Source organism: Gossypium hirsutum, chromosome D12 (assembly GCF_007990345.1).
Source record: "Gossypium hirsutum isolate 1008001.06 chromosome D12, Gossypium_hirsutum_v2.1, whole genome shotgun sequence".
In the NCBI taxonomy this organism is placed as follows: domain Eukaryota; kingdom Viridiplantae; phylum Streptophyta; class Magnoliopsida; order Malvales; family Malvaceae; genus Gossypium; species Gossypium hirsutum.
This window is the reverse complement of record NC_053448.1, coordinates 31,329,667-31,401,755: the sequence shown is the minus strand read 5'-3', so window position 1 is coordinate 31,401,755 and position 72,089 is coordinate 31,329,667. Positions and strand designations below refer to the sequence as shown.

Genomic DNA, 72,089 nt, shown 5'->3' with positions numbered 1-72,089 from the left:
AATTAATTTAGTTGCACCTACACATTCATAATGGATAGATAACATGTCATAATTTTATTTGATTGAATGAACAACCAAGGCACATAACATCATTAACAAAATTTTAATAAATCTAAGCTAAAGAAAAAAATCAATCTAATAACAATAAATTTAAGCCATTATGATTAAGTTGAAAACATAAAAATATTTTAAAAGCATGTTCATCAATGGAAAACAAAATAAAAGTAAAAAGAAAAAGAACAAGAATAAGAAATCAAATCCAATGTTTTTCTACTTGTGCTCCTTTCCTTCTTTCGTTTTGCTTCGCTTGTCTAGCACAAATCTCCTTAGGAATACTGAAATGTTGCTACCCAACACGCCTTGGAATTGCTTCTCTCAACTGTCTATGATATTCTCTAAAAATGGAAGTAGGAAAGTGGAAGAGAGGAGAAGAAAGGATGAGTTAGTGAGTGATGAAATGAGTGATCAGCTAGGGCCTGTTTATACATAAGAGGAATGGTTATTTTTATCAAATTGAAACCTTGAAAATATCTCCCCCCATGGCCGGCCCTTGCTTTAAGGGAAGGATGTTGATGGCTTTGCCATTTTTAGCTTGGTGCATGAGAGAAAAAGCTTTAAAAGTGGAAGGGGTTTAAAGGGCAATATGATGAAGTTTTATGGCTGTTTTATAAATATTTTAATTAGCCTTGGATGACTGATTTGGGCTCCTTGATGGATGGTTGGGCCTCTTTCCCTTAATGGGCAATTTATGCTCTTTTCTTCTTAGCAGTCCGTCTAATTTTCTTGCCCAATTTCTAAGTTAGGTCAAGTATGTCCCATGATCTATTTAATCCCTTAATTGGGGCATCCAAAGCTAATTATTAATCAGCCCTCCTCTGCATGGCTTGTGTTATAGGGATGCTACAACATTTGAGCTCCAAAATGTGACCTCCAAGACTACCATTTCTCCAGATGTACTGAACTGCTTAAAATTTGGCAAAATTGTGTAAGTTTAGCATATAAATAATTAAAAATAGAGACTCGTCTTTAATTTTTTTCAAACTTAGATATTTTTTAATAAAATTACAAAACTATGATAAAAAACACTCGAAATTTGCATGAATTATTAGTCAGAAAATTCTATAAAAGTCTATATATTTTGGAGTTATCAAAACTCATCTGACAAATATTCCCCACCTTGATATGATCGAAGTTTCTTTATGGATAAACTTAGTTGTTTCTCTACTTTAGCACGAAACTCTTTCAATTTATCAAAGGTTTCACTCTTGCGGTGCATAAGGTACACATACTCATATCTGGAATAATCATCAATAAAGGTTATATAATACTCATAACAACCTCTTTCATTGACACTCATGGGGCCACATACATAAGTGTGCACAAGTTCTAGGGGTTTTACAGCCCTTGTTCCTTTTGCATTAAAAGATCACTTGGTCATCTTACCTTTCAAGCAAGATTCACATTATGGAAGATCGATTTCTTTAAGTGAACCTAAGGTGTTGTCTTTAACAAGTCTAGTGACTCTTTCTTGGTTAATATGACCAAAGGTACACCTTATTAGAGCGAGAAGTTTTAAGTCTTTTATTCATTATTTCAATCTCAAGCAGTATGTACATCTGGTTTGATAAAATAGATGTTATTTGACATCCATCCATTACAGATAAGATTACAGTTTCTAAATATTGCAAGTCCATTATTAAAAGTCGCAATCAATCTATCGTCATATAAACATGCAACTAAAATTAAGTTTCTTTTGAAACTTGGTACATAAAAACGTCTTTCAAAATAATCTTCCTAAAATTATCAAAATAAAGATGTACATCTCTCACTGCTTCACCTGACATATTTATCTTATTTTCAGTCTGTAACGATAAACTCTTATTGCTAAGATCTTTCGTCTCCTTGAAGAAACACAAACATGATTAGTGGCTCCCAAATCAATGACCCAGTGGTCTATTGAATCCTCCATTAAACAAGTTTATATCATAAAGATTTTTATACCTTTTCCTTTGTTGGCTAGGTATTCTTTCCACTCTTTACAAATCACATTGAAATCTCTTTCTTATTGCAGAAGAAGCATTTAAACTTAGATAAGTCATTTTCTAAATCTCTTCCTTTCCACTTGAGGTGGCCCAGAGACCTTAGCATTGCCTTTCTTATTGCGCTTTCCATTCTTTTTTGAGGAATAAGCGACAACTATATTTGCTTTTTCTCTTCGGACTAGCTAACTGCCATTCAACATCAACTCATAGGATTGTAACTCCTTCATGAGTTGTGTAACTATTAAATTCTTGTTGCCAAGGTTATATGAAGTCCGAAAGCCAGAAAAGTCCTTCGACAAACTTTTGAACACCATCTCAATTTGAGTGTTCTACTCCAAGTTGGCCTTATTGCCTATGGCCTCAGTAAAGTATCCCATAAGATTTATTATATGAACTTTGACCAGAGTACTGATCTGCCACAAATCGTAGTGGCAGTTTAAGTACTTTTTAGCACTTAATGATCTTGTTTTCTAGTCATTTTAATGTCTTTTATTGCACTTTCACATTTGATAGCTTAGATTCAAATTATTACAAAATAAACATTTTTACACATTATTTCGAGTTAGTTAGCCTATTGAGTTGATGTAATACTGGTTAATTATTTCGACAACTATATTAGTTTTTACTCATAGGAAAGTGAGGTCGAGAGATAAGTGCGTATTGGTCGATTAATTAATTAGTAAAGACCGAGAGGTAATACTGGTTAGTTAAAAACTAATTCCCTAATAAAACTCGAATTTTAAAGTTGATTGCAACCATTAAAGCAAGTTAATCTTCTACCTGTTAATCGAGAGATTTTCATTTGTTAACCTTGTTTTAGTATTTTAGTATTTATTTTACAACCTTAATCTTTAACATTAATTTTCATAATATGATTTTTAGTAATTATTGTTTAGACCTACTAGTGTAGACAATATATTTAGATTTAATTCAACCTCCCTTGGGTACGATCATTGGAATACTTACCAATATTCTATTGTAACACTAAACTATATTAGAATTTTTGCATGAAAATATCGCACTTATTTTATATACTTTTATTTGCACGATTTTTACTCTAAAAGTTCTCATGTTTGGAGGCGATCAAGTTGTTGGTGTCATTGTCGAGGAGGTTTCGACATTAAATTTAAATTTATTTTCTGTAATTAGTAGGATAAATGGGAAAATTAAAAATAATAGATATGAATTTTATTTTATTTTATATTTTTAATTTTTATTATTATTCAGTACTGATTTTGATTTTTCTGTCTCTGATTTTAGTTTATGATAGGAAGTGGAATCATTCTAATCGAGCCACATCTTGATCTGGAGCGAATTATGAGATGCAACCATCACTTGATGAAAAATGATCCACTTGTTGTAGTTGAATTGCCTCGATAAAATCCACAATTTGATGATCAACCTGAACCACAAGCAAAGATCTGTAGAGAGCTACTGATGGCTCAAAGGACGTTGCGTGAGTACGCATTACCAAAGTAGATGTTGTGTGAGGCGGTATTGAACAACCGACGATCAACGCCAATAATTTTGAGATCAAGATGGCTACGAGACAAGTAATCCAAAATATCTTGTAGTTCCAAGGGAACATGATGGAGGATCCAAACTAACACCTAAAATGGTTCCTCTAGTTGTGCGATACTTTCAAGTACAATGGGGTAACCCATGATGTTGTTTGTCTTCAATTATCTCCCTTTTTCTTATGTGACCACACTACTGACTGGTTGGATTCATTAGAACTAGGTTCTATAACCACTTGGGACAAATTAGAGGGAAATTTTCTACATAAATTTTTCCCAATAAGCAAATCCATTCAATTCCTCCGTGAAATCTCCAACTTCAAGCAATTTGAATGTGAAAATTTATACGAAGCTTGGGATCAATTTAAGTTACTATTGAAGAAGTGTCCCCATCATGGAATGCAAGAGTGGCTCCAGATGTAAATATTTTATAATGGTTTAGAGAAAAATTTGAGGTTCGCACTATATGGTGTATCCGGAGGAGCCTTGATGAACCACACGTACGAGCGAACTTGTCAAATAATTGACGACATGGCTATGAACTCATATATGTGGCTGAATGAAAAGTTCACTTGCAATCCAAAACCAACACCTACGAAAGTGTCGTATACACATTGAATCAAGTAATAAAGTGATGAGTGAGTATCGTTGTTGCGTGTAAATGTGTAATGAAAATGTGCAAGTATACACGTCGATTCAAGTAATATACCGATGAGTGAGTATCATCTCTACAAGGATTAGAAATTGATTAGAATTGGTAAGTATTACTGTAGATTTAACTAATGAATATGTGCAAAAGAAACAAAGTATAAATTGGTGAAGGGAATGAATGAATGAACTATTAATATCAATTATAACTGATAAATGAAAAAAAAAATCAAAATGTCGTGGCAATTCACAAAGAACAATTAAAGAGTATTTCTGCTATTGAATGATAAATGTTGAAATTACTTAGGGAAATATTTTCATAACATAATAATGCCATGCAAAATTTGACTAAACTACTGCCCAGAAAATTACTAATGCAATCTATTTCTTTCGAGAGGTAGACTTTACTTATTATTCAGAGTCTCTGTATGTTTACAAGACTCACGAATGATAACCATACTAACATTCTTCACCTGTACAAATCATACCTTTTATGTCTAGAGTGCTGTGAATATTCTTTCGGGTAATCGCCTGTATCAATCATATCATGGGCATTACAGATAATTCAATATTCACCCAAATAATTCCAACCGAAAGAAAATTAGCTCATGGGTTGGGCAATGAAATCCAAAATTAAATCATTCATCAACATTCTTCAAGTTTACGAATCACATAAATTAAAACCAAGAAAAATAGAACAAAGGCAGAACTGCAGGAAGTTCTTGTTACACAAAACCTAGGGCAGATTTCTCTTCCTCTCTTCGCGTCTGTGATGTCCTCTTTTTAGCTGCTACACTCTTTTTCTCTTTTGAATTTTCCACATAGTTTTCCCATAGGATTCTGTTGCAGAGAGAGAAAATTGTTCTCTTTCTTTTCATTTTTTCCTCATAATATGTGCGTCCTTCTTCTCTTCTCTTTCCTCCTTTTATAGGGTAAACCCGTCCCTCTCAACACATATATTTTGCTCCTCTTTTTTAGGGTGATTTATCTGGTACACGTACAGCTGGCTGAGAGGGTCGTGGATTGAGTGCTACGTCATATTCTTGGAATTGCTATGGCATTTCTGTTGGCAATCTATCCCACTATTTTCCATGGTAATGTTTCACTTCCTTCATTCTCTTTTCCTCTTCCTCTTTCCTTCTTCTTACCTCTTTCATCCTACCTGTACCTACTACCAAAGACTACCAAGCCTCTTTTCCAGCAATTAAAAGTAACTTAAATGTTCTAGTAATAAGTCTAAAATGCAAACATATTTTCTTAATTACAAGCAAATACTTCAGTTTAAAGGCCTGAAATATAACTCTTTTCAAGAGTTATCAAATGTTCCCAGGAGGATTGGATTAGTATTCTTTGTCTAAATTATCACAATTGAGTAGAAAAGATAAATGAATCGAATGATATTTTTAGAAATAACAATGCAATTAATAAAGTAATAAAATGTAATATCGTAGACTGCAATTACAACAAATCGAATAAAAGCGCTAAGGATTCTAGCAAGATTGGAATATTGATTGAAAAGACTGGGATTACTAATGAATTATTTATAACCCAGGAACAATGCCATGGCAAAAATATGGTAATCTACTACTTGATTGGGTACTAAGATGGTCTACCTCTGTCGAAAGCAAGACCTAAAGCTGCTCACTCTTAAGACATTATACATCTATAGGCTAAGAATTAGCAACCATGACTAAAGCACAGTCTACTAAATCATATAAGGTAATGCTCTATGTCTAGAGTTTACACAAGTATTTCACTCAATTCTCTCATATATTACCCAATTTTGGTTCAAGCAACCTAACACTGTCGATATTAAGTTACTTTCAAACTTATCAAGCATTTATCAATACCCTAATAAGCATATAAACATAAATAAACATTGGGTAAAATAGTAAACTGAATCATATTCATTCATAAACATTCATTAGAGTTAAAACATTATCAAAAGTAATCCCTAACTGTGCTAAGTTAGCTCATGACTGGGCTATGCAAATTCAAGAATTTTAATATTATCAACATCCCAAAATAACAGTTTAAACAACAGATTTAGAACAAATTGCAGAGGAAGAAATCTGGGTTCAAAATATGAATTCCCCCAACTTGGCGTCTAGTGCGCGTCTTCACTCGAGCTCCCAAATGCTCAAATTACCCTCCTTGTCACAAAGAGACCTCTATCAAAGCTTCATATTTTCAATCAGTCGTACCTTCAGCTCACATTAATTCAGACCTCTCTTGTTGCCGCCAAATGTTTTTCTCCCCTTCCCCTTTTTTTCTTCTTTCTTTTTTCTTTTATACTTGGGTCCTCCTCTAGGGTAAAAGCCGTAAGCAAATGATTGCTTTTTCCCTAATTTTGAGATGGATATTTTCCATTACACGTGCATGTGGAGGGACCAGCTGCTGAGTGCTCTCATTGCTATATTTCTTCCTCAAACCTGTCATTCAACCACCAGAAAGCCTTTCCACCTACAATTAAAAGTACAGATGCACTAAAGTAATCACCATCCTAAGTCTTTACATGTAATGCTCGATTAACTCAAAATAATCATGCAATTACCTTAAATGAAACTAATTTTACTTAATTACAAGCAGTTAACTAAGTCTAAAAGTATGAATTATAACTCTTTTCAAGAGTTATCACACCCCCAAACTTGAATCATTACTTGCCCTCACGTAAATATGCATGAATGCATGAATGTAAAATTTCCATTGTACATGACCTCTTTAGCTACTCAGCCTATTAATACAGTGAAGTGCCCCTAATTGTCTTTATGACACACTTTTTCTTAAGCTCGCTTTTCTAGCCAACAGCACGATGGAGCAAACAAAGTGTTGTTGACCTATTTGGCAATTCTAAGTATTGGAGTGTCTACTAGTAATTTTTTAAATAATGCTTTAGCAATTTTATTGAGTTTAGCTTCAAGAATCTCTAAATTCATTAAAAGAAACTCGCTATAGTCCAATTGTAATTGAGCTTAGTATATCTCATTTTTAGGATTTGATTCTCAAGCAACCTAACCTAAACTAAATTCACTTAATCCATTGTTGCATGTTCTAGGTTTATTGAAGAATTAAGCTTATCATTGAACATCACAAGTAAATATTGTAATCATAACAGTCTAACCAATTCTTGGCAGTTATGTGGCAAAACAAATTTGGCTATACTAAAATGCCTATACTAAAATGAGTGTGCTTACTAAATACATAATGCATCCTGAATGCTCAATACACCCCAAACCTAAGGAATTCATTGTCTTCAATGCATGAGCATCTATGTAACATTAATGTAGGACTATATATATACAAAAAATGTTATAGTAAAATATATATATATATAAATGCATGAATATATAAGGGGAAGAGAACACCCCTGACTTGGATGTTGGTAATTGTTTCTTCATTGTCTGCAGGTGGATTTACGTGCACTATGCTTATAACGTAGCTTCCTTTTCATTGAATGGAGTAGCATATCCTTCCCTTCTTTATCAGACTCAATGATCTCATTAATGATGCAATCAATTTTATGGTCTTAGGTAGTCATGGCTTCAGGTGGTGTGGGTGGAACAGTTTCTTTGCCATTCTCAGTGGCTTTAATGGCAGGTGTGGGTTCATTTTACTCATCTTCATCACTCTCAATATTCAGAGATTTTTTTTAGGCTTCCCCTCAATTGCTTTCACCATGTTAGGAGTAGCTCTTATATTCGCAGATTTGGCCTTGTTATTTTGGATTTCAACCGGTTCCTCCTTAGCCTTAGAAAATGGTAACAAAGCTTTTGGGAAATTAGGGAAGTCAAGCATAGGCTTGGTGAAGTTCTTCTGCAAGTATCGTCTTAGAGCCATATCTCTGTCCTCTACATAGGACCAGTAGCATGCCTGCTATTCCTGGGCCTTTGTCATCTCTTCAGCAAGTTGAAATTGTTGATTCTCAAATAGGGGCATTCTCTGCTCCATTTTCTCTAATAAATGCAACTCTTTTTTTTCAAAAGAACTCTGAGATGGTGAAGCTTCTTCTGTGGGAAAGTGCTTGACAGAGGAGGTGGGTGCCTTACTGCGCTAAGTTTATTTTGATGTGTCCACTGATAACTCTTGACAAGATTTATATCTCAAGCCTCTAAACTTGATGAATTTCCTGTACTTAAGTGGAAATAATTGCATTTCTAGGTTATTATTAGAATTTGCATAATAAAGCTTGGATTGTGCCTCGAATGTTATTATATGTTACTTTTATTGTTTCGAAGAAAGGAATTGGTTGTTATATACAACATGTGCAGGAAGGACAAAGAGAATGATAAAAATGATGAAGGGAATAAAGGAAGTGAAAATTTAGCCATGGCAATTCCAGGAAGATGCTGATGCAGCAGTCAGTCTTCGTCACTCTCAGCCAGCTGCATGTGTACCAGATATATTCACCTTAAAAAAAGGGAAGAAATGTGTGTGTTGAGAAAAGGGGGACCTACCCTATAAAAGAAAAAAGAGAAAAAGAAGAAGAGGAGTTTTTTTCTCTCCAGAAAAGAATCTCATGGAAATTTTAGAGAAAAGGGAAGAGGGTAACATCTTAAGAAGAGAGCAAAGACGCAAGGAAGGGGACGATGCATTCAACCTTGGGTCTTGCAAGATTTGGTAGGATTAAAGTTAAAGTTGGAGTGGTGAAAGCTTCTTGTAGTTCTACCTTCATTCTATTAATTAATTTCTTTGATTTTTAAACTATTGATGATGATGTTGAATGATGTTGATATTTTGGATTTTAATTCCCAACCTATGAGCTAATCTCATCAGGTTGGAATTACTAGATGAATTTTTATTACTTTTAATGACCATGATATTATCTTGATTAGGTCTACTGTTTCATTCGATTTGGGTTATCTTAAATGCATGCATGCAAGCTCTAGACATAGATGAATGCATGGCATGTTCTTAAACTTGATTTAATTCTGAAAAGGTTGAGTGAGTTGGATTGTAACCGAATGATACAAGCAAGTACTCAAACAAATACTCGTAGCACTCTAGACATAGATTTGCGTTCTGTACAGAGAAAGGAAGGATAGTGTTAGGTATCATTCTTGAGACTTGTAGACATACAAATTCTTGGAATGGTAGCTTAAATTCTATCTCTCGAAAGAAGTAGACTACAGTAGTTATACTCTGAACAGCATTTTGGTGAAGGTTTTGCCATGGCATTATTATGTTATAAAGATATAATCTGAGTAATTCCAACCTTCCCTTTCAACAGCATAAATCCTCACAACTTTGTCCCATAGATTTGCCACAACAATTTATTAAGTATTTGATCTTAATATTTCATACATTAATACTCCTCATCAAATTATTATTCTGCTCATTTTGCTAGAGCTTAATTAGTATAGTTCGTAGTGATAACTCAACCATTTTAATCCATGTTAATCAGTACTTGATTCGACGTGTATACTTGCACATTCACATTACATATTCACACGCGATAAGTTTTTGGCACCGTTGCTATGAATCGGCAACTTGGTGAAATTTGGTTGTTGTTATCTATTTAATTTTTTTAGTTTTAGCTTACTTAGTTGTTTTTTAATTCCTTTTCAAGTTTGCAGCTAGTTTATGATTAGTGGTATTCCCTAGAACAAAAAGTGTTCTTTTGACCCAGATATTGAGAGAACTTTAAGGAGAAAGAGAAAAGAATTGCGAGAAATAGCAAGGATTGGAAATGATCCAGGCAGAGAAGATCTATTACATCCCAATGGTAGGGATGCTGATATTCCTCATGTGATAGATGATAGAGAGAAACCCATTAGAGAACATGTAGTGCCAATCTTAGATGATTTGAATCTAGGGATTGTCAGGCCACATATTCAAGCTCAACATTTTGAGTTCAAACTAGTGATGTTTCAATTGTTACAAACAGTAGGACATTTTAGTCGATTACCTACTAAAGATCCACAGCTACATTTAAGACTCTTTTTAGAGGTCTATGAGTCATTCAGGAAACAAGGTGTTCCTAAAGATGTCCTAAAACTTAATCTATTTCCTTATTCATTGCGAGATCGTGTCAAAGCATGGTTGAATGCTTTGTCGTCAGGCACAGTGGCAACTTGGAATGAACTTTGTCAAATGTTTTTGTTAAGGTACAATCCTCAAAATATGAATGCCAAATTAATGAACGATATTACCTCTTTTCGGCAATCTAAGGATGAGACATTGTATGAAGCTTAAGAGCGATTCAAAGAATTAATTAGAAAATACCGGATGCATGGTTTCCAAGACTGGACGCAGATGGAAATTTTTTACAATGGATTAAATGCACATACAAGAATAGCAGTTGATGCATCTGCCAATGGCACTTTGCTGGATAAATCGTATAAAGAGGCATATGAGATTCTGGAAAGGATAGCCAACAATGATTATCAATATCTAACTATAGGAGTACGGACTGGCAAAAGATTTTCTGGAGCTATAGAGCTTGATGTGATCACTTTATTAACAACTTAGGTATCATCCCTAACTAATATAATTAAAACAATGAAGAGACCAACTGCAGTGTAAGAAATGAAAGTAACCGAGCTAACATGTGTTTATTGTGGAAAAGATCATGTTTTTAATGAATGCCCATCGAACCCACCCTCAGTATATTACATGGGAAATTTCAATCAAAATAATAACCCATATTCCAATACATATAATCCAATATGGAAACAACATCCTAATTTCTATTGGAGTAATCAATGGGTGGGAAATTCCAGTAATGTTGTTCAACAGAATGTCACAAGTACAACACCTGGATATAATCAACTCATGCCACAAAAAAAAATGTTCAGCAAAGTTTAACATCATTTTCTTCATCTATGGAAGCATTGTTGAAGGAATACATGGCCAATAATGATGTTGTAATTCAGAGTTAAGTTGCATCTCTAAGAGCTTTAGAAAATCAAGTGGGGCAAACTGCCAATGCATTAAGTGTTATGCCCAAAGACCAATCATGAGATGGTTGTAATAACATACTTGATTTATCATGTTTATTAATATAAGGCGTTAACATTATTATTTCAGTTTCTTTTCTGTGTGTATAAATAAGTTGTTTTATAATAATGTCCTAAGAATAATATGATTATTCTTAAAAGATCCTTAGTTAAGTATTATTGATTGGATAGGACAACGATAATGCATTAAGACTAACATGTAGTTGATTGATGATAAAGAGTTGTCATTGATATGGAATGTCAGAATCGATGCATGAATATGTGTGTTAGAGAACAACATATTGGACTGACCCATTATGAGTATGTCTCTTGGATTATTATGTAATTGTCACGACATTACTGATAGTGATTAATATGTATATGATCCTCAGACTTGAGATCATCATAATCCCAACATCGTGAGTAGTATATTTTGATACAGTTAAACGTACACCGTAACTGGTTGTTCTATAAAGGCTGATGTTGGATATATCACAATCGATGTATAGGGATATGGTTGGTTGATATAGAATAAGTCCCTCCTACATAATGGGAGTAATATCTTAGGCCACTTGATTAAGTGAGACTAGAAATGCATGGCCATGCTCAAATAAGTTGATATGAGATGTCATACTTATTTGTATATTGTAGTCTGCTTAAGATATCAAGGAACATGGAATGGACTATACAAGTGTGACTATTCCATGACTTGTGTCCAATCCAGAGATAAAGGACTTAAGGATTATTGCATAAAAGGTTAATCATAAAAGGTTATATCGAATCATGATCTCTTGTGACTTAGGTAGCAATGATGCATTGCTAGATGCCACTCATTGTTTGTAACATTGGAATCGTTCTAGTATTACTGCTAACGTTACAGGAACCTACAGGGTCACACCCTATAGTTGAAATGAACGGAATAAACCATAGTTGGTTTTATTTTTGGGTGTCACTTGAATTAAATTAATTATAGAATTAATTTAATTCAGTAATCAAATTTCCAACACATTATTACAAGGTTGTTGTACGCATAATGAGGACATGAATTTGATTAGCATATGAATTTAAATAAATATATGGTTTACCGAAATTATATTATAATTAATGTAATTATAATTTTCAGTTTAAAATATTATTATATTTATTTAATTCCAAAAAAAACCTAAAAATAAAAGGGATATATTAGAATCCCGTTTTTCATTATTTGAAGGTCTAGCAGCCGTCAAAGAAATATAACTCTCAAAACTGTTTTGGGGATTTTCTTTCGTTCGTAGTCAACTGGGTGGATTATGTAGAGGTCGGAGTCTCGATAGATTGTGGCTTGGTTTGACTATAGATCAGACTACACATTGTCGAGAAGTTACTATCTTCTCAGTCGAAATATTAGGTAATTTCGTAATCTTTTCACCCCGATTCGTTCTTCATACATGGATCCATGGTTAGGGTCATCGATTTTAATTTTTTTCTACTGCGCCATAGGGGTGCCGGCGATCCAATAGTGGTATCAGAGCCAGGTTGTGTGATACAAACTCGGTTTAAATACTTGGGTGATGCAATTGTATGAGATGCATGCTTCAATCTTTTTAAATTTTCGACTGTTTAAATCGTTTAAGAGTAACCTAATAATCGTTCCTTTTGACAATGGATTAAATGTTAATCATGGTGTTATGGCCTAATCAGTTTTATGTTATTAATATTAAGTGTTAATAGGTCTATGATCGTACGACGATGGTGTTGACTGTTTCCAATAAGTGTTAACTGGTTAGTGGAACAAGGGTTGTTCCGGCATGAAACCTCAGGGTTTAAAATCCCGAAAACACGATTCTGTTGATAACAGTTATCAAATCGTGAGGTTTCGTTTTGAATGGGGTATGCGGTTCGTACCGCGGGGGCTCTGCCCTTGCACCCCTGGTCCATACCGCGGGGGCTCTGCCCCCGCACCCCCAGCTTCTATCGTGTTTTGAGGATGGGGATCTGAGGACGGCTCTAGTCGCGGGCCTTCGGCGCGCTCCCTCAACCCCTATCTTCTTAAATTATGTTTATAATAAATAAAACTTGGTGGACCATAAAAGTTGAAAGGATTTTTTATAATTCACCTTAATAAAATGTTTTTATGTATGCTATTTTTTGACATGAACGGTATTTGAAATGCATAGTTATAGCCCAAAGCCCATTTGATAAAAGGTTCTAATTTTATAAATACGGCCTGCGTGTCGTGCCTTACTACTATTCTCTTGTATTTCTTTTCTTATCTTACTCCCTCGTATGTAAAACGAGTTTCTACATATTGTAATTTGCAAGAGTTGCTATGGGCTAGTCGAGAAGGAAGATGGGCCATCCAGTGTGGAATGATAGCTTGAAAACCGGGTTACACCTTTAGGTTTCCTTTTGGTTCTCCCATTGGCTTGGGTTGCGCCACCTTAGTTTATGGGCTATAACTATTGCATTTATTTATTGCTTTATTCATGTAGGAGATGCTATGGATGTCTAAAGCATGCCAAATTTTTAAACATGTTAAAATTTGATAATATTGAACCACATTAATTGATGAGATCAATTAAATGGCTAAATGGACTAAAGTAAACCGTAATTGGTGAGATGGACTGATCTTAATAAAATCCCTCTATTAAAATATTAAGTCAACATAGCCTTCCAATTTTGCCCTCGTTAAGGCCTCGATCAATACTATGTAGGTTCTGCTAAAGCGAAGTACTAGTATTTATCTTGGTTAAACGTGAAGAATAAACAAGTGATATTCGTTGGTTAAAATTGGTTAATGACTTAACTAGGTTATTCTAATAGGATTAGAAACCTAGAGGCGAGTTATTTGGATAAATCATAAGATGATTAGAACAAGAGTTGTTCACCAAACTTTAGGAGTTACATAAGATGTAATTAGCAAAGTGTTGCTTACCTAGATAACCATAATCTTGAGAGTAAAGCCAAAGCTGACTTAAGAGGAGGTGAAATATGGATCCTTAACCCACTTGAAATACTTTTCAAGGAAGTCTTTCCGAAACTAATCTATGAGGGTATTAGTTTTGTAATAAAATAGTGGGAACATCATTTAATTAAGTCATTTTAATGTTTGATATAAATTTGATAAATTTTCACACGCATAGTTTCATTGTTGTAGATATATTATGGCTACAAACACAAATACACTATCATTGCGATCGGTCCTTGAGAAGGACAAGTTAAATGGTTTAAATTTTCTTGATTGGTTCCGTAACTTGAGGATTGTCCTCAAACAAGAACGGAAATTATATGTCATTGAACAACCAGTTCCTAACGAACCACCCACTAATGCCTCGAGGGCTGATAGAGATGCTTACAAGAGCATCTCGATGACATGGTAGACGTTGGATGTCTTATGCTTGCCACTACGAATCCTGAGCTTCAGAAGTAACATGAGGACATGGTTGCTTATGAAATGATTGAGCACCTGAAAGAACTTTATTAGGGGCAAGCACGGCAAGAGAGGTTCGATATCTCTAAGGCCCTATTCCAATGTAAGCTCGCTGAAGGAAGTCCAGTAGGACCTCATGTCCTTAAGATGATTGGCTATATTGAAAGCCTGTTTAAGCTTGGGTTTCCATTGAGCCAAGAGTTGGCCAATGATGTTATTCTGCAATCGTTGCCGGATAGCTACAGCCATTTTTTCCTCAATTTCAATATGAATGAAATTGATAAGACTCTGCCACAATTGCTCAGTATGTTACGAACCGCTGAAGGCAACATGAAAAAGGTTGGACCCAAGCCTATACTGATGGTCTGTAATAATAAGGGCAAGGGAAAGGCCAAAGTTCAGACAAAGCCCAAGGGCAAAGGTAGGCCCAAGCCTGAAAAAGTAAAGGCTGCATTGAAACCTAAAGGAGGGGTGGCTAAGGAAGGAAACTGTTTTCAATGTGGTGTGACTGGACATTGGAAGCGGAACTGCCCTATCTATCTTGAGGAAGTTAAGAAGGTCAAAATAAGCGGAATGTCTGCTTCAGGTATTTATGTTATTGATATTAATTTATTAACTACTACTTCATGGGTATTAGATACTGGTTGTGGTTCTCACATTTGTACTTCTGTACAGGGACTGTAAAGGAGTAGGACTTTGGCTAAAGGAGATGTGGACCTACAAGTTAGAAATGGAGCAAAAGTTGCTGCATTAGCTGTAGGAACATATAATTTATCTTTGCCTAGTGGAATTGGTTTATGTTTAGAGGATTGTTATTATGTGCCCAGTTAGACTAAAAACATTATTTCAATTTCTTGTTTAGACAAAATTGGTTTTAAGATAATTATTAAGAATAATTGTTGTTCCTTTAATCTCAATAATGTTTTCTATGGTTCGACACAATTGATTAATGGCCTCTATATTTTAGATCAAACAAATCCCATCTACAACATAAATACAAAAAGATCAAAAATAAATGACTCAAATCAAACTTATCTATGGCATTGCCGTTTGGGCCACATAAGTGAGGAACGCATATCCAAGCTCCATAAAGATGGTCTCTTGGATTAATTGGTTTTTGAACAATTTGAAGTATGTGAATCTTGCTTATTGGGAAAAATGACTAAATCTCCTTTTACTGGTAAAAGTGAACGAGCTAGTGATTTATTGGGCTTAATACATTCTGATGTATGTGGGCCAATAAATACACAGGCTAGAGGAGGGTTTCACTACTTCATTACTTTCACTAATGATTTCAGTAGATATGGGTATGTCTATCTTATGCGCCACAAGTCTGAATCTCTTGAAAAGTTCAAGGAATTCAAAAATGAACTACAAAATCAACTAGGAAAAACTATCAAGACACTTCGATCTGATCGAGGTGGGGAGTATATGAGCTTAGAGTTTGATGATCTTTTGAAGTAATGTGGGATTGTCTCACAACTTACTCCTCCTGGTACTCCTCAATGGAATGGAGTTTCTGAAAGAAGAAATCGAACTTTGTTAGACATGGTTTGATCCATGATGAGTCATGCTGATCTGCCGACTTCCTTTTGGGGACATGCACTTGAGACAGCTATTTTCACACTAAATCGTGTTCCATCTAAATCGGTTCAAAACACACCATATGAGATGTGGACTGGGAAACGTCCCAGTATGTCTTTTATAAAAATTTGGGGTTGCGAAGCTTATGTTAAACGTCAGACGTCTACTAAGCTTGAACCCAAATCTGAAAATGTGTTTTTGTGGGGTATCCAAAAGAAACCAAAGGATATTATTTCTTTAATCCCACTGAGAACAAAATACTTGTTGCTCAGACTGGTGTCTTCCTAGAGAGAGAATTTGTTTCTAGAAAAGGAAGTGGGAAAAAGATTGAACTTAATGAAGTTCGAGAATCGCAAAATACCACTGAACCAGAGATAGAACAACAGCAAATTCCACAAGGGATTGAGGAACAAGTAATTGCTGTAGAAACACAACCACCGTGTAGATCTTTAAGAGAACACCAAGCACCCGAGAGATATGGATTTCTTATTACAACGCATGGTGACGTTCTACTTATAGATCAAGATAAGCCTAGGACTTATCAAGAAGCGGTGACGAGCCCAGACTCTGAAAAATGGCTTGAAGCCACGAGATCTGAGATGGATTCCATGTATGAAAACCATGGACTCTGGTTGACCCACCCGAAGGGGTTAAGCCCATAGGGTGCAAGTGGGTTTTCAAAAAGAAAACCGACATGGATGGTAATGTACAAACATACAAGGGGCGATTAGTCGCTAAAGGGTTTCGCCAAGTTCATGGTGTTGACTATGATGAAACTTTTTCTCCTGTAGCTATGTTTAAATCCATCAGGATCTTGCTCGCTATAGCTGCATTTCATGACTATGAAATCTGACAGATCGACGTTAAAACAGCTTTTCTTAATGGGAAACTTGAAGAGGATGTGTACATGACACAACCTGAAGGTTTTGTCAATCCAAAGGATGCTAGAAAGGTATGTAAGCTACAAAGATCTATTTATGGATTAAAGCAAGCTTCTCGAAGTTAGAATCTTCATTTTAATGATGCAATCAAAGAGTTTGGATTTATCAAAAATGAAGATGAGCCATGTGTTTACAAGAAAGTTAGTGGGAGTATTATAACATTCTTGGTACTGTATGTGGATGACATACTTATCATGGGAAATGACATACCTACCCTGCAGTCTATTAAGACTTGGTTAGGAAGTTGTTTTTCCATAAAGGACTTTGGCGAAGCCACTTACATCTTAGGAGTAAAGATCTATAGAGATAGATCAAGACGACTATTAGGTCTAAGCCAAAGTACATACATAGATAAAGTACTGAAAAGGTTTGGTATGGAAGAATCTAAGAGAGGATTCCTACCTATGAGACATGGTATTTCACTCTCAAAGGAAATGTGTCCTTCAACTCCACAAGAGAGAGAACGCATGAGTAAAATTCCATATGCTTCCACTATTGGATCTATCATGTATGCCATGTTATGTACTCGTCCAGATGTCTCATATGTCTTAAGCATGACGAGCAGATACCAAGTAGATCCCAGTGAAGGTCACTGGACCACAGTCAAGAATATCCTTAAGTACTTGAGAAGGACTAAGGATACATTCCTAATATATGGAGGTGAGGAAGAGTTAAGTGTAAAAGGTTACACTGATGCCAGCTTCCAAACCGATAAGGACGATTCTCGATCACAATCAGGTTTTCTGTTTTGCCTTAATGGTGGTGCTGTGAGCTGGAAGAGTTCCAAGCAAAGTACAGTAGCCGATTCTACAACAGAGGCCGAGTATATTGCAGCCAGTGAGGCAGCAAAAGAAGCAGTTTGGATCAAAAAGTTCATTACTGAACTAGGGGTTGTGCCTAGCATATCAGATGCTATAGAACTCCGATGTGATAACAATGGAGCCATTGCACAAGCTAAAGAACCTAGATCTCACTAGCATCCAAACATATACTTAGGCGCTACCATCTTATTCGAGAGATTATCGATTGAGGGATGTAGAGATATGCTGGGTACCTACAGATGATAACATTACTGATCCCTTGACCAAGCCTCTGACAGAGCAGAAGCATGATCGTCACACTAAGTCACTTGGTATTAGATATATAAGTGATTGGTCTTAGTGCTAGTGGGAGATTGTTAGAGTATGCCCAAAGACCAATCATGAGATGGTTGTAATAACATACTTGATTTATCATGTTTATTAATATAAGGCGTTAACATTATTATTTCAGTTTCTTTTCTGTGTGTATAAATAAGCTGTTTTATAATAATGTCCTAAGAATAATATGATTATTCTTAAAAGATCCTTAGTCAAGTATTATTGATTGGATAGGACAACGATAATGCATTAAGACTAACATGTAGTTGATTGATGATAAAGAGTTGTCATTGATATGGAATGTCAGAATCGATGCATGAATATGTGTGTTAGAGAACAATATATTGGACTGACCCATTATGAGTATGTCTCTTGGATTATTATGTAATTGTCACGACATTACTCATAGTGGTTAATATGTATATGATCCTCAGACTTGAGATCATCATAATCCCAACATCGTGAGTAGTATATTTTGATACAGTTAAACGTACACCGTAACTGGTTGTTCTATAAAGGCTGATGTTGGATATATCACAATCGATGTATACGGATATGGTTGGTCGATATAGAATAAGTCCCTCCTACATAATGGGAGTAATATCTTAGGCCACTTGATTAAGTGAGACTAGAAATGCATGGCCATGCTCAAATAAGTTGATATGAGATGTCATACTTATTTGTATATCGTAGTCTGCTTAAGATATCAAGGAACATAGAATGGACTATACAAGTGTGACTATTCCATGACTTGTGTCCAATCCAGAGATAAAGGACTTAAGGATTATTGCATAAAAGTTTAATCATAAAAGGTTATGTCGAATCATGATCTCTTGTGACTTAGGTAGCAATGATGTATTGCTAGATGCCACTCACTGTTTGTAACATTGGAATCGTTCTAGTATTACTGCTAACGTTACAGGAACCTACAGGGTCACACCCTATAGTTGAAATGAACGGAATAAACCATAGTTGGTTTTATTTTTGGGTATCACTTGAATTAAATTAATTATAGAATTAATTTAATTCAGTAATCAAATTTCCAACACATTATGTACAAGGTTGTTGTATTCATAATGAGGACATGAATTTGATTAGCATTAACTCTCAAAACTGTTTTGGGGATTTTCTTCCGTTCGTAGTCAACTGGGTGGATTACGTAGAGGTCGAAGTCTCGATAGATTGCGGCTTGGTTTGACTGTAGATCAGACTACACATTGTCGAGAAGTTACTATTTTCTCAATCAAAATATTAGGTAATTTCGTAATCTTTTCACCCCGAATCATTCTTCACTCATGGATCCATGGTTAGGGTCGCCGATTTTAATTTTTTTCCGCTGCGCCGTAGGGGTGCCGGCGATCCAACATTAAGCTCAAGACCGCAAGGAGCATTTCCAAGTGATACTAAAAATTTAAGATCTCAAGGGAGGGAGCATTGCAAAGCCATTACACACAGAAGTGGTACTCGCTTACCTAGAGTCGTTAATGATGTCGTGTTGAAGAAGATAGCTCAGATTTCAAACATAACAAGAATTCAGAACCAATTGAAGAGTAACCTACAACTGAAAAGATCAAACGAAAAAATGTTGAAGTAGAATAAGCTCGTGCTACTAATAAGAATGCCATAGTAAAAACACATCAACAATTCAAAGGAAGGCTTCTGTCACCTTTTCCTCAATGATTTCAAAACTCAAAGCAAGATTTTCAATTTAAAAAATTCTTGGATATCCTGAAGCAACTTCGTATCAACATACCATTGGTGGAAGCATTGGAGAAAATGCCCAATTACATAAATTTCATGAAGGACATATTGTCAAAAAAGTGCAGATTAGGGGAATTTGAAACTATTGTTCTCATTGAAGGGTGCTAGCAATGTTGATGAACAAATTACCACCAAAATTGAAGGACCCAGGGAGTTTTACTATTCCTTACTCAATTGTAAATCATTATGTAGGCAAAGCATTATGTGATTTAGGTGCAAGTATAAATTTAATGTCTATATCTATTTTTAGGAAGCTAAGAATTGGGAAGGCAAGACCCACAACAGTAACGTTGCAGCTAGTTGATTACTTTTATGCACATCCGAAAGTTAAAATTGAAAATGTGTTGGTAAGAGTTGACAAATTTATTTTTCCAGCAGTTTTTATTATTTTGGAATGTGAAGCTGATAAAGAGGTATCAATTATTCTTGGAAGACCGTTTCTAGCCATTGGTAGAACATTAATTGATGTGCAGAAAGGTGAATTAACAATGAGGGTTAATGAACAACAAATAACTTTTAATGTTTTCGATGCTATGAAGTGTGTAGATGACAATGAAGAATGTCATGCCATTGGGTTTATCGACACAGCAGTAGACAAAGAATTGACAAAATTTTGTCACAACAATTATGACAATGAAGTAAACCTATTTAAGTTGACTGAAGTGGAAATAATTGAAGAACTTGGTGAACTGATGGAGACCAAGAAACTTGAGAATAGATCAAGGAGGAGTTTTGAATCTTTAGATTTATCAAATCATTCTTTTAAGCCTCATCGACCTTTCATAGAGGACCTTTCTACTTTGGAGTTAAAGCTTTTGCCACTACATTTAAAGTACGCCTACTTGGGAGACAACAACACTTTTCCAGTAGTCATCTCTGCAGAGTTAACATTTAATCAAGAGGTAGTCATCTCTGCAGAGTTAACATTTAATCAAGAGGCTAAATTGTTAGTAGTCTTGAAGAGATCTAAGAAGGTGCCAGGGTGTATAATTAATGATATCAAGGGATTAGTCATACCATCTGTGTGCATAGGATTTTACTCAATGATTGTAATGGCAATTCTATTGAGCAGCAGAAAAGACTGAACCCCATTATAAAGAAAGTCGTAAAGTAGGAGATTATCTAATAGCTCGATGCTAGAATAATATACCCTATTTCTGAAAGTTTGTAGGTGAGCCCTGTTCAATGTGTACCCAAAAAAGGGGGTGTCACTTTCGTGAGCAATGACTACAACGAGCTCATTCCAACTCATACTATCACAGGATGGAGATTTTGCATAGACTATTGAAAACTTAACAAAGAAACTCGGAAGGACCATTTTCCTTTGCCATTCATCGATCAAATGCTAGACAGATTAGTAGGGAAAACCTTTTATTGCTTCTTGGATGGTTATTCGGGGTATAACCAGATTGCCATAGCTCTCACTGACCAAGAGAAGACCACATTCATATGGCCTTATGGAACCTTTGCTTTCAAACGAATGTTGTTTGGATAGTGTAATGCCCCTACAACATTTCAGCGTTGCATGATTGCAATATTTTCGGACATGGTGGAGAAATTTTTGAAAGTTTTTATGGATGACTTTGGTGTTTGGTGATACGTTTGAGAGTTGTTTATAAAATCTAGAGCTAGTTCTTTGTCATTGTGAAGAAACTAACCTTGTTCTAAATTGGGGAAATTTTTATTTCATGGTTTGTGAAAGCATTGTTTTGGGACATAAAATTTCACAACAAGGGATTTGCATAGACAAAGCGAAGATTGATGTTATTGAGAAATTGCCACTACCCACTACAATTAAAGGTATTTGAAGTTTCCTTGGCCATGCAAGATTTTATCGACGATTTATGAATGATTTTTAGAAGATATCCAAACCCCTATATGCATTGTTAGTACATAATAGAGCTTTCATTTTTTATGTTCCTTATGTGTAAGCATTTAAGGAATTGAAAAAGAAACTGGTAACAACACCATTTGTCATAGCACCAGACTGGACATTACCTTTTAAACTTATGTGTGATGCTAGTGATTTTGCTGTAGGAGTAGTGCTTGGGAAAAGGAAGGATAAAGTATTTCATGCCATCTATTATGCAAGTCGGACACTGATAGATTTGCAGTTAAACTATACTACTACTGAGAAGGAAGTATTGGTTGTGTTATTTGCATTTGACAAATTCAAATCCTATTTAGTTGGCACCAAAGTTACAGTTTATACAGATCATTCTGCAATTAAGTATTTGGTGACCAAGAAAAATGCAAAGTCAAGGTTAATTTGGTAGATATTACTGCTACAAGAATTTCATCTTGAAATTTGAGATAGGAAAGGCACAGAGAATCAAGGGGCTGATCACTTGTTGAGATATTTTATTCAAACATTGTGCATATCAAATAATTCGGAGATGCTCCAAGGCTTCCACTAAAGGTATATTGATGTGAAGTTGCATAAGGACATCTAAGAATCGCCAAAATTGTTGGTCTTGTCTGTGATTCTAAAATCATTATGGAAATGGTAGAGGTGAGCGAACTTTAAGTTGTAGTGATTGTTTTACCCAGGCATTGTGTTCAGCAGTGCTATCTGAGTTTGATTTGGCATTTCTTGGTCTAGTTTTCTCTTTTTTGGTGCTCTTCTTTGTTGTTCAGAGTTTTGCTTTTATCAAATTTTGAATTTGTTGTTTCAGCAAGAACACTCCTTTCAACTCTATCTAATTGTGTGCCACTTCTAAGAGTGGTTGCTTTACAATGTTCTTTCCCATGTGGTCTTGCATTCTCGATATCATTAAGCAAAGTTCCTTGTGTTCTTGAGTTCAAAGCACCTGCTATCTGTCCTACTTGGTTCTCTAAAGCTTGTAAAGATAACACTTGGCTCTAGATCCCAGCATCGTTCTTGGTCATATACTCCTTCAATAAAGATTCAATACATGAGGACGAAGATGACGTCTCCCCCTGTTGAACTCATTGTTGAGGTAGTACAGACTGATGGACACCAGCTGGGAAATTCATGGAATTGGGTTTGATAACTATGTTGGAATTTCCAGCTCATTGATTGTTCCACCTAAAATTTGGGTGTTATTTCCAACTAGGATTATACGTGTTGGAATAAGGGTTTTTGTTCATATTGAAGTTGCCCATATAGTAGACAGATGTTGGGTTTGAGGTACACTCTTCAAACACATGATCCTCACCATAGTAAATACAAGATAACCCAGATGCTTTCAGCTCTTTCACCTTACTAGACTTCTGCATGGTCTTTATCATGTTGGCTAAAGAAGATACATGAGTAGTAAGTGATGTAATTGCATCCAATTCAAATGATCCAGCTACTCTCCTACCAGTTCCAGCTCTTTTTGTGGGGTATTGATAATTAGCGATTCTTTCCAAAATATCATATGCTTCATTGTACGACTTATCCAACCAAGTTCCATTTGATGAAGCATCAACCACTATCTGTGTCTATGCATTCAAACCATTGTCGAACAACTCTATTTGGCTCCAGTGCTAAAATCCAAGCATAGGACATTTCTTAAGCAAGTCCTTAAACCTTTCCCACATTTCATACAGTGTCTCATCCTCTAGTTGCCTAAACGATGTTATGTCATTACTCAGTTTAGCATTTATATTGCATGGGTTATATTGCAGCAGAAATCTTTGACAGAGATCATTCCATGATTCTACTATTCCGTATGGCAAAGCGTTGAGCCATGTTCTAGCATGACCTCTTAAAGAATAGGGAAACAACTTGAGTTTTAAGGCATTTTCAAGGACACCTTGTTGTCTGAAAGAATCGTAGAACTCCAAAAAAAGTCTCAAGTGCAATCTAGGATCTTCAGTTGACCTATTGGGTCAATACTAGCCCTAAGGTGGTTTTAACACTTTAATTCAGTGTGCAGGATACTTATTTTGAGACCCAAAAGCATCAGGAACGATAGCCGAATTGCAACATAATCGAACCAATTCAAAATTTTCACTCGAAGTTCTGTGTCACTACATGCCTTAGTCTGTGTCACAACACAGGTGTGAAATAGGGTAGAAATTAAGCAAGGATATTTCCATCCACACAAATCATATTTTATGCGACTAAGGCTTGTATTTGACCTAATTAGGGCTACTAAACTCTGTCTATAAATAGTTAAGTTGAGCAAAGCTTACGGAGCTTTTGTCAAGCCATCTTTAGGTTTTAGTTTAGTAGATTTAGGTTTTTAGTTTAGGTTTATTTTTATTTTACAATAGTTTTATTTCGTGTTCTTCGGCTTGGATTACATTTAATTCCAAGTCACTGTTATTTTAGATTTTCGTAATTTTATTTCTCTTCTTGTTTACAATCGGCGAGATCTCAATCACTGTTAAAGGATTTCACGATTCCAAGCAGATCAAGTTCACCAAACAAACAATTTCTATCTCTTTCTCTTTTACGTTAAATTGTGTTATTGAATGATTAATTTAATTGTGGAAAATATGATTGTTGAGTCCATGAGTGGCAACATCCTTAGGGAGATTAAAGAGTGGATATGGGAGTGATTAACGAAGGAATTAGGATTTTTTGAGTAGAGTTAGTTGATATAAATTCATGTGTGTTTAAACCTTAGGATAGACGATCCTAGGAAGTAATCTAAGATAAACGAGGTCGAGAGATAAGTTTACTAAGTAAATCGTGGATTTATCCAGACAGGAAAGTGAGGTCGAGAGATAAGCGTGTACTGGTCGATTAATTAATCAGTAGAGGCTGGGAGGTAATACTAGTTAGTTAATAACAAATTCCCTAATAAAACTCGAATTCTGAAGCTAAATCACTCATAATTTACTAAGGCGTAGAATCTAAATCTACCAAAGAAAACTAATGAACTGATTACAAGGCAAAAATACCCTCAATCTTGCTGTTTGAATCTTGATCTTACGGTTCCCTAATATCATAAACCCGAGCTGGACCAACGATTCACTACCCAACCGGACTCCCATTACCTCTACTGCGACCACGGTCTCTAGTAGACTTAGATACAAACACAGAACTCTAAGTCTGCGACACTTCAACTCTATTTGGGCAATCCCTTAGAAAATGTTCCTTCGAACCACACTTAAAACAACCACTTATCAACTTACGGCACTCTCTAGGATGCCTACGCTCACAATGTGCACAAAGCGGCCATCCAGAACCACCTATCAAACCTCCAGCACTAACCACAACACTGCTCTATTGCTTAGACTGACTTGATTGAAACTCATGTGGTGTACTCCTATCAGAACCCTGGATATCGCGTTTTTTCTTAGACAGCCATCCAGATGCACCATCAGAAGTCCTCTTACCCGATTCAGTTACCATAGAACAAGGCGACTTAGCTAAAGTCTCCTCAACTACATTAGCTCTCTCAACTAACTCATCAAACATCTCTACATTCTAAGCTAACAAATAAACCTGAATATCATGATTAAGTCTAAAACAAAACCTCTTACAATGGTCCCTCTCAGAAATAATTAACTCCGGAGAATACTAACTAAGTCACACAAACTCAGCCTCATAATCAGCCACTGACAAATCACCCTGAACCAAATCCAAAAACTCACGCTTACAAGCCTCCATATACTGCTCACCCATAAACTTCCTCTTACAAACCTCAAGAAAGTAATACCAAGTCAATATATCATGAATAGTACCCCTCTTAACTGTACACCACCAATGATGAGCTTCACTATCGAGTAAAGACACAGCACAACGCAACTTCTCCTCGTTAGAACAAGACATCTGTTTGCGGATCCTTTTAGCTCCCTCGAACCAATATTAGCTACGGTCGGATGAGTACCTTTAACCCCAGAAAATTCTTTCCCACCTAACACCCGTAGATGTTCAAGCGACAATCCCCGATTAACAGGCACAGGATTGGCAGGTGTAGGATCAGGGTTAGCACTAGCAATCCGCTGAAATGCTCCAATCATAGCTTCCATGAAAGGGCCTACACCCTTATCATGTATGTTCACTCTACACAACCGTACAGAAGGTGCAAAGGATGTACCATCCTCTTGAGCACTAGCTCTAACATTAACACGTCTAGGAGGCATATCTAATCTAATCTAACATACAAACAAACAAAAAAACGGTGTGAGTGGCGAGGGAAATAATCTAAGTCTCATTCCTACAAGCAAAATTTAGGATTAAAGGCAATGTGTTCCCATTCCTACCCTACATGCAATTCAAACAAAGTTATATCACAATTCGAAGAAAATAAAGAAATTTAGAATCATGAGTTTTGAAACTCCAACACACAACAATCACCTAGGTCTGAGAGTTAAATAACCTAAGTTTTGATACCACCAAATGTAACACCCTATACCTGGCCCAATTGCTGAGCCGGAGAATAGGATGCTACACCACCGTCTCACATCACATACAACATAAGTCGACACATTATTAAACATACATCTTTTTGTTTCCTATATTATTATGGCATTCATACGAATTGTAGTCATACTTACTCTAGGGTGTAAAAAACGTGCTATAATATACATTGTACCATCATAAAATAAACTCCAAACAAGCATTAGGATCACTTAGCAAAATATCCCAAGACTATTACGTAGGTATCAATACTGGTAGAGTGGTATCGGTAATTCTCTCAAGTGGTATTGATACTGCTTGGAAAATCGATACCAAATTAGCTTCCTATTTCTCATCTTAAAAACCCAACTTTTGGAAAGTATCGGTACCATTGAAAAAGTATCAACAATTTTACCCTGAGTATCGATACTCGTGGCAAAATATTGATACCAACTAGCGAAATTAACTTACTGCACTTCAAAAATTATAGAGGTGTCATTTTTAAAACCCAAATATCGATACTTATGTTCCAGACCTTAAAAACACAGCATATATCATCACATAGATCATTCCAAACTAGTTTAAAACATCATGCATTAAATACCACATAAATTTAGCACTAAAATAACATATTCACATTTCATTAAGTCAAAAAACTAACATATACTCCTGCATGCACTTACACTCAACTCACTTATATATAATTCATTTAACAATAATTCACCAAGACTAAACAACGTATACATGCTTTAATAACCCACAAGTCTAGCTGATATATTCACATGCATTAACAAGTTAAATGGAAACAATCCAAACCATAATTACATACGCAATTTACTATAAGAACATACTAACATTTTCATGAAGCTTAAATAAACTCATCTAACATATTATTCACATGTTTAAGCATTCATCTCACACCGTATTACTATAACAATTAAGATCATATTTAAACGATAATTTACATAGTAACCACATACTCATTTAGGCATATATCACTTTACACATGTACATTTTAAGATAATTTGACACTTGAGGCTATGAAACATAAAAGCGAGCTCTATCACCACACATCGGATACACGGATCTCCAACACACCAAATGACTCATAGAGTCGAACATATCTCAAAAGTGAAGCATAAAGCTAACACTCTCCAACACACCAAACATGTCCCATTCAATAGAGCTTAGCTCACATTCCCTTATCTCTCCAACATGTCTCAAGGCCTCAATGCCTAAATCACAAAACACATATAGCTAAGTACTCACAATCTTATGGTAGACCAACTATATCCAACGGCTTCATAAGGTCACAAGGCCAAAATATCCATAATTACACAATTCTAATTACTGATTTAATGCACATCATCTCTATTTATATTCATCAATTCACATCACAAACTTGTACACAATGCACGCTTATTGAAGTCACATTTAATTGCACTTAAAGTGCCCATCACATATCTGACTACATATGTGTGCATTAAAATCAATACATCATATATCACATACAAGTATTCCCACATATTACCTGTCATAATAATATCACATTCCACAATTCAAAAAATATATACTTACCGAAATTCCGCTCGCTTTTGCTACATATTTGCATTATTAGCATATCATTATCACTGTCATTTGGCGTGTATATCATGCCCACCACACAATTCACAACAGTCATCACACATGTTTCATAACACAATATCTCATCATAATAATCAATCCACAATTATTCACATAATCACATAATTTACAAAAATAAGATAAGGGAAATAGAAAGCTTACAATCGGAATTTAGGATAAGGTTTTAGGCTATTCTTAAGCTCTCAATTAACACTATGAATTGTGTCTACTAGCAACGATTCCAAACACTCACCGATTACACTTTCACCGAAAAGCTGAAAGCTTAAACTAGTTTTTCCTTGCTTTATCTCTACTCGAAGAAGGCTCCAACGGTTCTGGCGCTTCACACATAATAACCACACAATTTACACAATCAATATTCAGCCAAAGACTCACTTAAACCAGCCAAAAATGCAAGTCTAAGCTATATTCCTCATGAAACTTAAATTTCGACTAACAAACTTAAAACTCAAACATATTCCTCTATACTTAATATTTTACCTAAAACTTATTCTGTTCATCTAATCAATCACCTACGACTAATTCTCAACCTTTAAACTACACAAAACTACTGAATTCATGGTATCAAAAATTTTGACATGTTTATGGCTATTTTCATGAAAATTCATTAAATCCCTACAAATCCTTAATGAAACTTTAAAGTAAGTTCAGAAACCTTCTAATCATGTTAAAATTAGTTGAAAAATACTTTGAAATCATGTTTTTACCCAAAATCTTAAAATCCACCACTAATAACCCAATTTTCTGCTTTTATTTAAGACATGTAATTTAATGGCTAAAAACTTAGTTTTAAAGACTAAAAAAATTTAAAACTAATGGGAAGATGAATCGTTACCTTAGTTGACAAAAATTTGAGAGTTTGATCGAAAACCCAAAAAACTCACAAGTTGGACAATGGAGAAATTAATGGTAATTTTGAGTGTCTTTCTTGGTTTTTAATGGAGGTTTAAGGCTTGAATGTTGATGGAAATCAAGATATTATAGTATAGAAATAAAAAACCAAATGGGAGAGTCTTGGGAGAGTGTGGGACAGTAAACCAATTAAATGAAGAAAGCTAACTGAAAACAAGATATAGGTAGGAGTTTAATAGATTCAATTTTAAAATTTGGTATAATTGCTTCTTAAAAACTCTAAGTTTTGACTCTTTCACAAATTAGTCTTATTTTCAAAATTAAAGGTATTTAAAACTCATTTTAAGAAATTTATTTAATTTTCTAAAAACCATAGTAAAAAAATATTACCAATAAACCATGTCACAAAATTTCGAACACTCTGAGGCTAAAATTCCTAAATTACCCTTAAAACTCCTAGACTTTATTTTGCAGTGTTACATGAGTGCCTGGAGGAAAATTGTTATCAACAACTATTTTAAGTTTCTCATAGCTCAGGACAATCATCAGGTTCCTTTTTCATTCCTTATAATTATTTCCGTTCAGTTTGTTTTCAATAAGTATGTTTAATAAGAGAGTTGGTGTCATTTTCGAACTGAAACTAGAACATTCATATATTAATATATTTGTATTAAGCAAATGTTTGAAAACACTTTGCAACATTAGGATATGCATTAAGGTGATGCATGCGTCTTACATTAAACCTTGAAAAAATTTGTAAGCTATTGCAACGATAATTCCTACACCCATTGAATCAAGCCATCGTGGTTGATCATGAACAACTAGTAAGAACATGGATTTCCATCCAATTAGTACATGGACCTAATTACTTAGGCATTCACACATACTAATAATCGTGTAATGTTACTTAACTAGAAGATCTTGAGTGTATAACCATCAACTCAACACCTATTGCATCATGCACCACAAATGATTCACCGTGTGATAATCTCACCGAGTAACATGTTGTGACTAGTTGTCCTCTTTGAAGACAAAACTTCTTGATATATTGAATGATAATACCTACCATAGAGGTCGGTTTAACTATGATATGATTATAAGAAATTTCTGCTTACCTTTAGGAAATCTCCTTAGTGAAATCCACATGAAAACATCTACCTTGGTGCAGGTCCGTTTCATGCCATCACAAAAGACCATCGACGGAGGCCGTAAGTCTTGTTTAGCGACCTTCTCCCACTCAATATTTTTAAAAACATGCAAGGTTTTTAATGTCTAATTTCAATCATGAATGATCAATATATGCATGACAAGTACATGTGACATTCTTTACTAATCTATATGGCCTGCATACCTCATAAATGCATGAACATACTTTCGCAATCAAATAAATATCATCATGCTTATGTCATAAATTAAGAGAATAAAATTTAAATGACTTTAACCGACCAAAATTTCCATAATTCCATCCTAGAAAAATAAAAACTGCACTATTGGTATTCAATTTTGTCACCACAAACTTCTACTATGGTACTGGTTCACATTTTTGTCGTCCCCGTCTTTCCACCACCATTTTTGAGTCCTTGCCATCTTCGAGCCTCCGGTAGACCATCAATAGCCTCCTACTATCGGACCACTATCAGTCACTTATCGGTTTGACTAGGTCGGGTTTGCGTCATCTCGATCAATCTTAATACGTCTCAGTTCTTCGAGTTTCGTCAAAAAAATTAAGGTTACAAAATTCCTATGCCCGTTTCCAGCTCACATATTAATAATAAAATAAAACTTTGGGATAAGATGATAGTCCACGATCTAAAATTTACATGCCCGATAAATTAATAAATTACAATTAAATTTCTAGGGATCACAATTTTGACAAATTATTTTATCATCTGTAACAATAAAATAATATTATATATTCATTCGCATACATTCCCCTAAACATGTATACAATTACAAGAATATCACATCTTATCCAATATAATTAAATATGAAGAAGAGAGAGAATTTTGGTTTCAATTTACACTATAAACAGAGCACAACTTGGCACTCTGATATCAATTGTTGGAAAAAATCTAGTTCGGAAATGATTTTCTTGCATAGCGAAAAATAAAACTTTGAAAATTGACCCAGTTTGTGATATTTATAGCAATAAAACCTTGACCAAATTTGCATCTATATTTTTAGATAGATGGATCCTTATCATTCCCGGCTTTCAATCAAATGATCTTCTCCATTATTATTATACCACGAATTGCTTCGAATTTGGGCTCGAACGATTCGAATCAAACTCAAAACTAGAAATAGTTTCATTTTCTTTAATGTGAAAATGAATTTTTTCTTCTCAAATAGAAATCGATAGAATCATTTTTTTGAAAAATATATTTAATCCTTAGAGAATAAATTTTTCCCTATTTTCAGGTAGAATAATGATATCTGAAAGTTGTGTGTGTAGTCTTACCGGTGCCATGTATTTATAGGGAGAGAAGGCAGAACCTTGTTGAATTGTAGAAGTTTATTTCAACTAGAAAATTGAACTCCTAGTCAAACTACGAACATAGGGGCATCAGCCCTAGTTAATAATATTGCATTTGTTGTCCCACCCTTTTACATAAAGGGCTTTTAGGCCTCTTTCATATCGGGTTCAATTACAAGTACTTCTTAGGCTTTTAACTCAATACTTTATAATTTGATATAACCCAATATTTATTTTTCTATTTCTCAAAAATAAACTTTTATATATTTCCAATTAATTAATTTGCTCAACCCAATTCTAATTTCATTAAAATTATGACGACTTTACCGTAAAAGTATCTATGAGAACATATATTTAATATTTCTTCATTCAACAGTTCACTATGACCATATGATTTATTTTCATTTTCGAACTTCATTTAATTTGAAAAACATAGATTAATTTTTTAGGTCATTTTCATTTTTCATTTTCATTTAGGAGAAAACCACATTCATTTCCAAATGATTCCATTTCTCCATTTTCATTTTCATTTTCATTTTCATTTTGGAGAAAACCATAATCATTTCCAAATGTTTTTTTAGTTTTTCATTTTCACCATTTCTATTTATTTGATTCAACATGCACTTCATTTATGCTTTCAACGAGCCAGTGGAGGGATTGATTGGACATGTGCAATTGAAGCTCAAATGATTTATAATTAAGTTCCAACTTTTCGCCTATTAATTATAAACTCTTTTAGTCACGAAGTCATTTCACTATAATATCATGATTGAGCTCTCCTCAACGGCATACCATTACGAAATGAACTCAATCAGTGCTCGTCCAATGACCTTGTCATAAGTGTGTTACCCTTATAGGATATCCTTAACCTCTTTAGGATAATATTCGTTCTCCCAATATGATTCTATTTTATCTCATGGTAATCATTACATATTTCTTCATGAAAAGTCAATTACTATCAAATAGTAATCAAGTTATCCATCACAAAGGCGAACAACCCATGGTCACGTTTACTTCTTATAAGCTATGTAATGCTAATGAAAGGATATCATTTACCCATGTCTTGGGTTATGAATTTCACTATTGTGAATGATGCTACATATTATAGAAGTCATACACCAAATATACCAGATTTCGGTTCCTTATCTATTCAAACTCAGGATTTTTATTACATCAAAATATACGAGTAACGCATTCATAGTTCGTCATCCATTCAGGACTTAGGTATGCCACACTATGAATGTTACAAGTTTATAAAATCTTAAACGATTTAGGATCTGTTCTTCTTGGATTTTTAAAATAAGATCGGATTTGAAAATAATTTAGAAAATGAGTTTTAATTGGAAGCAGGGACTAATTTAAAAAGGGGAAGAAACTGGAGGTGGCCAAAAGGGCAATTGCCCAATTTTTAAAAATTAGTTGGCTATTTAAAGACCACCCATGTCTCTTCCCTCTTATTTCATCATCCACTCAAATTTCTATCTGAGGTTTCTCTCTCAAATTGATTCATCCTTTTTTATTTTCTACCCATTCAAACACAATTTTCTTCTTCAATTTTAAAGAAAATTCATCTTTTCTCCTTCAATTTCACCATTGTTCTAAGCACGTTTTAGCTCGAATTAGATCCTCAACTCATTGATTTATTCAAATTGAGGTAACATTCTGAATTCTTATGATCAAACTAAGTATGTTGTTATTTCAATTCGAGTTTTAATTGATTTAATCAAGATCTTGATAGATCTAATGATTTTAAATCGATTTTTTGGCTTGAAAATGATAGATCTCGTAATACAAAGCTAAGTTACTATTTTAAAGTTATTTTCAACTTATTTTGATCTAATTAAAAGGTTTCTAAACTTAATTTAATGAATCATTAATGAATTTTAAAGAATTGGATGTTTTCCCCTTTTTAATGTTCATGCAAGCTTAATTTTCTAAAAAAGTTAGATCTGAGTAATTTAATGAAATTGATTGTTTATATTTGTAATTAAATTATATTTATGATGTTTAAAAACTTATTTAAGGTTTAGAAATGAAATTTGAGTGTCAAAACTTCTATTTTGGCAAAACTAGCCAATTTTCAATATTGTGAATGAGAAGCTGAGATTTGTGATTCTAGAGTGATTTGAATGTCCTTGTTGCTATTTTTAATTTATTTTCATTTTTTTATGTGTATGTAAAGTGAAAAATCAATTGGGAGCTTTTTCAAGTAAGGACAAAGGCAAACAAAAAGCTTACTTGAGCTTTTGTCATTAAAGCAAAGGTTGCAAATGTGAGTGACCTGGTGTGCTATAATTAATGCACAAATCAAAGTGTTAAAGGGGAGCTTAGGTAGCCTAATCACCTATCCTAAGTTCCAAAAGTAAATTTTCTTGAGCTATGATACCTTGCAAATAAAGCTTACATGTGATGTGATGTGCTTAAGTGTGTAATGTGAGTATATGTGTTGAGTACATGTCCAAATATGCCTTATGATTAACGGTTTTATGCACACACATAGGACACGAAAGTGTATGTGGCTCAATGAGCAAAGTTATTGCACTTGAAAGTGCATTACATGACCATGTGATAAGTGTTTGATCATGATAAGCATGATAAGTGTAAGTGTGCATAAACCAAAAAATGAATGTGTAATATGGATATATTAGCCTTGTGATCTCTTGAAATAATTGTTTATAGTTGACATGCCATAGGATTTGAGTACTTATATATGTGTTTTGATATTGGAACATGTTGGAGGGATAAGGGAATGTGAGCTAAGCTTCATTCATGGGACATGTTTGGTGTGTTGGAGAGTGTTAGCTTAATGTTACACTTACATGGGACATGTTAGACTCTATGACTTATTGGTGTTAGGGAGATCCGAGTATCTGATGTGCTATATTTTTATACATATTTTATAATCACAAGATGCCAATGTATCAACATAATTAAATGATTAATGGTGATAAATGTTATGTGCTTTCTAGTCTTGTTTTAAACCTTTGATTTTGTGGTTTATTTTAGCATCTTAAGCACTCACTAAGCTTGTTTAAGCTCACACTCTCTAAGCTTGTTTAAGCTCACACTCTCTTATGTTTATTTCGCAGAGAAATAGCTTGTGTGGAGTGGTGAAGTGATCAAGCTTGTGATCCCAAGCCAAAGCAACTTAATTGTGTATGTGAGATGGTTGTTTTGGATAATAAATGATAACAATGTGGGTTCATTTTAAGGGATTAGACTTTACTTTTGTTTTGGTTTGTAAATGGACATTCCATGGACTATTTAAGGACTTTTATAACTAGTTTTTTAATGCTTTCATTATTGGGATTGTGGCATTAATGATGCTAGATGAATGGCTAGGTTATATGTTGATTAGCATGCATGTGCCTTAGTTAATTGTGGTTATAAGTGCTTAAATGACTGGATGAATGCTTGGAAAAATGAAAAATGTTAAGGTATGGACCTATACTGCACTTCAAATTTCCTTATATGCAAAGTTGGTATGTTGAGTAGATTGAATTGGGACTTTAGAAATACATGCTAGCATAGATAATTTGATTGAAAGCTGAAGTATGTTATTGTATGATTTAGTGTAAATGAGCATGATTTGTATGATGTATGTATGTCATATGACATGTTAGAATAGAGTAATAAGCATGAAAACACGAATTGGTATGTGTAATGGAGTGTCAAAGTGTCATATGCAAGTTGTTGTAATTTTTCTACAAATACTAAAATTGACGTCGTGACGAGCCATAAACGACATTGCAAGTAGGGATCATCGTTAGGACTCTATTTATCACGTCATCAGGATGAAATCCCCTTTCCAAGCAATGCCGTGACGTGAATAATTGCTTCATCACAATGTGGTAGACCATGTTTCCTAGGCATGCTTTGTTATCTTTGCAATTTGACCCTAATTTGCGTATTATGTAATTGGAGTCTTTAAACATGTTAAAATAATCTAAAAATATGCATGATTAAGTCATATGTGGTTAATTTCATAATTTTACTCTTAATTTTGTAATTTTTTAGATATTTTGCAAAACTTACGATTTAGTCCTTTAAACTTAGTTTTAAAATTAAACGAGATTTACTTATCATTTTGAACTGAAATTTTCAAATATGGTTTTAAAATAAGGTGTCTTAACTATAGGTAGGTTTAATGGGACAAATTACGGTTGTTCTGCACGGTAGTTGTATAATGTCATTTTTACCCCTATTCTTTTTTTTTGTATTATGATGGATGAAGTATGACTTAGGGTTATATGTTTATTCTTAATGGATAATTGAACAATATGCATGTATTGCGTGGTGTGAATGCTGGTTTCCATGGCATGTTTTGGTGGTCAGTAAGGAGAGTTACTCCTCAATTGGACTTGATAGACGGCATATTAGTCTCTCAATTGGTTTGTTAGGTTCATCTACTAATATAAGTTGTCTTTCTATATTACGATCCGACCACGTAATACCTCTTAGTATTAGTTTAAACGTTAAACAACTAATAAGCAACATTTGCTTCCATTTTTCTTTGTGTGCAAAAACCATATGAGGGAAATCATTGACCTACCACAAATCGTAGTGTGGTTTAGGTACTTTTCGACACTTAAGGAGCTTGTTTTCTAGCCATTTTAGTATCTTTTATTGCATTTTCATTTTTCTTAGCTTAGATTTATTTTATCACAAAATAAGTTTTTTTACACAATATTTTGAGTTAGTTGATCCATTGGGCCAATACAAGCCTTAAGGTAGTTTTAATAAGCTTCATTGAATGTGCAAGACACTTATTTTTAGGTCTAAAAGCATCAGCAACGAAAACGATAGTTAAGTTGTAACATAAACTTTCGGGGCTGCAACATAACCGAACCAATTCAAGAAGTAACATTTGAAGTTGTGTGTTGTGACACGCATAAGCCTATGTAATGACACAGGTCTGACGAAGGGAAAAATTCATTAAGGGTGTTTTCGCCCGCACAACCCATATTTAGTGTGATTAAGGCTTGTATTTGACCTAATTGAACAATTAACTTTGCCTATATATAGCTAAACATAGGTTAAGTTTGGGGAGCTTTTTGCTAAGCCATTTTTAAGGTTTAGTTAGTAGATTTAGGATTTTAATTTAGGTTTTATTTTCTCTTAAAAACATTTTTATTTCTTGTTCTTCGACTTGGATTCGATTGGAGTCCAAGTATTCATTCTTAAGTATTTTCATAATCTTCCTTTACGTTTCTCTTGCAAATGGAAAAATCTTGCTAGCTGCTAAAAGATTTCGTGGATCCAAGCACATCCACTTAATCAACCGGATCAATTTCTATCATTCTCTCATTTTAATTTAATTTGAGTGTTTTGCATGATTAATTTAATTTTGATGAAGATGGTAATTGAATCGATGAGGGTTTCTCATACGAATTAGTTGGAATAAATTTATGTGTGCTTAAACTTTCAAATTGACGACCCTAGGAAGTAGTCTAGGCTAAACGAGGTCGAAAGATAAGTTTATTGATTAAATTGTAATTTATCATGGTAAAAAAAGTGAGGTTGAAAGATAAGTGTGTATTGGTCGATTAATTAATTAGTAGAGGTCGAAAGGTAATATTGGTTGGTTAATAACTAATTCATTAAAAAAAACTCAAGTTCTGATTTTAATTACAATCATTGAATCGAGTTAATCTTCTGTCTGTTAATTGAGACTTTCTTCGTTGATTTATTTATTTCTAGTTATTTTATTTTATTTCATAATATTAATTTTAATATTCTTATTTACCGTAATATGATTTTTGGTGATTACTGTTTAGACTTATTACTATAGAAATAATTTTAAATTTAATCCATCCTCCCTTGGGTACAATCCTTAGAATACTTATCGGTATTCCATTGTAACACTTTTATATTACAATTTGCCCTGTATACTTGCCGACACCACTATTTAATTCCTTATCTTTTGTTGCAATATTTTCTATCCAAACATTAGCATGTGTGGCAGTGGTCAAGTTGTTGGCATCGTTGCCAGGGAGGTTTCAGCATTAAATTTAAATTTTTTTTTTTTGCAATTAGTAGGATAAATAGGAAAATTAAAAATTATAGATACGATTTTTTACTTTAGTTTTTTTTGCTATTTTTTGTTTGAATTTTGTTTACTAATTTTTATTTTTTTGTCTCTGATTTCAGTTTATGACTCGAAATGGAAGCACTTCAATCGAGCCACATCTTGATTTGGAGTGATTTTTGAGACACAATCGTCAATTAATGCAAAACGATCCACTCGTGGTAGTTGACTTACCTCGGGGCAATCCACTTAAACCACAAGTACAAATTCATGGAGAGTTACTTATGGCTTAAAGGACATTGCGTGATTATGCACTACCAACATTAGATGTCGTGCAAGGTAGCATTGAAAGACCAACAATCAACGCCAATAATTTTGAAATCAAGATAGATATAATTTAGATAATCCAAAACACCTTGCAGTTTCGAGGGAATATGATAGAGGATCCAAACCAGCACCTAAAACGATTCCTCCAGTTGTGTGACACTTTCAAGTACAACGGGATAACCAATGACATCATTCGTCTTCGGTTATTCCCTTTTTCCTTATGTGACAACGTCCCTAATTGGTTAAAATCATTAGAAGTAGATACCATAACCACGTGGGACAATCTTGCAAGAAAATTTATGCACAAACTTTTCCCCATAAGCTGAAGCATCCAGCTCAGACGTGATATCACAAATTTCAAGCAATTAAAAGGTGAAAAATTGTAGGAGGCTTGGGATCAATTTAAGTCACTATTGAGGAAGTGTCCCCATCATGGAATGGAAAAATTGCTCAAATTGAAAATATTCTACAATGGTTTGGATAGTAGTTTGAGGTCCAGATTGGGTGGTGCATTCGGAGGAGCCCTGATGAACCACACATATGAGCGAGCCTATCAGATAATTGACAACTTGGCGATGAACTCATATATGTGGCCCAACAAGAGGTTCATCTACAACCCAAAACCATCAACGACAAAAGCTACCCAAAAGGTTGATGCATACCAAAATAAATTTGGAAAAGTTGAATTGTTTGGAAGCAACAACTAAACCAACCATGACGGAGCCAACTCAAAGCCGTGGACAAAATTTGGAAAACCAACTGGATGAAGTGAATACGTGAGTAATAGGGGTGGAACTCCTTATTCGAAAGCGTACAATTTCATTGGAAGGATCACCCAAACCTAAGTTGGGGAGGTAACCAATGAGGTGGAAACTTAGTACAAAACCGAACAAATCCTCTATACCAACCTCCACACTTGCAACGATCTTAGGATAAATCCATGGGGAATGACCACACTGTATGTGGTCAATGACTATATCGAATAGTAGAAGAAATGCAATCAATGAAGACAGATATCTAACAGGTATAGTCTGAGTGTACCTTAACCCATAACACATTAACTGATCTAAAGGACCAAATGAGCCAGATGTAAACATCTGATTTACCATCTCATATGATTTAACTATACTAATTTATACATAGTACCAATTAGAGGAAAATGCGATAGTTTTCTAATACAAAATCGTTACCCAATATAATATATTTAATTAATAGTCTTCTTATCTTCATTCTCAATATGATATCTGTTACAATGTATATCCTTTTAAAACAAAATAATTTATTTGAGAATAACTAGAATATAGTGCATTAATTATTACTTTGTTTCTTCGAATAACAATGTAATAGTTTTTCTAGAGCCCTGAATTAATTTTGTACTATGAGTTAACATGTTCCATTACAACATTGAATATAGGGAAACAATATATTAGCTCTTTTGGAGCCTTAAATTAATTCTGTACCACTAAAGATTGGTTCATTCATTACCAAAAAAGAAAAATGTTTTTTTTTATCCTAATGATAGTATGCATTATTGTATTGTCTACGGGACATATGTTTTCCTTTCTTTTAAGGAATATTCATTAAATAATAAAAAATTCAAGTATATGATAGGTACATAACCAACAACTTTTCATAAATTGTTTCTCTTCTTTGAAGGGTTATATTGAGAACTCTTGTTCTATTATTTATCTCTATATTTTCACTTCTAGTGGTGAGAAGAATTATTATTAATAAGAAATCCAATGATTAAGTAATTAGTGCCACAATCCATAAAAAGGATGCAAGTCATACTTAGGGTGGGTTTGGATGGGCGATTGGGTGCGGTACGGTGCAGTGCGGTGCGTTTAGCTTACTTTTTTGTCTCACGCTACAGTATCGTTACAGTATCTAATCTCATCGCCACCGCTGTTTTTACACTAACAGCAGGTAAACACATTGCCCATCCAAACTCACCCTTAATGTTTAGGCATACTATAAGTAAACAACCAATGACCTTTCATACCATATCGACAACAAAATTTATCTTCACTCATTATAGGGTTTTCTTAGGAATTCTTATTCTATTCTTATTTATCTTCATTTTTCCACTTTTGGTGGTGAGAAGAATTAGTATGACAATTCCTCTTAAGATTATTATATAGCCACTTACTACATCCATGTCAAAGAGTACGTCTTTATATATTGCTACATTCACTTCAAGAACGGAGCAAATCTAATATGACGAGTTTTATGGTTTTTCATTTAATAGCTTCTTATTTAATAGTTCATTTGAAGCATAAAAAAATTAAAAAAGTTTTTTTCTAACAAATCCTCATCAATAATATTCTCCTCACATAATTTTAATTAAGAACTCAATATTTTAGAGTTATACTTACTCACAGTTTTAAAATATTACAACTTTAGGTGCATTCAACCGTAACGAGATTTAGATAGAATTATCATATTATGTTACTCATATATTTCTTTTAAAATATTTCACAACTCAAGTGGATCTTTTACAATCAAATATTTTGCTTTCAACCTTTTATGGGAATGATGACAAAAACTTATATTTGAGTTGAGAATCAATATATATTTAAACAAAAAACATTTGATAAGAAAATAATATGTAATCAAATATAAAGAAACATGATATTAATATATCCTACAAAAACTCATTCTTTTAAAATATTAATAAATAAGAAAATAGTATTCGACTTTTTTTTTCCAAATATTATACGACATTAGAAAATCTTTTGAAAATAATATATTACAAAGGATTATTGGTAAACTTTATAAACCCATCAATATTTAATAATCTAACTCACTAATTCAATTAGATTTAAAACAAATAAATAATAATCACAGTTATATCTCAATTAAAAAAAACATCCAAGCTCCTTATTAATCTAAAATTTGTCTAATAAGGGCTTATTTAGTAGTGCTTAAAAAATATTTTTGGCTTAAAAAGCACTTTTAGAAGAAAAGCTGTACTAAACAAGTTGTCTTTTATTTAAATTTTTTACTTTTCAAAAGCACTTTTGAGAAGGAGAAGTTAAAATTTTTAGTTTTTTCTCTTCCAAAAGCACTTTTGGTGTTTAATTATTTTTTTACCCCTCCAATAACATAGTACTTTCCCTTCTTTTTTTCTTGATGTTTAATTACAAATCTGTTAAAATTATTAATTAAAAATAAAAAAAGTATTTTTTAAAATAATTAATATCTAATTACAAATATTTAATGGATATATTTAAATATTTAAAATATAGTTTATATATTCTAATTAAATTTTATAAATAATTAATATTTATTACTTAAAAATATTTAAAATTTATATTTCATATATTAAAATATTAACAATAAGTTATAATAAATTTTTTTATATTCTTACTAAAATATAATTATATTAATTAATTTGAACATTATTTAAATGCATATTTATTACTTGATAATAACATGTTTAAAATGGACATTTTATTTCTCAAAATTACTTTTTGACAGCAATGTTAAGCAATCAAATATTAAACTAAACTTTTCAAAATTATTTCTCAAAAATACTTTTTAAAAGTACTCTTCAAAAATATTGCTAAATTAGCTATAAATTCAAAATTAAGAACCAAACTCAATGTTGAGATTAAATCTTTCAATATCCTTAATAATATAGAAATAAAACAAATTAATCATAGAATAAAAAAAATCTCAATATAAAACATTAAATAAATATTTCCTATAAATATCTGCATAACTTCAATATTTTCCCGATAATTTTGATTTTCTTTCTTCCATGCAAGAGGAAACTTAATTTATAAATATCTTGGTATATAACCTTAAAGATCTTAATAGAGCCAAGTGGTTGAAGTTAATTAAAATATTCTTTAAGGTGAATTTTATTTTTGTTCTTCAACCTCTCACATGAGATTAGAAAAAAATAATGAAGAAGAAATTGGGGGTGCACATCTTTTGGAGGTGGCGATTTTTTTTAAAAGAAAATTGGATAAAGCAAAAGAGAAATAAAATGAATAAGAATATCTATAATTCTTCCTAAGTTTATATTTATATAATATAAAAAATATAAAAAAATAAAATTTATTTCTAATGAATATTTATAATAGTAATAAATATATATATATTTAAAGAATAAAAAACAAGTAGATAGAATTACCATAGTCTATAACTCTTATCTCAAGGTAAAAAACAGAACTCTTACCAAACAACCAAAATTATAATCTAGGGTAAGAAGTACAAGCAGTGTTAAAAAAGAGAGAGAGTACATCTACAGTTCTAGACTTTCAAAGGGGCTAAAAACATGTAAAACCAAATAATTGGGGCAGAAAATATGAATAAACATATATAGAGGGGAGCAAAACAAATACACATTCGTTTTTTTTTTTCTTCTCTCTTCCTTTTTAACTCCTTTCTCATTTCTCCTATTCTAATTCTTCTCTCGCTCTCTGGTTTTGGAGTGCGCACGTTAGCCTCCATTGTCTCTATCCTACACACCCGGAGGTAAGTCCTAAACCTACGCTTCATTTTCTCCCCTCCCCTCCCCCGTTTTTTTTAATTAAAGTGAAATATAGAAATCAGCATTCAAAACCGAAACCCTAATTAGAAAGTAGAATAAAACTTTCGAGCCATTTCCCCCCTTCCCATTTCGTAGTTACAGTGAGATTGATCTGTTTTGTTATTCTTTTTTATTTTGTGTTTCTTATCATTATTTTAATTAGGGAATATTCAGGGAGGCGAAATCTAGGGTTAGGACTTTGATGCTTTGGCGGGGATCATCGGAATCCGTTAAACGGGTTAGCAGTTCGGGTCGGACCCTCCCATGGCAAATTCCGGTGGCGGGAATAAGTTTGTTTCAGTCAATCTGAACAAGTCTTATGGCCAACAACCATCTAAGCAGCACTACCATTCACATCATTCGGGTTCCTATGTCTCAAATCGCACACGAACTGGTGCTGGCAGTGGAGGAATGGTGGTTCTTTCGCGTCCTCGTAGCTCTCAAAAGACTGGGTCCAAGTTATCTGTTCCACCCCCCTTGAATTTACCATCCTTGCGAAAGGAACATGAGCGATTTGATTCGTTGGGATCCAGCGGTGTGCCTGCCAGTGGAGGCGTTTCCGTCACTGGGCCAAGGCCTGGTTCGTCCGGAATGGGATGGGCTAAACCCGGTTCAGTTGCTTGGCAGGAGAAAGAAGGGTTGGTTGGTGGTGATGATCACGTGAATGACAGGGTTGATCGTTTGAATGCTGATGATGGGATGACTAAGGCAAGTAGTGGTGTTTATATGCCGCCTTCTGTTAGGTCAGGGTCAACTTCCTCCACGTCTGCTTCAGCGATAGGTTTTCCGCCTTTGGATAAAGCTACAGTTTTGAAGAGAGAGGAATTTCCTTCATTGCAAGCAGCATTACCTGTTGTATCAGGGACTGAAAGGAAACAGACAGATGGTTTGAATCAGAAGCAGAAGCAGTTGGCGATGGCAGGGCAGGAGTTGTCTGATAAGCATGGGGACGGATCACAATCAATTTCAGTTATTGATATGCTTCCTCAATTGCAGTCGGGGAGAATTGCCGTTGACAATGGATTGAGTGAGAATGGTGGAGAAGCTCGTAGTACAAGTGGTTCTCGTTTATTAGAACAAGGCAGGAAGCAGGATGAGTACTTCCCGGGGCCACTTCCTTTGGTTAGTTTGAATCCAAGATCTGATTGGGCTGATGATGAGCGTGATACAGGTCATGTTTCGGACCACAGGATGGATCAGGGCTATTCGAACACTGAAGCGTACTGGGATAGAGATTTCAATATGCCAAGAGCTGGTGTACTTCCACATAAACCAGCTCATGGTCTTTTTGACAGGAGGGGACTGCATGACAATGATACTGGAAGAACACTTTCCAGTGAAGTCGCTAAATTGGACCCTTATGGCATGGATGCAAAACTACCAAGTAGAGAAGGGCGGGAAGGAAATGCATGGAGAGCATCTTCTCCTCTTCCTAAAGATGGAATTGGGTCTCAAGAGATTGCAAGAGACAGAAATAGTGTTGGCACAAGGCCTTCAAGTATGAACAGAGAAAAGGAAAATAAGTACATTTCATCACCTTTCCGGGACAATGCTCAGGGTGATAATGGAAGGAGGGATTTGAGTTATGGAAACGGAGGAAGACAAGCTTGGAACAATTCAGCAGATTCTTTTAGTAGTAGAGGGTCAGAGAGGAATACAAGGGAGCGTTATGGCAATGAACAATACAATAGACACAAAGGTGATGCTTTCCAGAACAGTTTTTTATCAAAACCATCTTTTCCTTTGGGTGGTAAAGCACTTCCTGTTAATGATCCTATACTAAATTTCAGTAGAGAAAAACGTCCTTTGTCCAAGAATGAAAAATCTTATCTAGAAGACCCATTGATGAAGGACTTTGGGGCTACGAGATTTGATGGATGGGATCCTTTTTCTGCAAACCTTGTCGGGGTTGTTAAGAGGAAGAAAGACACAGTTAAACAAACTGATTTTCATGACCCTGTCAGGGAATCATTTGAGGCTGAACTTGAGAGAGTGCAGAAAATGCAGGAACAAGAGAGGCAGCGAATTATTGAGGAACAGGAGAGAGCATTGGAGCAAGCTCGTAGAGAAGAAGAGGAGAGACTTCGGTTGGCAAGGGAACAAGAAGAGCAGCAGAGAAGGTTAGAAGAAGAGGCTAGGGAAGCTGCATGGAGAGCTGAACAAGAGAGGTTGGAAGCTTTGCAAAGGGCAGAAGAACAGAGAATAGCCAGAGAAGAGGAAAAACGCAGGATAGTTATGGAGGAGGAAAGAAGAAAACAGGCTGCTAAACAAAAACTCATTGAGTTGGAAGAAAGGATTGCCAAGAGGCAGGCTGAAGGAGTGAAGGGAGGTAATAATTTTTCTACCGGAGTGGATGAGAAATTACCAGGGATGGCCAAAGAAAGAGATGTATTGAAGGCAACAGGTGTTGGTGATTGGGAAAATGGTGAAAGGATGGTGGAAAGAATCACAACTTCAGCTTCCTCTGATTCTTCTGGTCTGAATAGATCCTTTGAGCTGACTTCCAGGCCTAACTTCTCTAATGCTTCTTCTTCATTCTCAGATAGAGATAAGCCCTATAATTCATGGAGGAGAGATGTATTTGAGTACGGAAACAGTTCAGCCTTCACCGGGCAGGAGACAGAGAATGGTCACCATAGCCCCAGGCAAGATGTATCTGCCGGAAGTAGGCCATATTCAAGGAAAGAGTTTCAGGGTGAACCTCCATACATGTCTTCCAGGCCTCACTATAGAGCAGGGGTTTCCGAAACTAGTTTAGATAATTTTGGTCAGCCAAAAGGTCAGAGGTGGAATGTTTCTGGGGCTGGTGTTGATCATTATGGTAGAAGTGCTGAGTTTGGATCTGAATATCATGAGAATCTTTCTGATAATTATGGTGATGTGACATGGGGGCAGCGATCTCGTGGTAATATTTATCCGCCTTACCCTGAAAGATTCTATCACAACCCTGAGGATGATGGGCTTTATTCCTTTGGGAGGTCAAGGTATTCTGTGAGGCAGCCTCGCGTTTTACCTCCTCCATCTTTGTCCCCAATGCAGAAATCCTCATATAGAGGTGAGAATGAGCATCCTGGTCCATCAACTTTTCTAGAAAATGAGATACAGTACAATCAGGCAACAAGATGTGGATCTAGCATGGAGAACGTTTATGATGATGGGCAGCAAGATGATCTTGGACATCATGGAATTATAGATAATCAGCGTTGTAATACTGATAATGAGGCTCAGAAATTGGATGGCAATGCCACAAGGTGTGACTCTCAGTCATCTCTGTCTGTTTCAAGCCCTCCTGATTCTCCAGTTCATCTATCTCATGATGATTTGGATGAATCTGGAGGTTCTACAGTGTTATCAGCTGAAGAGAATAAAGAGGTCAACTTGTCAAGGCCAGAAATAGAACCGCTAGTGTTACCTACTGAAGCTGGGAAACAGGATGTCCGGACTGCATCAAGTTCTATTTCTGCTGGTGATGATGAGGAATGGACTGTTGATAACAATGAACAGTTGCAGGAGCAAGAAGAATATGACGAGGATGAAGATGGATACCAGGAAGAAGATGAAGTGCATGAAGGAGATGACGGCAATATTGACCTGACTCGAGAGTTAGACGAATTGCATCTAGAGGATAAGGAGACCCCTGACATGATGGACAACTTGGTCTTAGGCTTCAATGAGGGGGTTGAGGTTGGCATGCCAAATGATGAATTTGAAAGAAGTTCAAGGAAGGACTCTTCGTATGCAATAAAACAGATTCCTATTGGCCCTCTTGAAGAAAATATATCTTTGGACGGTATGCATAGTGATACAAAAATCCTTCAGCCCATGGATGCTCCTTGTCACGAGGGTTTAGATAGTTCTTCTAGAATCTTTCAAGAAACTGAGAACGAAGTGCAGGATCTAGTTATTCAGCCTAATACCTCTCTGCAAGCAGCAGCAGCATCTAACCTCATTGATCATGTGGATGTTACTGGTGGCAGTGGTATGTCGACAGAGCATAATCTCCCCGACTCTGTCAACATGGCTTCTCATTCATCTTCTAGTCAGAGTAGCATGCCTACCACTTCTGTTCCTAATCACGCTGAAGTACCTGTTAAGCTCCAATTTGGACTGTTTTCAGGTCCTTCTTTAATACCATCTCCAGTTCCGGCCATACAAATTGGTTCCATACAGATGCCTCTTCATCTGCATCCTCCGGTTTGCCCCCCATCCCTCACCCAAATGCACCCAACACAGCCTCCTCTCTTTCAGTTTGGTCAGTTAAGGTATACATCTCCAATTTCCCAGGGAGTGCTGCCTTTGGCTCCTCAATCTGTGTCTTTTGTCCAGCCAAATGTTCGAGGTAACTTCTCCCTTAACTTGAACCCTGGAGTTCCTCTGCCTGTTCAGCCCAGTCAAGACACTTCTGGGCTTAATATGATGAAAAGTGAAGTTTCATCTCCTTTGGATAACCAGTCAGGGCTTCCAAGGTCCTTGGATTTATCACAAGGGAATGTGTTGAATGAGGGAAGTTCCACACCAGCCGGAGAAAGCAGAAAAAGTGTTGTGGCACAGCATGGTAATGTTGAGATATCAAATATTGGTGATAATGCAGCTAGGTCTGAGTCAGGTTTCTCTTCGGAAGACCAGGGGCACAAGAATTCTGTTCATAGAAACTTCAAAGCATTGTCAAATAAACACTCAGAAGGTGAACTTCAAACTGTTCTGACATCATCTCACTTAGCTGCAAAAGAGAAAGATTTAAGTGGATTAAGGGGCCAAACTTATGGTATTAGGGGAAAAAAGTATGTCTTTACGGTTAAAGGTTCTAACTCAAGATCAGCTTTTCTGGCTTCCGAGGCCTCTCACCAAGACTCTAGTGGATATCAAAGGAGGCCTCGACGAGCTCGAACAGAGTTTAGGATTAGGGAAAATTCTGAAAAGAAGCACTCTTCTGGAATGGTTTCTTCAGACCACCCTAATCAAGTGTTGCCAAACTCAAGTACCAATGGAAGGGGTACTGGATTTTCTGCAAGAAATAGGATGAGGAAAGTTGTGGTGAATAAGTCAAAACAGACAATTGAATTTGAATGCTCAAATTCAGCTCCAAGCAGTTCCCAGGAGATAGATTCTGGAAACAGGAATGAAAAGGGATTGGGAAAAGATTCTTTGATGAGGATTCAGAATATCCCACACTCTGGGAAAGGTAATCTTAAGAGGAATATTGAGGAAGATGTGGATGCTCCTCTGCAAAGCGGCATAGTGCGTGTTTATGAGCAGCCTGGAATAGAAGCAGCCGGTGATGAAGATGATTTCATTGAGGTCAGATCAAAGAGGCAAGTGCTGAATGACAGGCGTGAGCAGAGAGAAAAAGAAATCAAAGCTAAGTCTCGGGTTGCAAAGGTTGTAATGAACTTTGAACTGAACTCTTTTCTTCACTTGACAATAACATGTGTTTTTGCTTTGTTTTTTCTGGTCCAGTGCAATAAGACCATGGTTAATATCATTTATTCATTTCTGACAGCCACCAAGAAAACCTCGTTCAATCCCACAAAGCTCAAATAGAAATTCTGCTTCAGCAAGTGGAGTAATGAACAATGTTCGCTCTGATCTTGTTTCCACTGAAGGACGAAATCTGGCAAATAGTGAACTATCAGCTGCATTCAGTGCAACTATAGTATCCCAGCCCTTGGCTCCAATCGGTACTCCTGCGACTAAAACTGATGCACAGGCTGATATAAGAACGCAGGCAGTGAAGTATACACCTCTCTTAAAAATAATTAATGTACCTTCAAAAAAAAAATATTCATACAGATTGCTGACTCTGATGATTTTCTACAGGTCACTCCATACAAGCTCCCTTCAAGCCACCTCAGGTGGTGGACAAAGCCTGGTATCAGGATTGATGTTTGAGAGCAAGAATAAGATTTTTGACAATGTTCAGGCATCTTTGGGTTCGTGGGGTAATTCATGCATTAATCAAAAGGTATGCATAACTGCATTTACTGACTTGTTAACTACTACTAGTTTAACTTTGCCATTTGTTTCTAGTAGATCTGCAAGACTCATAGGTTCTGGTGCTTACCGGTTTTGCCCTTTTGTGCATCTTCACATTGGTTTCCACTGGTCCTTTTTTTTGCCACATTTTTACTTCTATCTAACAATGTAGCTTCTGGTGCCTTTGTTGTCTTTATCTTTGGAATCAGGTTGATTTACATACATGACACGTAAACATGCTCAGCTCTTACTTTAATTGGTTGCTTTCTTTCTCAGATTTTCTTCAACATGTTTAGCTTGGACTAGAGTTCAGTATGTATTGTGCTCTGATTTATCTTTTTGTACATGTTTAGCATTAATTTATATTCTGCATTCTAGATTGATCACGATTGAACTGTTTTAGGCTTGTTAATCTGAGTTTTATTTATTTATTTATGCTTTTAGTTTGAGTGTATTCTAAATTTCCGTACTTGTGGATGCTGGTTTCTTCTAATATGATTGGACAATAAATCTGTGCAAGTCTGAAACTGATTTGGTTAAATCTTATAGGTGATGACATTGACACAGACCCAACTTGATGATGCTATGAAGCCTGTTCAGTTCGATACTTGTGCTCCTGCTGGAGATAGCAATAGCTCAGTTACTGACCCCAGTATGCCATCATCATCCTTATTATTGAAGGACAAGTCCTCTTCTTCTGCTGCAAGTCCAATAAATTCTTTGCTTGCTGGGGAGAAAATACAATTTGGTTGGTTCATTCTTTCTGATATCATTTACATTCTTGGAATTACCATAGCCCTGTATCTGAAGGATCTCTTCGCTTTCTACAGGAGCAGTTACATCACCTACAGTTATTCCTCCTAGCAGCCGTGCTGTTTCACATGGGATTGGCCCTCCAGGTCCATCTAGATCAGAAATCCAAATCCCTCGCAATCTTTCTGCAGCCGAGAATGATTGCACCCTTTTCTTTGAAAAAGAAAAACACCCAGTTGAATCTTGTGTTCATATGGAAGACTGTGAAGCTGAAGCAGCTGCTTCAGCTGTTGCTGTTGCTGCCATAACTAGTGATGAGATTGTGGGGAATGGGATGAGTACTTGCATCGTTTCTGCTTCAGATAATAAAGGCTTTGGAGCTGCAGCTATTGATGTTATTAATACAGGTGGATCTGCAATCACTGTAGGATCCCTGTATGTTTTACTTGTGTGGAGGTTAACTTGTGTTGCCTTTTTCTCATTATTTTGCAGGTGATGGTGGTCAGAAGTTAGCAAGCCAATCAAAGGCTGAAGAGTCTCTCAGTGTTTCTCTTCCTGCAGATCTTTCTGTTGAGAACCCACCAATTTCTTTATGGCCGCCTTTACCTAGTCCACAGAATTCTTCAAGCCAGATAATTTCTCATTTTCCTGGATGCCCTCCTTCGCACTTCCCCTTCTATGACATGAATCCCATGATGGGGGGTCCAATCTTTGCCTTTGGACCACATGAGGAATCATCGTCTACCCAATCGCAGTCCCAGAAGAGTAGCACACCAGCTTCAGGTCCCTTAGGGACCTGGCAACAATGCCATTCTGGAGTAGATTCATTCTATGGTCCTCCAACGGGATTCACAGGCCATTTTATCACCCCACCTGGAAGTATCCCTGGGGTTCAAGGCCCACCACATATGGTTGTGTACAACCATTTTGCTCCATTCGGACAGTTTGGACTTAGTTTCATGGGAACCTACATCCCATCTGGAAAACAACCTGATTGGAAGCACAACCCTGCTTCCTCTGCAGTCGGTGAAGGTGATGTGAACAATTTGAATATGGCTACTTCGCAGGGTAATTCTAGCAACATACCTGCTCAAATGCAGCATCTTCCCCCTGGCCCTGGGTCACCTCTTCTGCCCATAGCATCTCCACTCGCTATGTTTGATGTTTCTCCTTTCCAGGTAAAAGTCTTCCAAATTTACTTGTTTATAGAATATTAAATTGTTTACTTGAAAGTGAGTACCTATATGGATGTTGTAGATGTAGTCATCAATGCTTTTAAACTGGATTTTATTGAGGTTTATTGCTGGATGATTAGAATTATTGTTATTGGATTATTTGACAGTTTCACTACCACCCCCGTGCCGTCTTTGCTTCTCCCTTTTTTGCTTTCCTCGGTTTTTCCTCTGATCTAACTAATGCTTATCTTGGAACTCTTCCTTCAGTCCACCCCAGATGTGTCTGTCCAAGCTCGTTGGTCTCCTGTTCCTGCTTCACCTATGCAGTCTGCTACACCATCAATCCAATTGCAGCAACAGGCAGAAGGTGTACTACATTCTCAGTTCAGCCAGTGGCCTCCTTTGGACCAGTCATTGACTAACAATAGGTTCCCAGAGTCCCGAACATCAACATCCTCTGACTGCTCTAGGAAATTTCCTGTGGCAACAGATGCAACCATAACCCAGTTGCCTGATGAACTAGGGTTGGTGGAACCATCTAGCTCCTCCACCATTCCTGCTGCTTCAGCAGCACAAGATGCTAAGAGCCCGTCCCTCATCAAAGTTGCTGATGCTGCCAAGAATGATGTCCTAAATAATGATGGTATTAAAAGTAGTGGGCATAGCACAAATTCTGCGTTGAAGTCTGTTCAGTCTTCTTCCCAGCAAAAGAATATATCTTCTCAGCATTACGGGAACTCTTCCTGGTATAATCATCCGAGAGGGAATGCAATCTCGCAAAAGAATGGGTCAGGTGAATGGACCCATCGTAGAATGGGTTTCCAAGTAAGCAACCAATCGATGGGTGGAGACAAGAACTTTCCCACTTCAAAGATGAAGCAAATTTATGTGGCTAAACAGACCAATAATGGCACGTCAACATCGTCATGATGATAGGAAAATAAAGCTTCTCGGACTTGATAGGGAAGCATTTCTTTTCACCAAATGCAAAATTTTTGTTGTATCGCTTGTACTGGTGAGTGGTTTTGGAACTTTATATATCCGCTGGTTTTTTCTGATTGGAGTTTGCACAAGTGGTGTTGGTGAATAGCAGTTTTGGTATTGGTTTTTGGGTTACTATGTAGGAAGAAATGGGGTGTAGTTGGGGGTTCAGTTGGGCCTTTGCTAGAAGACTATGCAGTGGTTTTTGTGTGAAGGAGCTGGATGAACCCCGTCACTCTTTTATGTTCCACTTTGTTATGGTGCGTAAATGTCTTTGGGATTTGATCATTTATTATGAAGGATCCAGCTGATATATTTTTTTTATCTTACTAATGATATAAAAAATTAAATATAATATGGGCCTTGGGTATATGACGTCTATGAATTCCCCATTTGGAGGGTAAGTTCAATGTTAGATACATGTTTCTTATGCCTCATAATCAAAGCTGCCCTTTGTAGTCTTAGGGACTACATCATACACGCTTTGCGATATAAGAGTTCCATTTCATTGTAACACGACTCTTGCACGATTTAATTGCTAACAATTTTTTTAAAAGTTCATTATAATAATTATCTTGTTATTATTATATTAAAATATGTTGAAATAATATCAAATTTTGCAAAAGAATTTGTGAAATAAGCCTTCCGTATCTTTATTTTACAAAACTAGAATTGGATGAACAAATCAAATTATAAAGATTATTAGAAATCATTACTTAAAAGTAGTTATTAACTCAAACTCATGGAGATTCTAGTGGTTCTTCCAACGAAGACAATAAGGGTACGACTTGTCAAAATGAGAAAGTGGATTCAGATGTGGTGATAGAGGTGGAATTGGATCCGGATCCATTGCTATCATGGAAGGAGAGGCTGTTAGGGAAACGCTCTCGAGACTTAGAAGGAAGATTGGTGGGTCAAACATCGATGAAGATGATGACTTTGCCTTTGTGGAAGGAGACGTCATGAGATCCTTTGTCAATGGTATTCCATTAATCAAGTTCTCGGAGAGAATCAATTAGTTGTTAATCAAGGATATGACCTACACTATTGTGATCAAACTATTAGGCAGGAGTATTAGGTATGCTATGCTCCAAAACAAAATCTATGCACTATGGAAGCCTAGTCAACCCTTTAACCTGATATTGTGAATGGCTATTTTTTGGCCAAATTTCAAAATTCGGAAGATTATGAACGAGTCATCTGCCAAGGCCCTTGGATCATTTTTTGGTCAATATTTGATAGTTTAGCTATGGTCCATTGAATTTGACCTAGCACAACCTTTTCCTAGTGTGGTTATATCTTGGATTAGATTCCTAAAACTACCGGGCTACATGTATAAAAAGAACATTTTATGGAATGGGGTTCCAACTCCAAAGTTTTAGCCTCTAAGAGGTGTTTGACAAGGCTGCATATTATCCCCATGTTTGTTTGTGCTTTGTACGGAATGGTTAGGACATGACATTCAGTCGATGGTTCCTAGAGAAAAATGGAATCCTATTAGATTATCTCGATCAGGACCTGATTTATCTCATTTATTCTTTGCTGATGACTTTGTTATCTTCTCTAAGGCAGACTTGAAGCATGCTATGGTTCTCAAGGAAATTCTTAATGATTTTTTGTTATCTCAGGCCATCAGGTTAATGCTAAAAAAACTATTATGTTTTTCTCTAGAGGACTAGAAGATAAACTTAGTGATAAATTGAGTAACTTGCGTGGTTTTCAAAAGGTACACAATCTTGGCACCTACTTAGGCATGCCGTTATTTCATGACAGAGTTATCCGTTCTACTTTGAGGTTTGTGGTGGAGAAGGTACGAAGAAAATTGAATAATTGGGACGCTAAACAGCTTCCGATGGTAGATAGAGTCACCCTAGCTCAAACTGTCCTTCTTTCTATCCCTAATTACTTTATGCTATTTATGCGAATTCTAAAGGGGTCTGTGACGAAATTGAATGTTTGGTATGATAGTTCATATGGGGTTCTTCTAACAGGACGATGAAGATGTCCTTGGTTGATTAGGATTCTATTTGCCAACCCCGTTCTTGTGGTGGACTCAGATTTTGACATTTAGAGGATCAAAATTCCTCTTTCTTATTAAAGCTGGGATTTAATCTTGTTTCAAAAGATGATGCCTTATGGGTTCGAGTTCGAGAAAAGTACAAGATGAAGGAAAAGGTGCTTGATAGTATAGTGCAATGAAATTGCTCAGATGTTTGGAGAGCCCTTGCTAAGATATGACCTCTTTTGCGAGAAAACTTATGTTGGTTTGTGGGGACTGGGAATTCCATCAGATGTGGGAAGGATCCTTAGATTCCTAATGTAGGTCCTTTGATTAATTATGTACCTTCCTATAACAATCTTGTGTTAGACTGCTTGCTGTGTGACATGGTTTCTAGTGATGGGGCATAGAATTTGGACTTGTTAAGGGTCTGGTTGTTGGAGGATATTGTTAAAAGAATTGTTAGCATCCCTCATTCGCATCCTTCAGAAGGGAAAGATAGAAATCACTGGATTGGCACCTCTACTAGGTCATTTTCGGTGAAAAGTGTGTATAGGTGGCACTTTAAGGATGGACAGTGAAAGGTTGCTTAGAAGTTTCTAGGGCCTCAACTCGTTTGATTATTCTCATAGTTAGTCTTCAAGGAATGCCTTCTAACGAATATGGAACGGGTAAGGTTGGGTATTGGCCAAAGTGGTTTGTGTTTGGTTTATGGGCATTGTGACACCCCTAACCTATATCCGTCGCTGAACTAGGGTTATTAGGTATTACCGGACATAACATAACTTAGAATAATTACAAATTAAAATTTTTTTTTAAACATAACCAACTACATAGTCTATCAGAACAAACCTCATAACTCATTAAATAAAAATTTTCTTTTCATTTATGCACCATAGCCGAACACATAATAAAACCAAACAAATTATAAGCTCAACAATTTAAATTTTTATGCAGATAATATGCCATGACCAAATTATTATAGTTCTAACATTATGAGCACATGATTAAATCTAATATTACATACAACTTCCATACACCTGTACTATTATTCATAAATACTAAACTCAAATCAACCTATGTATAAATCATCATATCATAGCCAATTAGATTATATATATATATATATATATGTCATTTTTATCAAATCCAACTTATACCCAATCAACTTAATCTCATTCAATACATACACATTCAACATGTATTTTACCTTAAAATCAAGTCAACCACCCTAACATCACATGTTATATCCGTAATCCAAATAATTAAGCTGAACATACAATTTACTTAATCATCTCCATCCAATATGTCAAAAACAATAAAACCAAATATAACATATTAACAATCATACCATAGCCGAATATATGTCATACCAAAATCCAACAAACCATGCACAAAATAACATGAACATATACTACATCTTAGACCATTAAAGCATATTCATTAATACCAAATTCAAACCAAAAAAGATAAGCCATTTTCACATGGCTATTAATTACACCTATATACATTGGTTCCAAAATCAACATTTCAACTACGCTATACATGCCATTTATTCGAAAACGACTTGGTAAAGTACCAAATTATGGACGATAGTGTGACAAGCTTCACAGACGATCCTCGAACATGTAGCGATCACCAAAATCTATACATCAAAACAATTATCCAACACATTGTAAGCTAATTTAGCTTAGTAAGTTACAAGCAAATAAACTCTACAATTTAACTTGATATCTCGAATAATATTTAACCATTTCATACTACTAAATCATCTTACCTTTACCTTACCATATCATAAGATAATTATTAACTTAATACTATGATTTAACTAAAATCAATATAATTACTCAACCATAAGCATTTCTTCAAATTTAAATACAATGCCAAATACATTATGCATTTCATCATCATGTAATATAAAGAATCATCTTATATATATATGATTCCAAATATAATCACCACATAGGTTTAATACTTACAAAGCTCAACCTTGAATACCACCATAACGATTATTACTCAAGAACTCCAAGTATTTACTCATTTTACTAATCATGATTTCTCAATAAGTCAAATACTCAATGCTAATAGTTATTCGAAAATATTTAATAAGTTTGTACACTTAGTGCTAATCTCATTATCATAAATTTTTATACCCGCACACTTAGTGTCGAAAGTCAACAACTCAATACATCTATTTCAATAATTTTATCACTACATGTATATATATATACCATTCAATTCAGCATAATTACATAGATACTAAGATGATTTAAAACGATACAAAATATATGCTTAATAACTTACCTCGAATGTCGTCGAATAATAGATCGGCTACTCAACTACTTTCGAGTTCCCCCGATCTAAATCCGATTTCTTGGTTTCTCGATTTAAACATATTCAAATAAATCTCATTTAAACATATTTTCATTCAATTTAGCTATACATCATTGGAAGATAAAGCATATTCCAAGGGAGAAAAACCAAGCTGCGGATCGTATTGCAAAGATGGTTACAATAAAGAGTACTGATATACAAGTCTTCGAAGACACTCCTGAAGAGTTATTACTAGTTCTTGAGATTGATAGAATAGCAAATTTCAATTATGCTAGTTTAATATAGTTAGTTTGTTCATTCACAAAAAAAAAAAAGTTATTCTAAACTAGATCAGTTAATCAAGAAATTTTAGTTTAATTACTTAACTTTTAAAAATCCATAATTTGGCCATTAAATTTTACGTATATTAGTATTTGATCTCCATAATTAGTGGTTCATTGTCAATATGGCTTTTATACTGATCGAACTGTCAATATTTTTTAATTTCCCTAGAATAATCTTTTGATTGCTTTTATTTATTTATTTATTTTAAAATATGTTGGGTTAGTACTTAAATAAGCATTCACCTTTTTATAAAATTAAGAAATAAAGTTCTGCTATTTTGTTCTACGAAATCGAGGTTTTATTTTAAACTTTACTTTATTGTAATTATTTCTTTTAAATTTGAAAATTTTAATAAATAAAATTATCAAAAGTATTAAAATTGTTTACTTATATATAATATCCATTTCTTTTAAATAAATTTAATTACTTATTAGAAATCATATCAATCAATGAAGAAATTCAAACAAAAATATGAAAATATTGTAAAGTTAATATAAAATATTAATCATTTCACAAATATTAGTCATCAAATTGTAATTTTTTTTACATTTATATGATGTAAATAAAAATTTGGATATGGTCACTTTAAAATTACTTTATTTATATTTTCATCAGTTTAAAATTATTTTTGTCAAAAATACAGCATTACAGTTAGTAAGTATTTCCGTTTTTATCACTATTTTGTTGAAAACCAAACAGAAAGCTACCTACGATGCCATATATTAAAAATAAACATTGAAATAAAAGATTACACATAGGAAAAAATAAGTTTAGAATGGCCGAATAATGATGTTTCAGTTAAAGAAAAAGAAAACATTAAAAAACAAAAAAGAAGTGGGTAAAAACATCGAGATAACTTTTTTAGGGAAAATTTGGGTGATTTAGAGCCCTAAACCATTGGAATTGTTTGTTAATAGCGAAAATTTTTGAATGAAATTTATTATTTGAGACAAAACGAAGAAAGATCAGTCTTAAAAATCGTTAATTGAGTGAAATAAAATTATTTATAAATGGTAGAAAGCTACGAAGAGGAAGTATTAATTATATATGATAAGTGTGAAATTTATAAGTTTTAGCATTAAATTTTTTGTTAAAGTGGTATGAGTTTTGTAAGAATAATTTAGGTATGGTTGGGTTTAGGGTTTAACATTTGTAGAGTTGAAACTGATGAAAATTTGGTTTGAATGTTTGTATTATTTGGGTTTTCATGTTTGGGGATATTGCGGATGAAACATAAACCCTAAATAGCCATTAAATTGGATGGGAAGTTGGTCCCCATAAAGTATAAACTCAAGGGTCATGGTCTGCCTTGAGATCAGGAATATTGTTGTCGTAGGATGGCTGGAGCTATCGACTACTTCATTGAGTTGGACCAATTAATTATTGAATTTATACGTTACCCCCCAAGACACAGTACTACGTAGAGCTTTACAGTTTTTTATTCTTTTTGCTTATAGTTTTTGATAGGGGTGAATAAAATTTAATTCGAATTTTAAGTTAATGGAATCGAGTTGAATTTTATCATTCGAGTAATTCAAATAATTTGAATAACAGATTTGTGTAAATATCCTTTTACTCCCTTTTAGCTTTGAAAATAAGTAAATTGGTCACTCTCAAAACAAAATAATTCAAAATAATTTTTAAAATTTAAAATTTTATATTTAAAAAAAGTATACAAATTTTAAAAATTCTAAAAAATATATAAAAAAGTTAAGATTTTAAAGATTTTCTAAAATAATAATTTTAGGACCTAATTAATGATTCAAATTTATCAAGAATCTTTTTTTTTTCTTTGATTTGTTTTTCAAATATATATGATTTCAAAATTATGTGTTCTAACATGAAATTAGTTATACAGTAACAATATTTTTATTTGACATGTTTAAAATTTTTTTTAATTTAACTCGAATAATTTCACTTGATTCGACTCGAATTTCATTTCACTCAATTCAATCTGAAAAAAATTTCAAATTGAGTTAGGATGATAAAATAGGACTCATGAACTCGATTAACTCTAAATTTTCACTCGATTCGATCAAACGCTGACCCTAAATCTTAAAAATTCTGCTCTTTATTCATTACGAGTTAGTATATAATATATAATATTAACTCAAGGCCTTTTGTTGGTATTTTAATAGTCAGGGTGTGCGAATAAATTGAGAAATTTAAGATTCTTTTTAAGTGCAAGTTAATATAAGATTTTGCTTACTATAATGTGTAATTATGAGCTGACATTGGTATATTCTTTTAACAGAATCAAAATCGAAGTACTTCACCATTGTAATGCATCATGGTGGCTACCTATTTTAGTCACCAACTTTGAAATACAGTGGAAAAAAGGTAGTCTACTTTGATAACTGTCATATGGAAGGAATGTCTATGCTTGAAATAAATGACATGGTTAGTGAAATAGGACTGAAATATGATGAGGTAGATCTTTTTTGGCAAGATTCAAGGGGTATATTAAAGCGTTAGGCCTTTGAAAACTGATGATGACGCAATGAATATGGTTGCATTACTTCCTAGGACATTACATGCATGTTTATGTCGAGGAGAATTAATGAAACATTTGGTACCCAACCAGAGATAGTAGGAAATGAAAGTAGGGAATATAGGGCACCATTGCTATCAGAGTCTGATTTTGAAGATTCAACTTACAATGCTTCTGAAATAGATTTTGAGTCTGACTTTTGTGATAGTGACAATGACATGGGTCGTGCTGATGAGGATGTTTTTAATGCAAATGTTGTTGAGGGAGTGAATTAGACCTAATGGGTCTTGGGTTTAATGGTGTGATGGTTGAGAGGGACCCTGAAAGTGGGAACTCTGAGTCATTGCACAGTGTGCGTTCTTCTGACTCAGAGGGCGATAGGTTCCCTGAATTCAACAAAAGGACAGATATGAGGAATCTTGAGTTGCAGGTTGGGATGATCTTTGCTAATAGGGAGATTCTAAAGGAAGCAATTAAGCAATATGATAGGTTGAACCGGTATGACGTAAAGCTTGAGAGGAATGATAGGCAAAGGGTGAAGGCTGTTTGTAGGCAAGGTTGTAGTTGGATCTTGTGGGGTTCTAAGATGAATATTACCCATCAGATCATACATGGCAGATCAAGACTTTGAATAATCAACATTCTTGTTTGAAAGACAATAAGAATAGGAATATTACTGCAAAATGGTTACCAGTGCACTATCCAGAGAAGTTTCAAGTTGACCCTACATACACCATTTGTAGTTTACAACAGGATGTTACGAGAGATTTCCTCATTCATGTCACCCATACCAAATGTGCTAGGGCAAAGAATAGGGAACTTGAAATGGTTCTGGGTAATCATAATAGACAATATGGGTTTATATATGACTACCTTGGTGAACTTAGAGCCAACAACCCTAGGACCATTACCATTTGTAAGTCGAATGAGAGGTTATCCCAGAGAATGTATATTTGTCTCGGTCAATGTAAGGAAGGGTTTAATGCAGGGTGTAGGCCAATTATCAGCCTTGATGGTTGTTTCTTGAAAGGATATTATGGAGGACATTTACTGTCTACAGTTGGGATAGATGAAACAAATGATTGCATCTATCTCATTGCTTATGCAGCAGTAGAGAATGAGAATCAGTCTTCTTGGTTCTGGTTCCTTGCACTTTTGGCAGCTGAACTGGACATTCAGAATAGCCATCATTAGATATTTATGTCTGATAGACAAAAGGTAAGTTTCAAGCTGTATTTGTATATTTTGTTTTACAAGTTTTCGCAATCACTAACTTATATATTTTGTATAGGGTTTGGTGGAGTCCATAGCTGAATTGTTCCCTAATGCAGAGCACAAAACATGTCTCAGACACTTATTTACCAACTTCAAGGCCAACCACAAGGGAAAGGCTTTGAAAGATACACTGTGGAAAGTTGCCAGAGCAACTTATGCCAGAGATTTTGATCAAGCGGTGGCTGACTTGAAGAATTTGTCAGTCCCTGCACACCAATGGTTGGAAGGGAAAGACCGTAGACAGTGGTCAAAATCCCATTTCTCCTCAAGAGCCAAATCTGATATGTTACTTAATATATAACCCGTCAGATTGTTTTAATAAGGTATCAAAGTGTTTCATCAATTAACTTGATTGCAAAAATTATGCAAAGGATAGCTAAAAACCAAGAAGAAGCTCAGAAAGTTAGTGGGACATAGTGTCCAAAGATTCAGAAGAAATTTTCTTATATGAATGATAAGGATTCCTTACTTTTGGCTTTTATATTATTCCCTCCTATATTTCTTTTTCAATTTATAAATTTCATAAACATCCTTTAAGTGTGCAAAACAAACTAATAATAAAAAAGAGATAACTAAAATTTATAATTATCATACAATAATAAAATCAGTTAATTTTTCATATCACTGATCAAAATAAACAGTGACCAAAATAAGATACACAATTTATTCAATTTTTTAACATTTCATGTCACATCTCAAAAATAAGGTTAGTAGAATCGGATTAGTGAATCGAGAGTTAGAATTGGATACTGGAATTAGGTTAAAAGTGTCTAAAAAATAGAATAAAATATTAAAATAATATTTAGGATTAAATAATTAGGTAAGAAAATTAAAATTAGGTGATTTGGAATTAATTAATTCAAAACGGATTTTTAAAAAATAAGATCATATTTGAGAATAATTAAGAAAATAAACTTTAATTGAAACAAAGACCAATTTTTAAATGGGTAAATATCCATCGGCTACTCAAGCTGAGGCTAGATAACGTTGGGAAGAGCCTGATGAGATAGGTCGTTGTTATATGCTGGCAAGTGTGACTAGTACTCTGTATAAGCAACTGGAGAGATGTAAGACTGCTAAAGCGATTCTAGATAAGCTAGAAGACATGTTCGGAGGCCAAGTTGTCTTGGCTCGGCGGTCTTTCATAACTAGCTTGATGAATGCCCAGCAAGAACATGATTTCCCTGTCAAAGACCATATGATCACTCTTATGGGCTATTTTGTCGAGGCTACAGACAATGAGACCAATCTGGACCAAAACACTCAAATCAAGATGGTGTTCAAAAGCTTGCCAAAGGGTTTTGCTGGTTTTTGGAGCGCATATAACCTTGGCAATAAAAACCTTACGCTTACACAACTCATGAAGGAGTTACAATCCTATGAGTTAATCTTGAACAACGGTCAGTTGGTCCAAAAGTAAGAAGCGAATATAGTAGTCAAAAGGGAAGGGAAAGCGCACTAAGAAAGGCAAGGCTAAAGTCTTTGGGTCACCACAAGTGGAAAGGAAGATAACCAACAAGCCTAAAGACTTATCTAAGCCTAAATACTTCTTCTGCAGCAAGAAAGGGCACTTCAAGGAAAATTGTAAAGAGTGGAAGGAATACCTAGCTACCAAAGACAAATGTATGAAACTCTTAATAATAGAAGCTTGTTTAGTGGAAGACTCAATAAATCACTGGGTCATTGATTTGGGAGCCACTAATCATGTTTGTGTTTCTCTATAGGGGTTTGAGGAGACAAAAGATCTTAGAGATAATAGCTTATCATTGCGGACCGGGAACATGACAAGTGTGGCAGCTGAAACAGTGGGAGATGTAGGGAAGACTATTTTAAAAGACGTTTTCTATGTGCCAAGTTTCAAAAGACACTTAATTTCTATTGCATGTTTATATAAAGTTGACTTGATCGTGACTTAATTTCTCACTCTAATGAGACGTACTGAGAAAAAATCATTAGACTTGTGAATTTGATCTTCCACAATGTGAATTTTGCTTAGAAGGTAAGATGACTAAGCGATCTTTTAATGTAAAAAGAACCAAGGCCAGAAAACCCTTAAAACTTGTGCACATTGACGTATGTGGCCCAATGAGCGTTAATGCAAGAGGTTGTTACTAGTATTATGTAACCTTTATTATGACTATTCTAGATATGAGTATGTATACCTAATGCACCGCAAGAGTGAAAGCTTTGATAAATTCAAAGAGTTTTGTTCAGAAGTGGAGAAACATCTAGGTTTACCCATAAAGGCACTTTGGTCTGATCGAGGTGAGGAATATTTATCTGATAAGTTCTTAGGGTACCTCATAGAGAATGAGATTCTATCCCAATTAACTACATCGAGCACTCTACAACAGAATGGCATTGCAAAGAGAAGAAATCGAACATTGTTAGACATGGTATGTTCGATGGTAAGTTATTCAAAGCTACCAATCTCTTTTTGGGGATACGTTGTACAAACGACTTGCTATATTCTAAATGATGTGCCAACTAAGGCATTATCAAAAACCCGATATGAATTGTGGCATGAAAGTAAACTAAATCTTAATCATTTTAGGATTTGGGGATGCCTGACCCATGTATTGGATAAAGATGCAAGGAAGTTGGTCTCACAGACAAAATTGTGCATGTTTGTAGGATATCCAAAGGGAACAAAAGGTGGTTTGTTTTATAACCCAAAAGAGAAAACTATTATAGTCTCAACTTATGCTACTTTCCTTAAATAAAGTTACATGAATGATTTCAAACCTCAGAGTAAAGAGATACTCGAGGAGCTTTCGAGAAATATACAAAACCTTACGAAAACGGTTCCAGAACCAACTCCTAATAGTAGACCTGCAAATGGTTAGCGGCGTAGGGAGCTTTATCGTTGTGGAAGGGTCTCTCATAGGCTTGAGTTCTTCCAATGTGGCAGAAGTGTTCTTAACACTAGGTATGCTGAATAGGAAGATGATGACCCACTCACATATGTTGAAGCAATGTAGAGTGCTGATTCCAAGCTCTGGGAAATAGCTATGAAAGTTGAGAAAATATATGTATTCCAACTCAGTATAGGAACTTGTAAACTTACTGGAAGGGATAAAACCCATAAGGTGTAAGTGAATCTACAAGAGAAAAAGAAATAAACTTATAAGGCCAGACTTGTAGCAAAAGGTTATACTTAGAAAGAAGATATCCATTATGAAGAAACCTTTTCTCCAGTTGCCATGCTCAAGTCAATCCGCATACTACTATCCATTACGGTGGCTCTCGATTACAATACCTGAAAAATGGATGTCAAGACAGCGTTTTTGAACGACATATTAAAAAGATCATCTACATGATGCAATCCACCGAATATATAACGAAAGGAAATGAGTATAAAGTTTGCAAACTTTTTAGATCCATATATGAACTCAAGCAAACATCTCGCTCATGAAATCAAATATTTGATTAAGTGATCAAGACTTTTGGATTTGAGAAAAACATAGATGAACCTTGTGTTTACAAATGTTTAAATGATGGAAAGGTGGTCTTTCTTAGTCTATATGTCGATGACATTCTACTCATTGGAAATGATGTATGGACATTGTCATCGGTTAAACTGTGGTTAACCTAACAATTTAGTATAAAGGGCTTGGGTGAAGCTAATTTTGCTCTAGGTATTCGAATCCTAAAGGATCGAAAGAACAAAATGATAGCATTGTCTTAGGCTTCATACATATACAAGATATGGAGCGTTATGGAATGACCAATTCGGAAAAGGAAAATCAACCTTCTGTATAGGTATTTCATCCTCTTTAGAAGACTATCTTAAGACGACGGAAGAAAGAGAGAACATGAGAAAGGTTTCTTATGCTTCGGTAGTAGGAAGTCTCATGTATGTTATGCTATGCACACGCTCAGATATCTGTTTTGTAGTAGGATTGGTAAGTCGATATCAAGTGAATCTAGGACGAAGACATTGGCAAGCAATTAAACATATACTCAAGTATTTACGGAGAACGATTAGTTACATGCTTGTGGATTCCGGAGGAGATCTCACTCCTATCGAATATACTGATTTTTACTTCCAAACGTGTTGAGATTCGAGGAAATTGACATTAGGCTATGTTTTTGTCTCAGATGGCAAGTCCATAGTATGAACAAGTGTCAAGTAGGGTTGCATTGCTAACTTCACTATGGAGGGCCGAATATTAAGTATGGAAAAGCTATGACACTATAATAGTTTGGTGTAACACCCCAAACCCGGCCTAGACGTTATGGCCAAATCCAGAGATGCCACAAGGAAGAGTTTTGAAAACTGAGTCATTTCGATCAATCATTTAAGTTTTATAACCCATATTCATTTATATCAAATATCGAAAACATGATTTAATTAATTAATTTGCTAAAATGTAATTTTCAACGGAAGTTATAGAAATCGTTGTATTAGAAAATCCCATTCGTATTTTTGGAAAACCTTTGTTTTAGTAAAATCGTGTTTTATATAACCGTCGCAAATAAAGTGTTAAAACGAAAATCCAAATCCCAAAATTAAACCAAATAGTCTAGAAAGTCCAATAATTACAAAACTTCTAGAAATAATCCTTAAATTAAAATAAAATCTATTATTTTAAATAGTTTACAACCTCGTGGTCACCATGAGGCTCCGTCACACAGATCTGTCTAAGCCTGTGGATTACCTTAATAGAACAGACAAACAGATGTGAGTTTTCATAAACTCAATGTGTAACCCAACAGAAATAGACATTCAATACATGCAAAAATCTCATATACAGTCAAATACAAATTTGAACTCATGTCCATTTCAGATACAGATAAGCAACACAGAATTGAAGAATTATACCCTTATCCTCTACACACCATCTCTGACCATCTTAACACATCATGTTGGGTTAAAAACACTCACCCATCCTACACACCATATAGTATTGATGCGACACATTGCAGATAATAATCAGTCAAACTGCCAGAATATAGGCGAAGTGTCACCGTAAAAATCACTTCATCCACATATACAAAACCCACCCCAATCACAGATACAAAAATAACAGATATAGTAATATTATGCGTAACATGCTCATATATAGATTGCATAAGTATATATATACTTTAAGCAGAACATACATACATATCGGAATCCTACAGAAGACAACCTATCAGAATATCAAATCACATAACTCAGGATTTGGTTTGCCCTTACCGACCCTCCGGTAGGCCCACAGTCGATCGGAACGAATCGTACGACCATAGGGAAGATTTCAGAATTACGAGCCCACTTGCCCGCTTCGCTTGCCCGTGTGGCCCACACGGCCTGGCCCAAAACCCACATGCCCGTGTGGCATGCCCGTTTGGGCTTATACGCCCAACTTGGCCTAGCCCGTGCGACCCACACGACCACACTCGCACCACCACACGATCATGTCTTGCACGCCGCCATGCCCTCGTCAAACACATGGTCGTGTCTCGCACTCTTTTCGAACCAATTTTTTAGCCACAAAAGTGAAGATCACATTAGACAGATAATCTCGATGCTCACCGATCATAGCCACCTCCCTATCATCCTCAGTCCTCAGAACGACCTTCTTAGTCGCGCAATCCAAACTAACCTGGTGCTCAACTAACCAGTCCATACCCATAATTAAATCGAACTCCCCAAACGGTAGCTCTATTTGATTTTCTAGAAACACAGTCTCTTGTACTTCTAACGGTACATTCCTATAAAGTCTACTTACTCGAACAGACTGCCCCAATAGACTCAGTACGGTAATTTCACTGGAAGTGCACTTCACAGAAATCCCCAAGTTTCTGGAAACAGTACAAGCTACATAGGAATGTGTAGAACCTATGTCTATAATAGCAGTATAAGGAACATAAAAAATAAAGAATGTACCCGTGATAACATCAGGAGCATCTCTATCCTCTCGGCGTAGAGCAGCATAAACCAGTACAGGCTACCTCGCCTTAGTCTGATTAGCACATCTACCTGTGCTCTTTGTCCTCGGTCCATACCATTACCACACCTAGCTGGTCCACGGCCCCTAGGTGGCTACTAAATTGCCCATTGAGGCTGTACAGAACCCGGTCCCGAAGCTTGCATATGATCTACACGCTGTAGACATTCTCAAATCTGATGCTCCAAAGACCCACACCTCAAACAAGCCCCTAACCTCCTCCAACACTTGTTCGGATGGTGCCTACCATAGTCCCCACATGGCTGAATCCTAGTAGGAGCAATAGGAACCCCCACTCTAACAGGCCCATCAGGTTTGGCCCGTTTATTAGGCCTCTTAACAGAACTAGAGGGCTCTGAATCGCTCTTATTCTTGCCTCTCTCTTGACCCCTATTTTGGCACTCCATACACTTAACCTCTTCGGCGATCTTCACCTTTTCTACCAGAACTGCGAACTTTCACTCCTTCTATAGAGCAACCAGTACCCCTATATTATCCCTCAATCGTCCTTATAACGGACGTATTTTTCATACTCAGATGCCACCATGCCTCAAGCGTAGCGTTCAACCTCAAAAACTCGGCCTCATACTCGGCCACAGATCTATCACCTTGCATGAGATTTATGAACTCACACCTAAGAGCATCCACATAGCTTACCCCCACATACTTCCCTTGGAAAATAGTATGAAAATAGTCTCAATTCAGACGATCTGGCTGAGTACCCTTCTCAATCGACAACCACCACTGATACGCCTCGTCGCGAAGCAAAGAGACTGTACCTTTTAGTTTCTGCTTAGAAGTACAATCAATGTCATTCATGATCCTCTCAGTGGCCTCCAACCAATACTCGACCACTATAGGGGCAACTCCAGTGACACCCCTAAATAGCTCAGCTCCATTGAACCGGAGTCGTACAGTTACCAACCCACGGCCCCCAAATAGTATGGGGTCCAACGACCTTCTGCAACACCCTCAACATGGCTTAGGACAGTGCGTCGTCCCCAGCCGAGCGACTTTCAGACCCAGTCTAAGTAGCAGGTGAAACTGGTGTCTCACTCTTGTCTAAATTTGACATACTGCCAAGAGAGGAAGACTCAGCTCGAGCCCCCTGCAGCCTCTACCGCGCCAACAAATACCACGAGTTCTACGAGCGCTCATCGTAAATTTAAATTTTTATCTACATTATAAAATTTTATATATGAGTTCCAGTGTTTATTAGTAGATATTTTATGTGTAAATTATCAGAAGTTCAGACGTGTTTCAGATATTTTAGTCTATAGCTAGCTCAGTATAGTTATTTCCAGAGTATTCTATCTAAGTTCAGAAATACTTACAGGATCAAAGCCAGAGACTTGGTGTACCACATACTTTCTCAAATTGTCCAAATTATTAGAAAATCAGCTCTTTTTGAAACACAATTTTAGAACCTAAAATTCTTAGTCCGAGTTTTGCAACTTGACTCTGATACCACTGAATGTAACACCCCAAACTCGGCCTAGACGTTATGGTCGAATCCGGAGATGCCACAAGAAAGGGTTTTAAAAACTCAGTTATTTCGATCAACCATTCAAGTTTTATAACCCATATTCGTTTATATAAATATCAAAAATTTTATTTAATTAATTTATTTGCTAAAACATAATTTGCAGCAGAAGTCATAGAAACCGTTGTATTAGAAAATCCCTTTTGTATTTTTGGAAAAATTTTGTTTTAGTAAAACCGTGTTTTAGATAACCGTCGCAAATAAAGTGTTAAAATTAAAATCCATATCCCAAAATTAAACCAAATAGTCCGGAGAGTCCAATTATTACAAAACTCCCAGAAATAATCTTTAAATTAAAATAAAAGCCATTATCTTAAATAGTTTACGACCTCGTGCTCACCGTGAGGCTCCGTCACACCGATCTGTCTAAGCCTATGGATTACCTTAATAGAACAGACAAACAGATGTGAGTTTTCATAAACTCGGTGTGTAACCCAATAGAAATAGACATGCAATACATACAAAAATATCATATACAGTCAGATACATATTCGGACTCATGTCCATTTCAGATACAGATAAACAATATAGATATGAAGAATCCTACCCCTATCCTTTACACACCATCTCCGATCATCCCAACACACCATGTGGGGTTAAAAACGCCCACCCATCCATACACACCATATAGTGTCGATGCGACATATTACAGATAATACGCAGTCAAGCAGCCTTAATATAAGCGAAGTGTCGCCGTATAGATCACTTCCTCCACATATATAAAACCCACCCTAATCACAGATACAGAAATAACAGATACAGTAATATTATGCGTAACATGCTCATATACAGATTGCATAAGTATATATATACTTTAAACACATAGACATACATATCGAAATCCTACATAAGGTAACCTATCAGAATATCAAATCACATAACTCAGGGTTAGGTTTGCCCTTACCGACATAGGCCCGAATCGTGCGACCTTAAAAAAGATTTTAGAATTACGGGTCCATATGCCCGTGTGGGCCCACACGCCCAGGCCATATACCCAACTTGGCCTAGCCCGTGTGGCCTACACGACCACACTTCGACCACCACACGGCCTTGTCTTGCTTGCAGCCATGCCCTCGTCAAACACACAGCTGTGTCTTACACATGGCCACTTACACGGCCAGGCACACGTCCGTATGGCGTCGACAGAATGGTTGGTTTTTGTTAAAGCTCAATTTTCTTTATTTTAGGAACACACCTGATACGATTTCAATGTGAAAACACTCTTGAACCACACAACACCTAAGATTACCAATAAAACATCGAATTAGATGCTTAAAACCAAACTAAAATCGAAACCAAGTCGGTTTGTTCATCCCATTAAACAGCCAAACCCTTACCTTCAATGAACAACAGTAATTCCCATGCAACTAATTCACCGACGGACGATTTCGAGCCCCTTGATCTTCCTATAAACGGAATTAATAAAAACCATAAATATAGAATTACCAACCTAAAGCCAAACTACTCCTACCCAAACTTACCAAATTAAATAACAATCAAAATTTTGACAGAAGGAAGCAACAATTGCACCATGATATCGATCAATCAACAAAACACAAAGTTTGAAGGATGGAGAGAAAAACGTGGAGAAGAAAAGGAAAAAGAAAACATTAAATAAAAGGAATTCTTGAAAACAGGAAAAAATAAAATAAAATAAAAATTAAAACTAATTTGATATTCCCAACTCCACCACTGGCACCTCAATCTCAACCACCTAAGAATTTTAGCTATACCGAAACTCTATTAGACAATCGAGCAAAAATTTACACCCATACTCACGTAGGGATTCGAACATAGGACCTCCAACACATCAACTCCTTACCACTCAAACCAGCAGGCTCATTCTGATACAAGGGTAACGCTTAGATCTAAAATAACAAAATTATCAAATGTGGGACTTGAACCCAAGACCTCATACACACACACCCAGAACACTTAGCCACTGAAGCAGATACACATTTGTGCCAGAATTTACAGAAACAGGAATAAATAAATCAAGGCATTAAATGTGGATATAGCTAAACCTAAATTAACCACATAAGGAAAAAACACATAAGGGAGATAGTGGTGTTTGACGGAATGGTAAACGTAGTCAAAGATCGCATATGAGGACAAACCTTGGGGATTTATTTAGCCAAGACTCTTATAGCTAGAGATCTCTTTGGGAAATATATGGAAGGGAACAAGAATACAAAACATGACTCATCTACTTCACCAGGGAAAATGAGAGACTGTTGATCTAGTGCCCTGAGTGTAGTATTTTTGTTTAAGTACACTTGTAATTTTTTCGAACAGATTGGTTAATAAAACCATTCATGAATTACATTAATACTTTGTATATTGTCCTCATATGGATTTTGCACGCAAAACAAAATGAAAGCAAATGTGGCTAACTGGTTGTCTAATGTTTAACTAATACTAAGTGGTATTACATTGTCAGATCATAATACAGAAAGACAATTTGTATTAGTAAACAAACCTAAACATTTCCTTAGTCTAATTAGAAATGAGCAAAGCAATTGTAACACTAATATGTCATCTATCAAGCCCAATTAAGGAGATGCCTTGTATTGGGCATCGGAGTGGATTACTCCTAAAAAATAGAAACATAGATGTAACTGACTAGACTAATAGTACCTCAGATAGGACCCAAGTGGAATAGATCCTAAATCTATTTTTGGATTTATTCACTTTTGATGTTCATAGTGTAGCATACCTAAATCCTGAGTGGATGGCAGACTATGTATGCGTAACTCATACACTTTGATATAAGTAAAAGCTTGGGTTCATATAGATAATGAACTGAAAGCTAGTGCGTTGGGTGTACGACGTCTATAGTATGTAACACCATTCACAATAGTGAAATTCATAGCCCAAAACATGGGTAAATGATATATTCTCATTGGTATTACATGATTGATGAGAAGTAAACATGGTCACGGGTCGTCTTTCTTTGTGATGGATGACTTGATCACTATTTGACAATGATTGACTTTTCACGAAGGAAGATGCAATGGTTACTATGAGATAAAATAGATTCATATTGGGAGAACGAATTTTATCCCAAAGAGATCAAGAATATCCTATGAAGGTAACACACTAATGACAAGGTCATTTGACGAGAACAGAGTAGTTGCTTTCCTAATGGTATGTCGTTGAGGAGAGCTCAGTCACAATACTATAGTGAAATGACATCGTAACTTAATGATTTTATAATTAATAGGAGAAAATATGAAACTTAATTATAAATCATTTGAGCATCAACTACACATGTTCAATCGGTCCTTCCGCTAGTTCACTGAAACCAAAAATGAAATACGTGTTTGAATAGAAATGGACGGAATGAATAGAAAAAGAGAAATGTGAAACATTCATGAATGATTATGGTTTTCTTAGAAATGTATAAATGGAATCATTTGGAAATTACTTTAGGTTTCCCAAAATGGAAAGGAAAATGGAAATAGAAAATTACAATCCTATTTAAGATTACTTAAAAATGATGGAAGAATAAGTTTATGTTTTTGGATTTTTTTGAAGCCCAAAAATGAAAATAAACTATTCGGTCATAGTGAACATGTTGAGTTGTGAGATATTGAACAAATTTTCTTGAAATTTTATCGAGGATAAAATCGTCAAAATTTTATCGAGTGGTAAAATCGTCAAAATTTTACTAGAGTAAAATTAGGATGAGAAAATTATTTAATATGTAAATATTAAAGTTCATTTTGGAAAATAAAAAAATTGAATTGGATTGGATCACATGACAGAGTACTTGGTTAAAAAGGCCCAAGAAGTACTAGTAATTGGACTCAATATGAGAAAAGCCCAAAACCCCTCATATAACATGAAGAGGGTGGCAACCCTAGTAGAAATACAAGGGTGACTCATCATCCCTCTTTTACTTTAAGTATAATGTTGTTTTTCTATTTAAAATAAGCATCTACAACTCTACAAGGGTTCTACCTTCTCTTCCTATAAATAGATGGCACTGATAGAGCTATTAGCAAAACTTTTGAGAGATTGTTATTCTGTCGAAATATAGAGAGAATTTTCATTTTCACCCCAAAAGGAAAACTTTTTCTAGTTCTATGTTTTGATTCAATTGGTCTGAGCCCACACTCGAAGCAGTTCGTGATCGAGAATAGTGAAGAAGATCATTTGGTTGAAACTCAGAAAAAATCAATGATCCGCTTATCCAAAAACATAGGTATGAATTCATTTAAGGTTTATTGCTATAAATATCACAAATCGAGTCGATTTTCAAAATTTTAATTTTCTGCTATGCAAGAAAACCATTTTCAAACTGAGTTTTTTCCAACAGTATACATGTGCTATGTGTATATGGCAATGATTATAATTGTCTTGCTGATCTTATGCACACCTAAATAAACTATATGGAAAGTGGCTCTATGAGCAAATGTGAAAGCACTTAAGAGTGTAATGAAAGTGATTGTGAATAAGTGATGTTGTTAAGTGAAAGTGCGCAAAAACAATAAGTGAATGTGTACAGAAGTATGTATGTTGGCATTGTGAACTCTTGAAACCATTGGATCCCCATGGCATGCCATAGGATTGTGAATACTCACCACTTATTGATATTGTTTGGGTACTAAGGCTAAAAATAGTATTGGAGAGATAAGGGAATGTGAGCTTAGCTCTATTCATGAAGATAGTGTGGTGTGTTTGGAGAGTGTTTGCTTCATGCTATACTTAAATAAGATAGCTAATGGACTCTATAAGTCTATTGAAGTGTTTGGAGATCCACTTATCCAATGTGTTATGTTATATGCATGTTTCTTGGTCTCAATTATGACAATATATCAATATGAGTGCTATGAGATATGCTTGATAACTTGCCATGATTGATTGAAATAGTATGCTTTCATTTAACTATGGATATTGTGTTTACTTGTGGCAATATTTGAGCACTCATTGAGCTTGAAAAAGCTCAAACTCTCTTATGTAAATTATGAAGAGATATAGTTGAAACAAGGAGGAGAAATGAGCTACCAAGTGATCCAAAGCAAGGTAAATTGTCTTGAATATGTGTTGTGTTTTCTACTTCACTAAGGAAGGCAATGTGAGACCAAAACTGAGGGTTATAGAATTTACTAATTACTGGTTGTAATGGACTTTTTAAGGATTTTTTTAAGGATTTTATATCTAG

General features: G+C 35.2%; 1 protein-coding gene and 3 non-coding genes across 5 annotated transcripts; 2 read left to right on the top strand and 2 right to left on the bottom strand.

Annotated features, from left to right (window-relative positions):
- Positions 1–3,855: 3,855 nt before the first annotated feature.
- On the bottom strand, positions 3,856–3,960 carry LOC121224837 (small nucleolar RNA R71). Its single transcript, XR_005922579.1, has one exon. It is a non-coding gene; the product is annotated as a small nucleolar RNA R71 (small nucleolar RNA).
- Positions 3,961–23,472: 19,512 nt separating this feature from the next.
- On the top strand, positions 23,473–23,579 carry LOC121224809 (small nucleolar RNA R71). The gene has a single exon (XR_005922553.1). It is a non-coding gene; the product is annotated as a small nucleolar RNA R71 (small nucleolar RNA).
- A 14,355-nt stretch (positions 23,580–37,934) lies between these two features.
- LOC121224797 (small nucleolar RNA R71) lies at positions 37,935–38,040 on the bottom strand. Its single transcript, XR_005922541.1, has one exon. It is a non-coding gene; the product is annotated as a small nucleolar RNA R71 (small nucleolar RNA).
- Positions 38,041–41,847: 3,807 nt separating this feature from the next.
- Positions 41,848–51,393, top strand: LOC107945728 (uncharacterized). Of its 2 annotated transcripts, none has more exons than XM_016879828.2 (8): positions 41,848–42,086; positions 42,316–47,520; positions 47,642–47,874; positions 47,959–48,103; positions 48,664–48,862; positions 48,945–49,274; positions 49,360–50,045; positions 50,310–51,393. In XM_016879828.2, exons 2-8 carry the CDS (start codon positions 42,406–42,408, stop codon positions 50,970–50,972), a joined length of 7,371 nt encoding a protein of 2,456 aa, XP_016735317.1. In that variant the 5' UTR covers positions 41,848–42,086; positions 42,316–42,405; the 3' UTR covers positions 50,973–51,393. The 2 variants fall into 2 exon arrangements, with proteins under 2 accessions (XP_016735317.1, XP_016735316.1); XM_016879827.2 differs by having other exon boundaries at positions 41,937–42,086; positions 42,305–47,520.
- Positions 51,394–72,089: the final 20,696 nt, after the last annotated feature.

Coding starts and splice junctions, on each gene's coding strand:
- LOC107945728 (XM_016879828.2), top strand. CDS start 42,406: ATGGCAAATTCCGGTGGCGGGAATAAGTTTGTTTCAGTCAATCTGAAC. Junction 48,863..48,944: donor TGGGGAGAAAATACAATTTG/GTTGGTTCATTC, acceptor CGCTTTCTACAG/GAGCAGTTACATCACCTACA. Junction 49,275..49,359: donor TATTGATGTTATTAATACAG/GTGGATCTGCAA, acceptor ATTATTTTGCAG/GTGATGGTGGTCAGAAGTTA.